The sequence below is a fragment of the Mya arenaria genome, chromosome 12 (genome assembly GCF_026914265.1).
Source record: "Mya arenaria isolate MELC-2E11 chromosome 12, ASM2691426v1".
NCBI lineage: Eukaryota > Metazoa > Mollusca > Bivalvia > Myida > Myidae > Mya > Mya arenaria.
Genome location: NC_069133.1, coordinates 11,131,703 through 11,198,101, shown reverse-complemented (window position 1 = coordinate 11,198,101; position 66,399 = coordinate 11,131,703). Strand labels below are relative to the sequence as shown.

At 35.3% G+C, this 66,399-nt stretch overlaps 2 protein-coding genes and 3 long non-coding RNA genes across 5 annotated transcripts; 3 read left to right on the top strand and 2 right to left on the bottom strand.

Annotated features, from left to right (window-relative positions):
- Window positions 1–8,210: 8,210 nt before the first annotated feature.
- On the top strand, window positions 8,211–10,426 carry LOC128211165 (uncharacterized). The gene is made up of 3 exons (XR_008257229.1): window positions 8,211–8,527; window positions 8,812–8,878; window positions 9,942–10,426. It is a non-coding gene; the product is annotated as an uncharacterized LOC128211165 (long non-coding RNA).
- A 1,378-nt stretch (window positions 10,427–11,804) lies between these two features.
- Window positions 11,805–15,653, top strand: LOC128211010 (uncharacterized). Its single transcript, XR_008257187.1, has 4 exons — window positions 11,805–11,893; window positions 12,284–12,405; window positions 12,792–12,904; window positions 15,515–15,653. It is a non-coding gene; the product is annotated as an uncharacterized LOC128211010 (long non-coding RNA).
- A 1,500-nt stretch (window positions 15,654–17,153) lies between these two features.
- LOC128212306 (D(1A) dopamine receptor-like) lies at window positions 17,154–18,824 on the bottom strand. Its single transcript, XM_052917695.1, has one exon. It carries the CDS (start codon window positions 18,664–18,666, stop codon window positions 17,392–17,394), a length of 1,275 nt encoding a protein of 424 aa, XP_052773655.1. The 5' UTR covers window positions 18,667–18,824; the 3' UTR covers window positions 17,154–17,391.
- A 9,846-nt stretch (window positions 18,825–28,670) lies between these two features.
- On the bottom strand, window positions 28,671–31,782 carry LOC128212487 (5-hydroxytryptamine receptor 1-like). The gene has a single exon (XM_052917970.1). It carries the CDS (start codon window positions 31,634–31,636, stop codon window positions 30,335–30,337), a length of 1,302 nt encoding a protein of 433 aa, XP_052773930.1. The 5' UTR covers window positions 31,637–31,782; the 3' UTR covers window positions 28,671–30,334.
- A 164-nt stretch (window positions 31,783–31,946) lies between these two features.
- LOC128212488 (uncharacterized) lies at window positions 31,947–37,337 on the top strand. Its single transcript, XR_008257464.1, has 3 exons — window positions 31,947–32,150; window positions 36,222–36,361; window positions 36,632–37,337. It is a non-coding gene; the product is annotated as an uncharacterized LOC128212488 (long non-coding RNA).
- The last annotated feature ends 29,062 nt before the right edge of the window (window positions 37,338–66,399 follow it).

Genomic DNA, 66,399 nt, shown 5'->3' with positions numbered 1-66,399 from the left:
GCTTTTTCATTAACGTATATAAGAAAGAGTAGAGGGCCCAAACAGAGCCCGGTGATACACATGCTTAAATGAGTTTAAATTGTGAAAATGATGTTCCAACGAACGGGCATATCCAGTTGATTACATTATCGGTATGTCCAGAACTTGTAATATTTCTGAACCATAGTTTTATGTTTATTTTCCATCATGTTGCGGTGCACTTGTAGTGTAGATGGTTGAAAATACAATATAAATTGATTGCTTTTTTCAATACTTTAATGCTTAAATACATATATGTAACCAAAAGACTATGTGGCTCTCTTTAGCCATTTATTTGGGAGTTTTCATCAACGCTGCATATAAAACTCTGCCTCGTATAGGCGGGCACTGGAAAGTTTACCATTGTCACGAAGCCTAAGTGCAGAATGACACAAAAGTGGTTTCATTACTATTGAATGACCTTTCGTGGCATTTTAGGGAAGCTCTTCTGTCTGTCAAACAATACCTGGTTCGCTCTTGCACTTAAAAATAAAACATCACTATTCATATTTGAAGTTTATTCAATTTAAACAAAAAAGGGAAACACAACAAAAACAGTTATGTAACCGAGCTCTTACGGTGAGTATATTTATAAAAAAAAAATATATTCGCTAAAAAATTATTGTTTATTTTTTTTCTTTCCTTTACAAAACAATATTTCCATAACACATTATTTCAAGGTTGAACTGGCATCGGAGATTTATTGTGAGCGTTTATATACGTGGATATATAATCTCATTGATTTATGTTAGGTCGAGCTCTGACTGCCAGGGTCGATGTCAACCCTGAATTCCCCCTAACTATCGTGATAAAATGCCAATATTAATCGTATATTTGTGTTTTAATGCTGACACTTGATTGCGAACACTGATCCCATGCTGGGAAAACGACCAACAGAGATATGTGTTTAATTTACTCAAGTTTCCTTACAACATCTCAAAAACAATATCGCATCAAATACATTAATCCATATAAAGTTAAGTAACTAATGTCCATTCCTATTGCGTCCTTGTAAAATAAAAGTCGATATAAACACGAAGACCCACGATTACCCGAATAATGTATGTCCGATGTCAGTAAGACTATGCCTTATGATTGAACTACGACAATGACCGAAAGAATATACCCGTAAGACTATGCAAACTTGAGTTACAAAGCCCGTAAGACTTCGCCAAATTAATTAACGTTTTTGCCAATACGACTAGTCCGAATGAGTTACGCCTAAGCCCATATGACTTTTCCCGATTACGTTACGTAGAAACCCTATAAGAACCGATTGAGTCACTCCGATGCCCGAAAAACTACGCCCAATTGAGCTACACATGTTCATAGAGGTTGACCGCTCTCACTAAGTCTGACGGTGTAAAGGTAAACATATTCAAAATTCTAAAAGCGTATTTACAGACGCCTTTAATATATTTCAAAATTAAAGGATAAGCATAATTATCACCTTTCTCAAAAGCTTAAATTTACTAAAATAATAATTTGCTTCTTTAATTTTTATTTTTTCGCCAAAGCTTTCTGACTGTTCGGCTTCTATTTTGCTCTTTTAAGTTGATATTGTGGTGACTTTTATTACAGTAAACAGCTGTTGCATGGACATTTGTGTCGAAACTGTAGTCCCGAGGTTGAGGGGATGACTTCAGAATTGTTGTCCCGAGGCCGGTCAACAGTTCAATACATTGTAATTTTTGTAAAACAGTCAAAAATAGTGAATAACATTCATAAAGTGAAAAGGTAAATAATTAAATCTGACTCATTAAGGATTTCTATGGTATTTTATAGACTGCATATCAAATGGAGCAGTAATTGTGTTGTTATTTGGAGTCTTATCAACTTTATTTTTTGCTTTCTTTTAAAATGTATTACAGCGTAGTCAAGTTGAAATATCATTATTAGTAGTATAATAATTGGTATTTCGCGGCCATTTTGTTTGGTGGTGCGGTGGTTCTGTCGGTGGTTCCATTGTTTACGCATGCGCAAGTTTGAAATTGACTTTCGCGGCCATTTTGTTTGGTGGTGCGGTGGTTCTGTCGGTGGTTCCATTGTTTACGCATGCGCACGTATATGTTTTGGCGGACAATTTTCAAAGTTTAACTCAACCAACATTGAGAGGGAAGACAATGGTATCGATTTCGCGCGTTAGCGGTCATATTTGGCGATTTCCCGCTTTTAGCGGTTATGTTTAACCATTGTTTAAAATCCAAGACAAAGGGTCATTGTTTAACTGGGTCTCCATTGATTATCAGTATTAATCTTTTTGCGATTGAAGTTGGCAGCCATTGTTTTACCGGCTAATATGAGTTATAATTTGACACCATATGACTCAAACAGGAGAATGTTTGATTCCTTTTGGGATGAGAATGGTAATATGTTACCCTGGAACGATAGTGAAGCTCGTTGTATATATTTGTGGGTTAAGGAGAGTCATCAGAAAATGGTAACTCTTTTAAGACAAACTAACAATTTTCAAACCATAGTTGATCAGTACAATAGCCATCAAGAGATTGAAGAATATCCGGATAGATGTAAATTCATTCCCTTTTTAACCGCATATACAGGACTTAAAGACGAGCCCATAGTACGGGAATAATCAACGTCCAAGACATTTTTTTTTTTTGGATTGTCAATAGTGGTATATAACAAACCGAACAAATTGGATATTGTAAGTCTGTGCTTTAACAGTTGTCTAAAGTGTTTAAAAAATACAAAAAATGGCTCAAGCTCAGATACGTTTTTCTAACGAGTTGCAGACATATTTGAGAGGTTTTGGTTTTGAAAATGTCTCTTGGTCACCAATAAGAAGGGAAATTACATGCACACTTGGTGACAAATTTGTCATAGTTGTGAAAGAGAGACAGCGACGCATTAAAATAATATTTAAAAAGGGTCACCAAAGTTTTCAATTACCATTTGATATTTTTGAAACTCTCTGTGATATGAAGGAAAGTGTTCCGTTATTGGCTTCATTCTTACACGGACAGTCGAAATGACAACTTCAAAACTATTAGAGTTTGAATATAGTTCTCCAAGCATGCTATTCTTTCAAGACAGACTTAAAACGTTCGACATGTGGCCACCTCAAATAGAACCAAACAAGTTCCAATTATCTTCAGCAGGATTTTATTATACTGGCAGAAATGACACAGTAGAGTGTTTTTCTTGCGGTTTGCGATTACATCAGTGGCAGAAAGGAGACGAGTCGTTGTTAGAACATAAAACACATTCTCCAAGCTGTTTATTTTTGAACATAATTGGACATCATGAAAACGACATTTCATGGCAGCATAAGGACACCCGATCTTCGTCCTCCAATGACTCATCCCGAGCACCATGGACGTGGACCGAACCTCTGGCGGGTTTTCAATATGGCGATATCCCCGGATGATCTGAAAATACAAATTTGAATTTTTCCGTTACCATATGTAACTATAAAAGACATACAACACAGCACAAACATTCAGTGTTTCATCGACATTTGGTGTGATCATATCGCAGCAGAAAAACTTAACATGGATTGCAGTGAACTATCTCAAGATATTTATGAAAATGAACATTGTGACTCCAAAACGAATGTTATGGACACTACAGAGATTTATACTCCAGTTTCTACAAGTGTCGCGCTAATGAATTCATACTTTGACTTTGTATATGCGAAGGCACTGTGTGAGGTTATGGGTATGGTGACTAGACAACTTTGCTATGGTTGCCAGATGGATCTCCCATCTCAAAAAGATCACGATTGTATCATGGATACAGACCCTGATGATGATGAGTATAAAATAGAACGTTACTTTAGTGACATGCTAAACGCAGTTAATGAAAAAAATATACTACAAAGTTGGGAAGAAATTATGCGCATTTCAAACATTTCCTCTGAAATGATTGATTTACACAAACATTTGCTAGAGAGCAATGACTATCTGCAGATAATGAAAACCGAGCGGTGGTGTGAAAAAAATGAAAAGAATGGTGTTGACAATCAATCGCATTGAAGATCGACTGTTTCGTCCATCACGTTGAGCAAAAGAATATTTACAACACAACAAAATGGACATATTATGCAATGTTGTATGTGTTTTACTGCATTTTTCTTCAAAAAAAGAATTCATGAGAAATTAAGAACTCTGGCATTGTGTGGCGTAAAATGATTTGTTATATTTATTACTTCACGAATTTCCTTTTTGCATGTTTCAAATAAATATTTAATTCACTTTATGTACATGTATGTCATTGTATGTATATGCTTGTATGATCATATGCTGACTTATTTTATAGATGTTTAGTTTCAAATAAATGTATTTATATCTATACATGTTTTCATTTCCTTGCTTTAGTTTAATTAACAACCCATGTGTCCCATAATATAAACTACTAACAACGATGATCATGTTTAATCATGGATAAAACGCAGAAGGAACATATCCTATCACAATATTATTTCGATTCTAAAAACGCAGGCAGCGTTTTGGGTGCAAAAAAGTTACACAGGATATTAAACCAAAACTATCCAAGAGTATTTACTACTTATTTCATACAGAAATGGCTCAACAATCAAGACTCGTATGCCATTCAACGTCAGGCGAGACATACATATAAAAGACCACGTGTTGAAGTGGCGGGTATGAACGATCAGGGTGATATGGATTTAATGGCAGTTGATAACATTGCTAAATACAATGATGGAGTTAAATACCTACTCATTGTTATAGATATATTTTCACGTTTTCTATCCGTTCGACCCTTAGTTAATAAAAAATCTAACACGGTATTGTTAGCAATCAAGGATATTCTTAGTGTTCATAAGTTTAAAAAGTTAAGAACGGACCGAGGTTCTGAATTTATCAATCGTGAATTAAAAGCGTTTATGCAAAAGAAGAGAGTTTACTTGTTTAATACACAAAGCACCGCTAAAGCAAACTATGCAGAGCGAGTCATTCGTACCCTTCGTGGTATGATATTTAGAATGTTAAGATATCAGCGAAATTATAGATATATAGATCACCTTCAAGATATTGTAAATAATAATTCCCCTCATCAGAGTTTGGATGGATTAGCACCAAGTGATGTTACAAAGAAAAACGAGTCACAACTTTGGAGTAAAATGTATCTAAAACCTAAAAAATTCCCCAAAACGCCTCCTCGCTTTAAATATAAAATTGGTGATTTGGTTAGATTAAGTTACACGAAACATCCCTTTAGAAGAGCTTATCAACAACAATATACTACAGAAGTTTTTAAAATAAAGAGCAAGATTTTCAAACAAGGTTTTCCATTGTATAAGATCATAGACTTGAATAAAGAACCAATATCAGGTTATGTGAATCAAAATGAAATAATTCCTGTTGATAAAGATGCAGACAGTCTTTGGTATGTTGATAAAGTTTAAAAAAAGAGAAAAGTCAAAGGGAAATTAGAGTATTTTGTTCGATGGGAAGGATTTCCAAAATCATTTGATAGCTGGATTGATGCAGATCAAGTTCAAGAACAATAATAATGGAACGTTATGTGTTTGTGAGAGACAATGAGAGCAATGAATTAAAAGGTTTTACTATTTATATTGCTATTCTTGATAATTATATATTGTGCATCCTAACAATATTTCATTTTTTCAAATATTGGTTGTATAATTTGTGTACAATTTGTAGCTACTTTTTGGATTCAATAACGTTTTTAAAGACAATTACAGTGTGTTGCGCAAATGTTTAATTGATAAAGGGTTGAATATGCATAATTTCAAACTCTGTACTCGCGGCCTTGAGTGCTGAGCTAATGTTTATTTGCATTTTGTGACTAGTGAGTATGATTATATTATAATTCATGTACATCAATGTGAATTCTTCAGCTTGTAAATACACTGAATGCAAATCAAACCATTCATCCTCATTGACATACTACCCTTCATTGGTTGAGGCTTTTGGAACCAAACACCTTAATACCGTCGACATTCACTTCAAAGCCTGACCTAAATTTCTAGAAACTTCTAAGTCCCTTATAACAGGATTAAGCTAATTTCATTAGTAGGGTAAAAAGGGGACTCTCGCGGCCATTTTGTTTGGTGGTGCGGTGGTTCTGTCGGTGGTTCCATTGTTTGCGCATGCACAAGTTTGAAATTGACTCTCGCGGCCATCTTTGGCGGTTTCCCGCGTTAGCGGCCATATTTAACCATTGTTTGAAATCCAAGACAAAGGGTCATTGTTTAAATGGGTCTCCATTGATTAACAGTATTCATTTCAATAAAAGGGATATAAACAATAGCATTGTCACACTAACCACATCAGTGTATTGTATGTCAAAGGACAACTCATCCAATGTTTCTAACATAGGGTCATCGACCTAGGATCTATTTAATGGTATTGTTTTCCCTCATCAGACGATGGACTTATCATAACCTCCACCATCTTTATATGTGATCAAACGGATTCTTTTATATGTAAGATCACAGGTCATTGACAAACAAAAGTTCATCAGAGCCCAGCCATCGCGTGATCGAAAGTGATTTCAAGAAATTGAATGACTAAAACCTGACCGTTTAGTGTCAATTTGTACAACAACACCATATCTAATAGCCACCCAATTACTCTCCGACGTACCCATTGTAATAACTTAAAAGTGAAGACAGTTAAATGAGCTGCTGATGACTCAAAAGACGAGATTGTCGTTATCATATATCTAGTTTATCATTCAGGGTGACTAAAGCTCTTCCACTGTGGTGAGCTATCACAATAAATCACTTATTAAACCATTGTCAAATGCCAGCGCTCTATTCACTGGACTCTGTTTATCATTATGGACACCTCCGTTGAACCTTACAATGACATGAAAGTTTTTCAAACAACTTACTAAATAATCTTTTATTTTGACCACCAAAAGTAGGTTTTGAAGATATAACAGTTTTGTCCTCTCTTAGCTTCTTTTGAGTTTCACTATTTTTATTAAATCGGTAAAGGATTCACACAATTTCTTTATCAAATAACCTCATACCTTAAAGGTATGATGTATCGTTTACATTTCATTAAATCAACCCTACAGAAATGTTAAGATGTGTTCGATCTTATTTTAATGAAAACGTGAATGTTTTTTATTATTTATTTTTGTGTATAACTATTTCATTCCATTAATACAATATTTTAAAATTTAACAAGACCAAATTGAGATTTATAAGTTGAGGACATGTCTGACGAGCTATTTTATACCATTCCGGTATGTTGTATCAATAAATAAAATATCAGACAAGATTTTAATATTTATTTTCTTATAAATACAATACAATGCAAATACAAATAAAGTTGATTATAATTGAATTCAAACAATTTGTTTAACAAAGATCATACATTTTTATTTATTTTTTTTATCTATTTTAGGTTACATTTCAACAGTAGAGCAGTAGATAACATCACATGAAATTACATGAAATTAGATGTAATTTGGTATAAAACATAGAAATTATATCTCTTGTATCTTATAATGTCCATAAGCATATGATTTAATTCCATCTTCTAATAAAAATCTTTTGTCATCAAAACTAGATAATCCTACTTTGCTGATTGTTTCCAGATAAATTTTATGGTTATGACTTCTTAATGAATGCATTGTTGAGTGCATTTGAGAATTATTAAATAATACATGTTTATAATCATTAAGAGTCAATGATTTTTTAACAACCGCTTTTGATATCCCTTTTGCTCTTTTCTCGTCTATATCATCACACTTAAATGCATACATTTTCGATCGCAAACCGCAATATTCACTAATACATTTCTCATTTGTTTCACTTTTCATTTTTCCCATTACTTTTTTGTTGAAGTCACTATATAAAAAATGATCTTTAGGGAAATCTGAAGTGTCAAACAAATGTGAATAGGCCAACATATCTTGGAAAATGTCCGGTGTTGTACATGATACTAAAAATGAATCTGTGTCCGTTAATTCTAGCTCAACGTTGCTACCATACACATTTTTCAAATGATTATAATAAAAATCGTACATGGTATATTTTGACAAATCAAGGATACTCATTCCAACAAAAATTTGGTTTATTTAATTTAATTTTTTTGCGACTTAATTCAACACCAACAAGGTCTTCAGAAAAAATCCGGTGCATCTTATAAGTGGGTTTGGATGACACCTTCTGTAGTCGTTTTTCTGTATGAACAAGTTCTACGGACCGATGCTTCCGAAGATTTTCCATGGTTTTTCCTGAAAGTAAACAAAATTTTTGGTAAGTAACTTTTCATCATGTTAATCTTTACTCTGAACTGCTCAATATATGTTTTTATGATGGTATCCGTCGTTATCTTAGATACCTGTGTTTTGGATGAGGGATATGAAAATGGGACCGAAAAATACACTTTTTACTTGCCGGTAGTTAGTTTTGGTCAGTTTTACTTTAGGTTCCTAATTGTACATGAGCACTTGTAAGCGTCTGATTGAAGATGAATGAAATACCAAAAAGTGAAACTACGCCTGACAATTATTGAACAGTTGTTTTTGTAGATAAGTATTAGTGGTATGGAAGTGACAATAAATTTATTGTATAAATTACATACGGGCAGATCATACAAAAATGATAACAATGCAATAATTAACACGAACCCCAAAAAACAATTAAAAAAACAAAAACAAAACAAAACAACAACCTTACCGAAGACCGAGTTGTTCATGAGTTTGAAGAAGTTCTTCTCGAAAGCAGTCTTGGCTTGTTGTCGCATTTTGGTGTTGAACTCAACGTAGGGTTTCATGAAAGCCTCTTGTTGGAACTCTAATACTTTATGTATTTTTTTTCAATTTAAGACCGAGTTGGAGATACAGTTGCAGGTTGCGATAGTGAAGTACATAATTCTGTTTGTTTTCTAAAGTGGTGAGTAATTTTTCCACCTTTGCTCTGGGTGGAAGTTCCTCACTGTTGTGTAAATGTTTCAACACATGTTGAGCATAAGGAGATAATTTTTCATTGGGTGTGAATTTACGTTCCGGAGCTAATGGGTAGTCGTTATGACTGTCATGTAAATGTTTTGGATATTCTAGATCTACTTCTAGAATATACCCCTTAGATCCATCCTCTGGTATTTTTTCAGGTTCAAAAGTATCAATTTCTTCCTTCTGTAAAAACTTAAAGAATGTTACTAACTCGGAAACTTAATAGTAAATGAACTAGTTTGTCAAATGTTTTGGTGGGAAAATATTCCACCAAAATGTGAATTTGGCGGGAAAAAAGTTCGCCAAACATTTGAATTTTAAACATTTGAATTTCAAATACTATAGGGAATCCATTTCAATTTGTTAATTATCTTTGTGTTTCCCCTTTTGTTTTGTTTTGACTTTATTTCTTTGAGATTCTCATTTTTTTTTCTTATTTTTTTTAGGTTTTTCAAAAAACTTGTTTAAACGTTTCACGACTAGTCTTTTCTGTAAATTTCCGTCATTTTGAATTGATTTTTTCTGTAACTTCCCGCCATTTTGAGTCAACCTTTTCTGTGAATTCTTACCATTTTGTTGTAAAACCATGTTATTGTTTTTAGAAAGTTGACTGTTTTGTAAACTTCCATCACATTTAGAGAGTAAGTATTCATACTTTGATTTAGGAATTAACACTAATTCTTGAGCCATGATTCACTGGGTTTAATTAACGCTAAAAACTGTTTGAAATATTTTAACAGAATGGCTTTCCTCCTTTTTTGAGAGAGTCTTTTGGATATTACTTTACGTATGACATGTCTATATCGTTTCAAGTTCTTTTTATCCTTTTCTGGAATGACAAGATTTCCCCTGATAGCATTGTAAATCACCTCTATAAGTGCAGCCAATTGAGATTTTGTTAAATTTTTTATCAACATTTTTTGTTGTTTTTCATTGGTGTTGATCATAAATTTTAAAAAATGTATCTCCTTCTGTAGTTTATCTTCCATTTTTCTCCTTTTCAGGTAGAAATACAATGGGGGTTTGATGTGGAAAGATGTCTGTACGAAGTTTATATAACGGGTTAGAATGTGGACTTACATCCACCAGAAGGTAACTATATTTCTTGTTTGTGGCTTTTCTATAGGCATCCATAAAATAATGCGTTTCACCGGGAAACATTTGTTTGGCTAATGCTTGAATTTGTAATTTATCTCTCTGATTGTTAAACAACACAAAATAATGACTGTTTAGACTAATAGTTCGAAAATATTTTCCTCCTGTAAATAAATTTTGCACTACGAAAAAGACTGAAAAATTATGGTGATGACTATAAATGGTGAATAAGTTGACAATATCTACACTTTGTGAAGCTTTTTGTGCTAAATCATCAATCACTAATATTTTGAAGTCAGTTTCCATAGTCCACATGTCCATATCGTCTTTAGTTGGTAAACCTTCAAAAAATTCAATATTTTCCACATGTTCTTTCATATCATCAAATAAGGATTGATAGGTAGAATAACAATATATATAATCTTTTTCGGAATCATGGTAAACATAGAGTTTGCATTTTTAAACAACTCAAATAGAAAGGTTGACTTTCCACTTCCACTTGTTCCTGCCACAATACAAGTGGCAGGGCATTCAAATTTAATTAATGCATCCAACATGATCTACACTTGTTGATAACAGAGAACACAATAAATAGAATACAAACAAAAACCATTTAAATACACTACTTTATTAGTGATCTACATGTTTGGTTTTTGAAACAACCATTTTGCGAACAATATGGAAACATATTTCTAACGAAGTTATATACAAGTAAATCATTACAGTCATAATCATTGAAAAAACTATGTACAATGTCATAAAAAGATACACCATTTGTTCGTTGTAGTAAGAATAACAAACAATACATCCCACAAACATCACTGTAATTACTTTGTAGCTGTCTCGAATTTGTGATAACAGTTGAAAAATAAGAAGCATATTTCAGAAAATAAGTGTTAAAATAGTCAATTGGTTTCCCATAACTGTCAAAATATTCGATAGTGGTTGAATTTGGGAAGTAATATACACCAATGTCTTCCTTCCATGAAATGATTGTCTGTATTGGCAATAAAACCACATGGAAATACCAAGTCGTTTGGTAGTTGATCAGCCGCAAACACCCCCAAAATTGTTTTTTGCAACATTGGATCACAGTCTATACAACACTGAAGCTGTGATGTATTCATTCTGTTATTATGTCTCTCTGAGCGTTAATTTGAAAAAATCCAGGAGAACTATTATACACAATACAGCTTGTTGCGGTAGATAAAGCCGTTCCAAATTGAACCTCTAATCGCACATTTCCTGTTTTTATTAGAGATAGAAATGCTTCATCAGAAAACTTTGGCTCTAATTGAAATGTAAAAATACAGGATGTGCGTGCAAAGTCTTCTCTGTTTATATCAAGTCCAGCATCTTTATTCCACATTCCATTTGTTAGAAACATATTTGCGTATACTCTCATAAAACTTTCTCCTTTTAAATTATTAAAATTTGTTTTTAGTGGATTACCCCACACTGGAACCCCATCAGCATAAAGGCAAATACTCCTAATGTCACAGTTTAGGAAATGAAATGGATTTGATTTATAATCTCCCGAAATTGCTCTTGATCTAACAAAGGCAACGACAATTGTATTTGGTTTTTGTCCTTGAAATAAGTTATCCCACGTAAACACCGTACTTCCTGCAGCAATGGTTTGTAACCGACATTCAAGTCTATCAAATGGATACTTTGCTGTGTTGATCTTTAACATCTCAGAGTGAGCAACAATGAGAGCTGGATTGACTCTAACTTTTTTTACTAAAAGATAACTATCTGTAATGTTTACTTTATAGCATGGGGATGTCTCGCCAGAACTTAGACAGAATGCTGGAGAACTACGATACAACTTCACATTAACATCCACTTGGTTTAACAGGTACCGTTTAATAGTAAATAAACTGTGATATATAGGCCCTTGCAACTCTAAAGTTTTTGATTTTGTTATATATTTTGCCCGTAAAAACAATCCATTGTTTGCTCCACTAGGATCACAGTCTTCTGGGTGATCATTGTCATCTTTTATGAATAGTTGAGAAGACAATTGAGAAAATGAAGCATCTTTTCCATTACATAGTAAAGTATTAAACATGGCTATATATGGATTGTAATTAGATGATATAACCGCCTTGTTTTGTAGAGTCACTTCTATAATTGAAAATAATGCCTGCAAGAACAAATTCACAGGTCCCACCTTCTCACCCGATTTTAAGTTAGATCCATCTGGATTAGTTACTTTTAGTTTCACACATAACTGTGTATCTTTCAGATCGAGATAGTCCATCGAATTCTGACCACTGATTTGAAACTCAATGGGAGTATCATCCGACACTTGGGATATTGGACGAATCTCTTGATAATGGACATCATTCACCGCAACTTGTGTAGGAGGTAAGTCAAATAGTAGTAATTCATTCGGAACACCTTCAGAAAATCCGTCTTTTGTGAAATAAGACATTTTATGAACCAAATATATCCCACGTTGTTATAGATTTCTTCGAATTATTTCTCGCTTTCTTATCAATTTTCCATTTATTGTCCACTTTTTTGCTTGCTTTTAAACCTTTTCTTGATTTTTGATTGTTTTTTACAGGTTTATTTTCAGTTTGTTTATTTTTTCTTGTAGACTTCTGTCCTTTTTTCGGCTTAGTTTGTTTACTCCTGTTTCTGAACTGTTTTTTTCTCGCGCTGTATACACGATGTGTTACTTCTGAAGGTTTGGATAATTTATGAACAAGGGTTGACATTTCTGAAGTATTTAAACCATCTCGTTTCAGCTCACTTTTCGCCTGGTTTACTGTCTGTTCCGATGGGGAAACTGTGCTGATTGTCATACCATTACTTCCCATCTTCGACTTGTGTGGAATGGCAAATCCCCTCCCAACTTGAGGTTTGTTATTTTTGAAATAGTCTATCCACATTTGTGGGTTCGGTACATACAACTTAGATTGATTCATATTTGGGGTAAAATGGATATCGCTTAAAATGAAGTGTGAGATGCACTGGTGAACTTACGAATGAAGCATACTCGTTTTCCACAGTTTTTATACTGAAATCAATCTCTTGGAATTCTGATCGGTTTAAGGGTAAATAAAAAGGAGATTCTAACACATAATTCCAATCTTCTTTTTTCTCTATTCTTCTCAATAAGGGACGTTCACCTCCGTCAACAACGCTTTCTTTGCAAACGTTTGAGTAAATAAATAAGGTATTATCTACAGTTTTTCTTCTTGCTTTAGGATCAGTTTTTATACTTATTTCACACAAAGCAACCTTCCAGTAACCATTAAAAGATAGAGGTAATTTTAACTGCACTTTGAAGTTAGGGTTTGTTCTCGGTGAAGATGTGATTACTTTCACTGTCTCTCACAAACACATATCGTTCCATTATTATTGTTCTTGAACTTGATCTGCATCAATCCAGCTATCAAATGATTTTGGAAATCCTTCCCATCGAACAAAATACTCTAATTTCCCTTTGACTTTTCTCTTTTTTAAAACTTTATCAACATACCAAAGACTGTCTGCATCTTTATCAACAGGAATTATTTCATTTTGATTCACATAACCTGATATTGGTTCTTTATTCAAGTCTATGATCTTATACAATGGAAAACCTTGTTTGAAAATCTTGCTCTTTATTTTAAAAACTTCTGTAGTATATTGTTGTTGATAAGCTCTTCTAAAGGGATGTTTCGTGTAACTTAATCTAACCAAATCACCAATTTTATATTTAAAGCGAGGAGGCGTTTTGGGGAATTTTTTAGGTTTTAGATACATTTTACTCCAAAGTTGTGTCTCGTTTTTCTTTGTAACATCACTTGGTGCTAATCCATCCAAACTCCGATGAGGGGAATTATTGTAACTATTTACAATATCTTGAAGGTGATCTATATATCTATAATTTCGCTGATATCTTAACATTCTAAATATCATACCACGATGGGTACGAATGACTCGCTCTGCATAGTTTGCTTTAGCGGTGCTTTGTGTATTAAACAAGTAAACTCTCTTCTTTTGCATAAACGCTTTTAATTCACGATTGATAAATTCAGAACCTCGGTCCGTTCTTAACTTTTTAAACTTATGAACACTAAGAATATCCTTGATTGCTAACAATACCGTGTTAGATTTTTTATTAACTAAGGGTCGAACGGATAGAAAACGTGAAAATATATCTATAACAATGAGTAGGTATTTAACTCCATCATTGTATTTAGCAATGTTATCAACTGCCATTAAATCCATATCACCCTGATCGTTCATACCCGCCACTTCAACACGTGGTCTTTTATATGTATGTCTCGCCTGACGTTGAATGGCATACGAGTCTTGATTGTTGAGCCATTTCTGTATGAAATAAGTAGTAAATACTCTTGGATAGTTTTGGTTTAATATCCTGTGTAACTTTTTTGCACCCAAAAAGCTGCCTGCGTTTTTAGAATCGAAATAATATTGTGATAGGATATGTTCCTTCTGCGTTTTATCCATGATTAAACATGATCATCGTTGTTAGTAGTTTATATTATGGGACACATGGGTTGTTAATTAAACTAAAGCAAGGAAATGAAAACATGTATAGATATAAATACATTTATTTGAAACTAAACATGTATAAAATAAGTCAGCATATGATCATACAAACATATACATACAATGACATACATGTACATAAAGTGAATTAAATATTTATTTGAAACATGCAAAAAGGAAATTCGTGAAGTAATAAATATAACAAATCATTTTACGCCACACAATGCCAGAGTTCTTAATTTCTCATGAATTCTTTTTTTGAAGAAAAATGCAGTAAAACACATACAACATTGCATAATATGTCCATTTTGTTGTGTTGTAAATATTCTTTTGCTCAACGTGATGGACGAAACAGTCGATCTTCAATGCGATTGATTGTCAACACCATTCTTTTCATTTTTTCACACCACCGCTCGGTTTTCATTATCTGCAGATAGTCATTGCTCTCTAGCAAATGTTTGTGTAAATCAATCATTTCAGAGGAAATGTTTGAAATGCGCACAATTTCTTCCCAACTTTGTAGTATATTTTTTTCATTAACTGCGTTTAGCATGTCACTAAAGTAACGTTCTATTTTATACTCATCATCATCAGGGTCTGTATCCATGATACAATCGTGATCTTTTTGAGATGGGAGATCCATCTGGCAACCATAGCAAAGTTGTCTAGTCACCATACCCATAACCTCACACAGTGCCTTCGCATATACAAAGTCAAAGTATGAATTCATTAGCGCGACACTTGTAGAAACTGGAGTATAAATCTCTGTAGTGTCCATAACATTCGTTTTGGAGTCACAATGTTCATTTTTATAAATATCTTGAGATAGTTCACTGCAATCCATGTTAAGTTTTTCTGCTGCGATATGATCACACCAAATGTCGATGAAACACTGAATGTTTGTGCTGTGTTGTATGTCTTTTATAGTTACATATGGTAAAGGAAAAATTCAAATTTGAATTTTCAGATCATCCGGGGATATCGCCATATTGAAAACCCGCCAGAGGTTCGGTCCACGTCCATGGTGCTCGGGATGAGTCATTGGAGGACGAAGATCGGGTGTCCTTATGCTGCCATGAAATGTCGGTTTCATGATGTCCAATTATGTTCAAAAATAAACAACTTGGAGAATGTGTTTTATGTTCTAACAACGACTCGTCTCCTTTCTGCCACTGATGTAATCGCAAACCGCAAGAAAAACACTCTACTGTGTCATTTCTGCCAGTATAATAAAATCCTGCTGAAGATAATTGGAACTTGTTTGGTTCTATTTGAGGTGGCCACATGTCGAACGTTTTAAGTCTGTCTTGAAAGAATAGCATGCTTGGAGAACTATATTCAAACTCTAATAGTTTTGAAGTTGTCATTTCGACTGTCCGTGTAAGAATGAAGCCAATAACTGAACACTTTCCTTCATATCACAGAGAGTTTCAAAAATATCAAATGGTAATTGAAAACTTTGGTGACCCTTTTTAAATATTATTTTAATGCGTCGCTGTCTCTCTTTCACAACTATGACAAATTTGTCACCAAGTGTGCATGTAATTTCCCTTCTTATTGGTGACCAAGAGACATTTTCAAAACCAAAACCTCTCAAATATGTCTGCAACTCGTTAGAAAAACGTATCTGAGCTTGAGCCATTTTTTGTATTTTTTAAACACTTTAGACAACTGTTAAAGCACAGACTTACAATATCCAATTTGTTCGGTTTGTTATATACCACTATTGACAATCCAAAAAAAAAAATGTCTTGGACGTTGATTATTCTCGTACTATGGGCTCGTCTTTAAGTCCTGTATATGCGGTTAAAAAGGGAATGAATTTACATCTATCCGGATATTCTTCAATCTCTTGATGGCTATTGTACTGATCAACTATGGTTTGAAAATTGTTAGTTTGTCTTAAAAGAGTTACCATTTTCTGATGACTCTCCTTAACCCACAAATATATACAACGAACTTCACTATCGTTCCAGGGTAACATATTACCATTCTCATCCCAAAAGGAATCAAACATTCTCCTGTTTGAGTCATATGGTGTCAAATTATAACTCATATTAGCCGGTAAAACAATGGCTGCCAACTTCAATCGCAAAAAGATTAATACTGATAATCAATGGAGACCCAGTTAAACAATGACCCTTTGTCTTGGATTTTAAACAATGGTTAAACATAACCGCTAAAAGCGGGAAATCGCCAAATATGACCGCTAACGCGCGAAATCGATACCATTGTCTTCCCGCTCAATGTTGGTTGAGTTAAACTTTGAAAATTGTCCGCCAAAACATATACGTGCGCATGCGTAAACAATGGAACCACCGACAGAACCACCGCACCACCAAACAAAATGGCCGCGAAAGTCAATTTCAAACTTGCGCATGCGTAAACAATGGAACCACCGACAGAACCACCGCACCACCAAACAAAATGGCCGCGAAATACCAATTATTATACTACTATTATTTTGGGAATCTGAAGTTAACGAGAGTATTATAAAAGACACACATTAAAATCCATAAATTATAAACTTAGGTTTTTGAAAACTCTTTTAAAGAAGTTAAGTGTGTTAAATAAACACAGGCTGTTGTGCAGTGTATATAATTTTATTGATAAAAGTTAATTGATAAACAGGCAATTAGATATGGTTCCAATAAATTCAACGAGACAATGGCAAATACACGCCCAACTTCGATTGCAATATAAGATTTGTTCAAAATGACGAAATACACAATTTACAAAATTGTAAGCTGTAACATGCAAACCATTTCAATGCGCATGTGTGGTGAATATAGTGTGCATGTCACGAATGGAAGGAATTACACGCAAACAGTTTAACTACCTCCCTTACTTCCTTAAGCAGATTTTCATATCTCCTAATATTTGCTTAAAGTGAGGGTCAAGACAGCCGTACACGAACGGGTTAATAGCATGGTTTATGAATACTAGTCTGAAAAAGAAGAAATACACAGACTTCTCATACGCATTTAAACGTTTTAAGATTCCTTCTGATATTAACGCTAATAATGTCATATACGTAATTGTTGTGACAATGAATATGATTGTCAAAACGAACATGATGTACGTTTTCCAATTAACCAGGTTCGCGTTTTCTTGACGTCGATGCTGTACCTTAATGTGACAGACTTCCGGCCTTACGGCTTCAATGACACAAACATCATTGACGTCAACTGGATCACTTTCGTCATCCATATTCCTCATTTCTGTTTCTTTGTAAGCTATTCCATTCCCGATCTGTACTTCTAAAATAGAAACATTTCTTGCATCACTGATCCCGCTTTTTTCATTTTTCTGGGAAGTTGTCTGCTTGCTGACCATAGGCAAGCACGAGTCTCTGTTCATTTGTGCAAATGAGCGACCTAAGATGAGTCTTTTTGCTACCAGTACATAAAGACTAAGCATGATCACCAGGCATATCCCAATTAAAACCTCGACTGATGTAGCGTATAAAAACGGTTGTCTACTGCCTGCATAATAAGAATCCGTTTCACAGATAGTGACAGTAACGTTTCTTCCATTGTATATCCTTACGTCCTGCTTGATTCCCCAGAGAAACGAGACTGGCAGTGAAAGGGTGAACGCCGAGCCGTAGATAAGGCCGCACATGAGGAGCGCCTGGCGAGGCTTGATCTGCCATCTGAATGGCGCACAAACCTTCCGGTAGCGGTCGACAGCAATGATGCATAGACAAAATGCCTCCCCTGACACCGTGAACACGTTAAAGAAGGACTTGACTTTGCAGACGACGGGGAACGGGTACTTGTACCAGTGCTGCTGCGTGAGAATTTCTCCAGGCATCGTGGTGAGCGTGCTGATCAAGTCCAAAAGAGCGAGGCACAGCACGAAGTAGCGGAAATTACAGGCATGGTAACGCTTTATAAATACGAACAAGACAAATAAATTTCCAAAAAATCCCACAACAGCTTCAATTCCAACAAAAACTGAAACAGGTGTTAATACCCGTTTTATTTCGTCATTCAGTTGGTCCAATAATTCTCTTTCCGTCACATTAGATAGTCCATTAGTGTTGTCAGTTTCCTTATGGCTAATAACTGTATTGCCATACCTACTAGTCCTCGTTGTCAGAAAAATATCACCCATCTCTTATGAACTTGTGTTTAAACTTAAAAAATGTCAATCAAAACGTAGTATTTGATTAACTCAATCCATTACACCATAGTGCACAACTTTATAAGACACCGTTTGAGTGATGTGCTGTTTAGTACCTACTAAATCGAAAATCGTAGTTAGAATATCATATCGAGTAAGGTTTTTATTTTCTTCCGTATTTTGACTTAATCGTTGGGTCTAGATGTACTAAATCGATTCAATAGGTAACACTTGCTGTATTTGAAAGTGCGTTAATAATTTCAGTGTTATATATTTACAAATGGTTGATTTAATTTGTCGAATCGATACATACCGTTCAATTAAATATGACACAATTTTAAATGTTTTAAATGTAAATAACCTAACAGAGCCTTATTTCCCTAAATCTTTGTTCAGAGAATTAAAACTGTTAAGCGCAGACAAGAACTTGGTACTTAGCAATGTTTAAACTTAATTTAAACAGTATTTTATTTCAATTAACAAAATTATGTTCAATATTACAAAAGATAAGAATCGGAAAACAAGTTACTTAAACCTTATGTAAATTCCTTTGTTAAAGATATTAAGTCAATTTAGCTCATTGCGAGCATTTGCGGTCAAAATGCCTGTAATCAGAAAGATGTTTAAGGTACAATAAATGATCCATACTGTTATTACGTTTAATAAATGTAGCTATTACTTGGGTTTTGATTTCATGCATGACATACAACCCCGATATACAACGTTTTAGCAGTCACCACAAACAACGAATCTATTCAAATTTCTGCACATGTACACATAGAAATACTTCCTTGTTCTGTTCAAAACTTAAGCTTTCTTCACCTTAAGGTAGATTGTGATCGGTATGTGCACAAGGGAGGTCACTCAAACAACGCTGTCTCTGTGGTGAGGGGTATATTAGAAGAAATAGAAACGCTTTTAATGAAAGCAATGATATTTTTCGGTGAATATCATGCTTAAAGGAACTGAAGCCAAGCCTTAGATGGCAAGGCATTATTTACCTTCGTCGTGAACCGACATTGTAATGTGGGGTTAGTTTGCCGAGTGTGGGTGAAGATTATATTTGAATGATTTGATTGATTCCGATTGTATCGTCGCTTTTGGAAGGAAATTCCGATGCCGGATTGAAGCAGAAAGAAATTATGATGCATATGATTGGCTTCGACACATGGGAAGGTTAAACAAAGTTCAATAATCAGGTGCCTTGCCGTTTTTCATCTTATAACAGAGAACAAGTCTATGTTTCTTTGTTCTAGAAAAAACAGCGACCGAGATGTTTGTGGGAACGATCACTTTGTATATGATATTGTGCATAAACAGGGGTGGATGAATCAATTGATACCGTTTCCTAGAGAAAAAAACAACATTGACTCTGTTTTCAATGGATTAAATGTGACTAGCCATTTACGTGACTTGATTGTTTTTTTTGAAGTTTAGAATTGATGAGAGTAGCTGAAGCGTAAGGTGTCTCGACCACATTATATAGGTTAGTAACTTTAATATCAGAAACAATGTAGTGTGTGAAGATGGGAACAAAAAGAGGGCGAACAATATAGCCCTGAAGTACTCCTGCCAGTAAATCAGACACTACATGACGAAACAACGACATGTTTACTACCGCGAGATATGATATAAAGTTGATCAGGTGGTTACCTCTGATGCCATTTATTATGTATATATAAGACCTATATGCCAGACGCGATCAAAGGCTTTAGATATATCACATAATACAGCCCTCAGCTCCCTGCCCTCATCGAGAGCTTGTCAGATTCAACTTTATGAAAAGCAAGTTGAATTACTGTAGAGTCCCTTTGGTAAATCCAGATTGATACGATGAAATGAGGTCATGAATAAAAACGTAATTGTGCAGTATTTTATTAATACAGCGTTCTTTTAACTTCCCAAACAGCTTAGAATAGAAACAAGTCGATAGTTTGACAACTTCGAAGGAATCAGACTTCTTAAAAAAGGGGTAACATAAGCAAGCGTTCATGGTGATGTAAATGTGGAGGAGGAAGCGATTAATTTGGTAAGAAAAGAAGACAATGAAGCCACTAGAGCACCTGCTCCTTCACGTTTAAGGCCGATAAAATCTGGCAAATGACCCACTGCAGGATCCAAACAACTTTGTTTCCTGCTCAGAAATGAGGCATCAGGAGAACTATAAGGAACAGTGGATATATTAGGAAGTGGGTTTTTTAATCAGAACGGATTTAATTAGACCAAAAAAGGTTATTAAACATTTAAGCTTTTTCAGCATTTGTTGAAGCTTAGACGTTATTAACAGCCAGGGTGGGAATGAAATTCTAATTAAAGTTGTTTGTGTTTTTATTCATTTTTAAACTATTCCTTTCACAAATTTAATACATCTGCTAGTTTTGTTTTGTTATCTGACTTTGATTTTTATAGTGAAGCAGATGTGTTTTCTGATGCATCAGATTCAAGTGGCCTAAGGTTTGTAAAAGTGCTAACAGAATTACAGACAAATACTTGCGGCGTGGCGGAAAGTCTATATGTACATGGCGTGTGAACCAAAACACGAAGGCCTTTCAACTAATTACTCTGTGGTTAAGAGGGGAATATGTATCTACAAGGTAATACAAGGCCATGTTTGAAACGGTGTAACTGATGAAGAATGAAGACATACTAGAAAACATCCGTGCACGGGTAGGATGTCAAGAAATAGATCTAGAGCTCGTACATAGATAATATTTAAGTAACGGACAAACCTCGAACATTGCATACATAATTGACGAGCCTGAAACTTCGATATTTTTGCAAAGTAATAAGACAATTTAAACTTTGATCATAATTAATGTGTCGTACATTCGTTTTCATGTTCATTTAGGTATAACTATTAGTCAATCAATTGACAGGTGAATACATATAAATTCGTTTTATAAACCCCATTTGACGAATTTTACTTCATAAATTATAAATGTAAAGTACAAACGTATTTGATATTCCCCAAATGAAAATGCCATTTTTTAGATAAACAAATATGATTTAAGAATAATAATTATAAAAACATGAGACTAGATGTACAGCAATTAGTTAAAGTATTGTGATATGTAGCAAACCCGTAGTATAAACCTCTTTATCGATTGAATAGTCTAAAGAGATCCATGCAATTGAACTTGACTTAAGTACCTCCTTTCTTGATCTGCCATGACTTTAACTGAAACTTTCAAAGAACGGTTAAAGAAATCATTTTGAGTGTACTGTGAAGCTGGTAGCCTAGCGGCCTAGTTGCCTGAAAATGCCGGCCTAGCTGCTTGAAGTTAGAGGCCCAGCGGCCTAGTTGCCTGAAACTGCCGACCTAGCGGCGTGAAGCTAGAGGCCCAGCGGCATAGTTGCCTGAAACTGCCGGCCTAGCGGTGTGAAGTTAGAGGCCTTTCGGCCTAGTTGCCTGAAACTGCCGGCCTAGCGGCGTGAAGTTAGAGGCCTAGCGGCCTTGTTGCGTGAAACTGCCGGCCTAGCGGCGTGAAGTTAGATGCCTAGCGGTCTAGTTGCCTGAAACTGCCGGCCAAGCGGCGTGAAGTTAGAGGCCTAGTGGCCTTGTTGCCAAAAACTGCCGGCCTAGCGGCGTGAAGATAGAGGCCTAGCGGCCTAGTTGCCTGAAACTGCCGGCCTAGCTGCTGCGTGAAGTTAGAGGCCTATCGGCCTTGTTGCCTGAAACTGCAGGCCTAGCGGCGTGAAGTTAGAGGCCTAGCGGCCTTGTTGCGTGAAACTGCCGGCCTAGCGGCGTGAAGTTAGAGGCCTAGCGGCCTAGTTGCCTGAAACTGCCGGCCTAGCTGCGTGAAGTTAGAGGCCTAGCGGCCTTGTTGTGTCTAACTGCCGGCCTAGCGGCGTGAAGATAGAGGCCTAGCAGCCGTATTGCCTGAAACGGCCGGCCTAGCGGCTTGAAGTTAGAGTCCTAGCAGCCTTGTTACCTGAAACTGCCGGCCTAGCGGCGTGAAGTTAGAGGCCTAGCAGCCTTGTTGCCTGAAACTGCCGGCCTAGCGGCGTGAAGTTAGAGGCCTAGCGGCCTTGTTGCGTGATGTACGGGTCCTGGAGGTCTGGCGGTCTTATGCTGTAAAATTAACATTAAATATTCCATCGAACACATCTTGCAAAATGATGATTTTTTGTCGTCTATGTAACGAACGTTTCATGATAATTAACCTTTTTACGCCAATTTGAACGTTTATATTACACAAATTGCCTGTGTCTTTTCAATTTATACAAAGCTTATTTCAGGTTTTACTATCTTAACAAGGCACCAGCCATGCTATTTTAACATTTTGTATCAATTTAAATTTTGCTTGGTTTTTAAGTGTTATTTGTGCGTTTATATTTTTTTTGACTGAAGGATTTATAATAAATATATAAGTTGATTGATTGATTACGAAATTATTTATATTTTGAGTAGTTTTCTAAAACATATTTATTAAACGATTGATTGTGATTAACACGTTTATTGGCCTAAATGATGTAGATCTATATATGTGTTGCTTAATTGTCTAACCCTAACGTAAATATTGATATATTGATTGTAAAAATTGAATGAATAATTGAAATACCATATAATAACTAGTATAATATTCAAACTATCACCAATATATTCCAAACTCAGGAAGTTGTTCAAGTACGTACATTTTAACGAAATGTTCACTTTAAGTGTTTTCGAAACTAATAAAATGTAGTCAAATTGTCACGCCGGGTTAATATCATTCAGTTTATACGTACATTGCCATGCATGGTATCGTTGTAATAATCGTTTAGTTGTTGGTTCCTCAGATTTAGTCAAACAGAATGCAATGAATTGTTCTTATCTTTTAGGATACCTGGAATATATGTCATCTAGCTTGGTCCATTTTCAGAGAAAATATTATCTAGCTCTTATAATTCAATAGGGCAGTTTTTATAACACTCTAATAAAATGTTTAAGTGTCATTTGATAATATAAAAGAGACCAACATCTTTTTACTATATATTTGGATGCATTTTCGTCTGTTTGGGATGTGTGTATGTGGTGTTTAAACGTTTCTGTCTCCAATTTAGTGTCATTTGGGTCATTGCATTAGGCCTTTTTAAGGATTTATACTTCAATTCTGACAATTTCCGGCCAGTCCGCGTTATTTTCCTCGATTTGTTTAGGACGCAATTTTGGCCAAGAATCAATGAAAAATGAAACCGAAAAGCTGTCTTTATAAATTCGAGGTCATGTACCATGTTTTGGTATTGATTTTGCTGTTGTTTACATAGGAATAACAAATTGGTTACATCAGATACTTGGATATGCTGTGTCAATAGATAGGTAACTTGGTGAAAGAAATATTACGTTAATACTGTGCACAAAATAAACTCAATTTGGTCACTTTTTGCCTTCTTAACAAGCCGTATATGGTCAAACAGTATGTCATAAGGTCAAATGTAAGATCCGATATATTTACTAAAATTCAAGGAAACTTGTGAGCAGAATCCTTGTCATTATGAACGGAATGTTAAGTTCGATTATAAAAATGGTAATGAAGTCAACATAAAAGGTTCAATTGTTTTTGTCGATACAACGTAAATTGTCAAATTCACTTCATCAGTTGATAAGATAAGAAAATCGTATCATCAGTATATACGATTTACGCTTCCATACTAGGTCGCCTCGAAAACATGTTCAAGGTTTAAGAAGTATGCGTCATTCATTTTGATATATCCTGCACAATATTTTGTAATCATAACCTCACCAAAAGAGCTTGAAGCTAGTAGCACAGGAACTAAAATTGAGCCTCAAACAATTTCTTGCCCAATAACTCATTCTGTTTTCAAAACAAGTTGGCCTTGTCATTGATATATTGTTTTGGATGCAAGACTATTTCTTTCAACTTCCATAACATTAGAATTTGAACAGATTTTAAAGATGAGCTTTTAGGATAAACAAGAGTTAGGGAAGGATAGTTGAGAAGCAGTTTAAATACAATTATTTTTCGTATGCGTTTTCTGAAATATTCTTCCTTAACATTTGAATATCTTACTTTCATCTCCAAAAATCGTGTTAAGTATGGATACCACTTTAAATTGAATACTTAAGACGATGATATTCCCATGCTCTGAAATGTATTTGTTTTCCTTATAACCATATATTCTTTTCATCCTATTAACATCGATCTTTCGGATGTAAAATAAACTGATATGATATGGAGTTGCCACATATCAAAAATATTTTAAGCACGTTGAGCATTTCTTACCAAGAACGGTCGGACCTTCTACTTCTACTACTGCTACTGTTACTGTAACTGCTACTACTACTACAACTACCACTACCACTACTACTACTTCTACTACAACTACCGAACTTTTGTACGGTATATCTACATATGCATTTAAATTTAAAGGTACGAATATATTATTAACTAGTGATAAAGACCGGAAGGTGATATCGGCTCGGAAGAGCATGTGCTTGGATATTATCATAACGCGTCGTGACGTGTCATAGATACTGCTGCATGTATGTATACGTGCAGACACTATATATGTGTGGCAACATATAACTTAATAAGTTTAATATTGCCATTTGGCTGTTGTTGAAATCAGTCAAGATAGTATGCCAATAAACATTGTAACTAAGTTCAATAAAGACTGGATGACGGATGTTCAAGTAAGAGAACGGACAGGAATGTATGACGATGTAAACGACGACGATGTCGGACAACATGATCCCCATATGTCCGTCATGCTTTGCCCGACGACAAAGTATGACAACTATAACAATGGTTACTATGAAATTGTGCTTCGATTCGATTCGTATCACAAAATATCACAAATTATAAATCGAGAAAATGAAATCACACTTTGTTCAAAAGTGATTTGTGCATATTGTGATTTTTCACAAAATGTGATTATGGTTCTATGTTGACTTGTCTTTCACTAAGCTGGACTCACATTTGGCCGATTACAGTTTTCAAATGAGACACGCATTTTGTTTGTGCATCTGTCACTTCTACATATCAGCGAATTTTCATTGTCAATTTAAAATATATAATACAATTGTAATAAGGTTTTGTTTCCATTAGAAATATTAATTGTGATTTAAGTGTATGAAAAGGAATGTTCAACATTGACATTGTTTAATAAGATGGTAATTATGAAGCTTAAGAAAGGACTTCAATATAGGAAATGACATAAGATATTCTATGAGTACCGCTCCTTAGCTGTACTTAAACAATCGCGGATATTGACTACGTGCAAGCGACCACAAAACCTATTTCAACGATTTCTTACGATGTAGTCACGTCTCGAACAGTAAGTTTTTCGATAAAAAGAGGACAGGGATTTCAATCGGTCTTGTACAGTCTGTTCCCCTAAATGCAATACTAGATATGACAGGGATTTTTATCGACTTTGCACAGTCTGTTCCCTTTAATGCAATATCATATATGACAGGGATTTCTATCGACCTTTTACAGTCTGTTCCCCTTAATGCAATATCAGATATGACAGGGATTTCTATCGAACTTGAACAGTCTGTTCCCCTAAATGCAATATCAGATATGATAGGGATTTGTATCGACCTTGCACAGTCTGTTCCCCTTAATGAAATACCAGATATGACAGGGATTTTTATCGACCTTGCACAGTCTGTTCCACTTAATGCAGTACCAGGTATGACAAGGATTTCTATCGACCTTGCACAGTCTGTTCCACTTAATGCAGTATCAGATATACACGTTTGGTTGTTGATTTGAAGGTAACATGCGGGTATATATAATAAGATTCTCCCTATATGTAGAAAAAGTGAAATGCAACTGCGAATTAAGCTAAGAAAATGTGTAACCCAGATGCCCGTTAGGAAAGGACAGATTGAGTAACGGCGATGTCCATATGATTAGACCTGATGTGTAACCCCGATGCCCGTAAGGCAAGGCCAGATTGAGTAACGGCGATGTCCGTAGGACTTGACCCGATGTGCAACCCCGGTGACTGTTAGACAAGGCCAGACTGAGTAACGGCGATGTCCGTGGGAATAAACCTGATATGTAACCCCGGTGTCCGTAAGACAAGGACAGATTGAGTAACGGCGATGTCCGTAGGACTAGACCCGATGTGTAACCCCTATGTCTGTTAAACAAGGACAGATTGAGTAACGGCGATGTCCGTATGATTAGACCCGATGTGTTCCCCCGGTGTCCGTTAGACAAGGCCAGATTGAGTAACGGCGAAGGACGTAGGACTTGACTGGATGTGTAACCCCGGTGTCCGTCAGACAAGGACAGATTGAGTAACGATTATGTCCGTAGGACTAGACCCGATGTGTTACCCCGATGCCCATAAGACAAGGCTTGATTGAGTAACGGAGATGTCCGTAGGACTAGACCCGATGTGTAACTCCGGTGTCCGTTAGACAAGGCCAGTTTGAGAAAAGGCGATGTACGTAGGACTTGACTGGATGTGTAACCCCGGTGTCAGTCAGACAAGGACAAATTGAGTAACGGCGAAGCACGTAGGACTATACCCGATATATAACCCCGGTGTCCGTTAGACAAGGACAGATTGAGTAACGGCGATGTCCGTAGGACTAGGCCCGATATGTAACCCCGGTGTCAGTCAGACAAGGAAAGATCGAGTAACGGCGATGTCCGTAGGACTAGAACCGATGTGTAACCCCTATGTCTGATAAACAAGGACAGATTGAGTAACGGCGATGTCCGTAGGATTAGACCTGATGTGTTACCCCGGTGTCCGTTAGACAAGGACAGATTGAGTAACGGCGATGCCCGTAGGACTAGACCCGATATGTTACCCAAGTGTTTGTTAGACAAGGCCAGATTGAGTAACGGCGAAGTACGTAGGACTTGACTAGATGTGTAACCCCGGTGTCCGTCAGACAAGGACAGATTGAGTAACGGCGATATCCGTGGGAATAGACCTGTTATGTTACCCCGGTGTCCGTTAGACAAGAACAGATTGAGTAACGCCGAAGTACGTAGGACTTGACTGGATGTGTAACCCCGGTGTCCGTCAGACAAGGACAGATTGAGTAACGGCGATGTCCGTGGGAATAGACCTGATATGTTACCCCGATGTCCGTTAGACAAGGACAGATTGAGTAACGGCGATGCCCGTAAGACAAGAACAGATTGAGTAACGGCGATGCCCGTAGGACTTAATCCGATGTCTAACCCCGGTGTCCATTAGACAAGGACAGCTTGAGTAATGGCGATGCCCGTAGGACTAGACCGAATATTTAACCCCGATGTCCGTTAGAAAAGGACAGATTGAGTAACGGCGATGCACCTAGGACTCGACCCGAAATGTAACCCCGGTGTCCGTTAGACAAGGCCAGATTGAGTAACGGCGATGCCCGTAGGACTAGACCGGATGTGTAACCCCAATGTCTTTTAGACAAGGGCAAATTAAGTAACGGCGTTGCCCGTAGGACTAGACCAGATGTGTAACCCCGATGCCCGTTAGACAAGGACAGATTGAGTAACGTCGATGTCCGTAGGACTAGACCGGATGTGTAGCCCCGGTGTCCGTTAGACAAGGCCAGATTGAGTAACGGCGATGCCCGTATGAAAAGACCCGATATGTAACCCCGGTATCCGTTAAACAAGAACAGATTGATTGGGTAACGATGATGCGCGTATGACTAACCGGATGTGTAACCCCGGTGTCCGTAAGACCAGGCCAGATTGAGTAACGACGTTGCCCGTGGAACTAGACCCGATGTGTAACCCCGGTGTTCGTTAGACATGTAGAATTAGTAACGGCGATGCCCGTAGGACAAGACCGGATGTGTAATCCAGGTGTCCGCTAGACAAGGACAGATTGTGTAACGGGGAAACCAGTTGGACTAGACCCGATGTGTAACCCCGGTGCCCCTTAGACAAGAACAGATAAATAACGTCATAAATTTTACGCCCAAACAAATTATTTTGCTTCAAATAGAGTCTTGAAATAAAGATTAAGCTTGATTCATTATCAATGTCTATACAAAAATGAAAGAAAATAACACATCACATAGTGCAATAGTTTATTTACTTTTATCGTTTACATGTGCACCGTTTGCCTATTGTACAGATGTAGACACACATATAGTGAACTGTTTATTTCAGACAAGTATTACCCCCTTTTTCCTTCAAGCTGAAAGAATAATACAAGAACATAATTTAACTTGAAATAAAGCGCATGTCTATTTATAACAAGAATACAATTGCAAAAAAGTATTAGTGCTGTAACTCAGAAGTGATTATTCGCAGGAAATCCTTACCAATGTCAATCGCTACTCATATCTATGAAATTAAAAAAAACAACAACTAGAAATGTTATGTTTTTAGTTTTAACAACAACACTATACTCATAGACTTTAACCACTCCTAGCTGAACCAGCTAAGATCTGATCACATTTTTCATAGAGGTCGATCACTCTTTACTGAACCAACTAAATCTCATGTGTTGAATACTTGAAATTCTTAAGAGCGTGTTATGAGAGGCTAGCTCTGTATTTTAACAAATAAGGGAAGATCAAAATAGGGCTATATATATATACAATACTTAAACGCTGAAAATAGTGTGATTTTTTTTTAAATTTCCTTGTTTGCCTGTTTTCAACAACTTGTAGTTGCGATTGCTCTACTATTATACAAAGTGCTGACTTTGATTTTTTAAGTACAAATCTGACTCATTATGGACTTCCTATTACAGTTAGCAATATTAGCTGTGTTGATAATTTTGGTCTTGTAAAAACATTTTCTTATTTTCATACCTTTAAAAAAATTTTTAGCAATTAAGTTGAATTGTTATAGATTAATCCACAGCATTATTACAGATATTAATATTTTTTATTATATTATTATTTTATTGTTTATATTATTAAAGATACCCATATGTACTAAATAAACACTGAAAAAAGAGGTTTTGAAACTCATTTTTTACTTTTATATTATATAATTGAATAATTATAATTTTGTTGTACAATTTATACAATTTCATTATTAAAAAGGCCATTGTAATTGGTTCCAAAACAAAAGAGTCTCGCGTTTAACAATGAAACATATACAAAATGGCATGATCACTATAGACATCGAGCGCAATACAAGGTTCGTTTTTCTATAGATTTTATAATTAAGGATTATGTTTTCATCCAAACCGTAAAAAAAGAAAACAGACACAAACTTTCAAACAGATTTAAAAAGGTACAATACCTTTACGGAGGAAACACAACAATATATTTACGCATTAACTCGCACTCTGACAAACACAAGAATGCATTTAGAAAATACTGGAAGTGAACTTATATAAATTGACATGTATTTACACAAAGTCTTTGTCTTTGGAATGACGTGTTTTTCTTTTTTAAATGTAATCATAATATGCAACAATTTAAAATCAGCACTTAATCATACGTTTTGTTGATAAAAACACACTGCATTGGGCTATACCTCTGTGACGTTGTCGGTTGACGTTTCATTATTTCGGGTGGCTACCATTTTTTCTTGTTTGCACACTTTCTTGAAATATTGGAACATACTTGTTTTACAGTCGCGCTGAGTACGAATATGGCGAAAAAAATGCCACTAGATCGGAGGTCGTAGCATGCAAATCATTTGTATCTAGAGTTCCGTTGAACATAATTTGAGGAACGCGACTATCGTTGGCAAAAAATGACACGCACACAGTTTAATCAACCGTTCCTTAGTGTTTTAAGTACGTATGTTTTCATATCTCCTAATATTTGTTTAAACTGAGGATCAAGACAGCCGTACAAGAAAGGGTTGATAACATGGTTTATGAACACAAGTCTGAAGAAGAAGAAATATACGGCCTTCTCATAGTCATTTAAACTCTTTAAGATCCCTCCTGATATAAACGCTAATAATGTCATATACATAATTGTTGTGACAATGAATAAGATTGTCAGAACAAACATGATGTACGTTTTCCGGCGAACACGGGTAGCTATTTCTCGACGTCGACGCTGCGACCGGTGCCTGTGAAGGTCATCAGACGTTCCACCCTCACGCGTTGTTTCGGTGTCCGTGCTATAAACATCATTGACGTCAACTGGGACACTTTCGTCATCGATGGACCTCATTTCCGTTGTACTCAACTCTTTGGTTGCTATTCCATTCCTGATCAGTACGTCAGAAAAGGAAACACCTCCTCCACTGCTGATCTCAGTTTTGTGTTTGAATTTTGTCTGTAACGCTGGTGACTTGCTGACCATATGGGCGCCTGATTGTTGGCGCCTTTTAGCCAATGGACGACTTATAATGAGTTTCTTTGCTACCAGTATATAAAGAACGAGCATGACCACCAAACATATCCCAATAATGACCTCCACTGATGTAGCGTATACAAACGGCTGTCTACTGTCTACATAATGAGCATCCTTTTCACAGATAGTGACAGTGACATTTCTGTTCCTGTATATCCTAACGTCCTTGTGGATTCCCCAGAAGAACGAGACCGGGAGAGAAATGGCAAACGCCGCGACGTAGATGATTCCGCACAAGATACGCGCCTGGCGAGGCCTGATCTGCCATCCAAATGGAGCACACACCTTCCGGTAGCGATCGACGGCAATTGTGCACAGACAAAACGCCTCCCCTGATACAGTGAACATATTAAAGAAGGACTTGACTTTACAGATGATGGGGAACGGGTACTTGTACCAGTATTGCTGCGTGAGAATCTCTCCAGGCATCGTGGTGAGCGTGCTGATAAAGTCTAAAAAAGCCAAGCACAGCACAAAGTAGCGGAAATTACAGTTATGGTAACGCTTTTTAAACACGTACAGAACAAATAAATTGCCAAAAAATCCAAGAAATACTTCAAGTCCAACAAAAACCGACACAGGTGTGACAGCCCGTCTTATTTCGTCATTTATTTTGTCCAATAATTCACTTTCCGTCGCATTAGAAAGAATAGTGCCATTGTCAGCGCCTCTGTCATTCACAGTATGCCGAAAACTAATAGTACTCATTGTCTGAAGAAATATTGTTAAAACATTGATATACAACTTACGAAATGTCAATTAGAATATAGTTTATAATTAATTCAATCAATAACATCATAATTCAGAACTTTATTACGCGTCCTTTGATTGATGGTTTGTTTAGTGCCTACTCGTCGTAAATCGTGACTTAAATATCATTTATTTTCTTCCCTATTGTCTTGATCCGGCGAATGAGATGCACTTATTCGATCTAATAGAAAATAGAAAACAATTTCTGCGCCTGTAAGTGCTTATGACAAGGATTTCACTGAAATATGCTAGAAAAAAACACGCTTCTTCGAAATATTGATAAATATGTTTACCTCTCTTTCAACAATACACTCATATAAATTTCTGGTTATACGGCAGTTCAATTTCCATTTAAGAAGCATGGTTGGTTGTTTCTAGTCTGACATTGCTAGCTGTGTGGTGTCTTCCTTTGGCGCTTGACACTTGATGGAACTGTTACTGATGGGACGATTCCAATGCTGAAAACCTTGTGGTATGAAATATATGCATTACTTAATGACAATATATACACACGGATATATAAATATAATATTGGTATGATAATTGAGCTTTATACGTTAAAACTTGCAGAAAATATTGCTCTTAGCTATATAAAAGCTAGCATACACATCTAAAAAGGTAAAAAGCGGAAAAGCTAAGATGAAAGAGCTCACGTATAAATGGTCAATTGGCAATGTACCGCTCATTGTTATGACGAAATTGAAAATAAGTATATTCCCTATTTCGTACATCAGAGTACCAAAACTGTAAACATGAGAACTTGACTGACATTCTGATTTTGTCTTTCTGGTATTATAGTTAGAGTTTTAATGTTTACAATATGTTACTAATATCTGATCTAGTGATCTGTTTTTGTATCCCACACGGCTAACATTTGAAATGGACAGAGTACTTTCATTCGTTTTGAATATATGTGTATTTAGCGACCTAGTTGAGTGAGGTAATCAGCTTCGCGGCCTAGCGGCTGGGCGGCTAGGCGGCGTCAAGTGTGCAGGCTAGCGGCATAGCGACGTGAGGTAAGAGGCCAAGCGCTGTAAAGTAAGCGGACTGGCGGCCTGATATAACCACACAGCTGCCTTTCCGTCTATCTTATGTTATTTATGTAACAATTTCATAACGTTTACATTGACTACAACTTTCACAATAATGACTGCGGTGTTATTAACGACAGTGTCATGATAATGAACCTTTGTATTGCAGGAAATGGATTTGTGTTCGCGGCCTAGTGGCATAAGTTAAGACGGCTAGAGCCTGGTGGAAGAATATGTGTTATCTACTGTATAAACATATTAACGTTTGCATTGGTAGTTAACCTCTTTTCCAATATCAACTGTTGTACTGGAGAAATGCATTTGCGTTTTCTTTTCATACAGATCTAAATTTATGTTTTTACCATTTAATCAAGGCACCTGGCATGTTATTTTACGTTTCCCTTAAACCATATTATATTCTTAAACTTAAATTCTTGTTAATACCGTTCGCGCGTTTTTATTATGTGATTGATTGATCGATCATAAATTGATTGATAGATTAATTTATTTTATATGACTTCATTATTTCTATTCTAATACACGTTATTGAAATATTATTTATGATTAATAATTTTTTAAACGAGGATTTATGGATAATATAAATAATATGTATTTACTAACCTTAACCTACATAGTGATTTTTAATTGCCTATGATTCACTTGAAATACTATAATATTTTAGCATGCTATTATCAACCAAATAGCTCATACGTAGACACTATTTTAAGTACTTCCTTTATAAGCATTTCAACGAAATGGTCTTTTTAAGTGTTTTCACAAACCATTACAAGCAATTGAACTAATCTTGATTGTGTCAATCTGAAACGCCGTGTACACAACACGCATTTTACAATTTCTTCGAAAAGCATTCATTCCAGATATTTTTTTATCTGTGAGAGCTGATTTTATTGGTGGTTAGGCAGCTTCCGGCAAACGAAATACAATGATGTCTTGTGAAGTTTAAGGATATAGATAACTGAACCGGATCTTCGCGAGCTACCAATTAGTCTGTTTTTACAATGTTTTTTTCTGACCCTCGTGTTTATAAACTGCATGATAAACCGTTTTGTTTAGGGATTTCTGAAACCGAAGTTTAAACAGATCTTAATAATTAATCTTCATAATGGACGGGTTTTTGACGAAGTAGAATAAACTTATTATAAGCTTACTCTGTTTACTAGAAGTAAACCAAATAAGGCACTTTATGAGTAGTGTCACATTAATGTCACGACTCCTATTGGGCTCTCTTAGTGAAATTCGGCTACAAACACTTTAAACACACTTTATGTGATAATAAGGATATCTAATGCCTTGGTACAAGGGATAGTCGCGCCTGTCCTATTTAAATATATGAACTGCGCATGCGTGCCTGAGAACGCCGAAAAGGGTGTTAAAACAACGGTCACCATGCAGTCAATTAAGTATAGGAAATGCATGCAAATGAGTAAATAAGGGTGATGAGAAGAAATAAGAAGTTACAGAATCAAACATAGAAAACAAACATGACATACAATATGACATAACAGCTAACTCTGTTCCAGTTTAATCTGTGACATTGACAACAGAACACTCAACGAAACTTTGACGATTGAAACATTATTGCTTAATGCTTCAACAAGTAAATCTGAACCAAGTGTTTTGTGCACAGTATATCGTTAAGTAGGCTTCGACGCGAATAATTCGACTAATAGATATGGCCGCGTCGACACATTGGATCAAAGGTGTTATAAGTGTAACACATGAACTATATTATAAATATACTTAAAACTACAATGTCGAATGCTGACCTATACTTATCACGTTTAAATCCGGTCCCGTGTTCTTAATATTTGTTTCCGATTGATCAACTTGAACACAAATGGTTGAGAGTTTGTAATTACATGCAAATTGCAGTCCAGTGAATATAATGACATCAGTAATTGTTTTATGCAGATATAACCATTCGATGCCATTTATTCCGTTGAAATGGAAAGTCATGCGTTAAAAAATATTGATATGTACCTGAGTAAGTACATGAATGTAAACCTGCGACATAACCCATTAGTGTGCTATAATTATTTCAAACTTGGCCTTCGTTTTTGTTGACGCAAAACCTGATAACATATATGTCTAATTACATAAGGGGGGTATACCGTCGGTATCAATTTTGATGCAGGGCAATTATGTTCATGTGAACACAAATACCCTTTAGGGTACATTTACAATCTTGGGCATATTTGCCCCAAGTCTGGAGGTTTGATTTATTTTGCCCGAATGGGTATCACATTATGTAAAACACAGATCCCCCGGCTATTTGGAATTTGGCAGCCTTTGAAGATTGTCTTACAAGTAAACTAAAAAGAGGAAGGTATTTGCTATTTTCAAATATGTTTGTTTTATGCAACCTTTTTTAAATGAATCGGCATTTCATTTCTTAAAGATCTGCATAATGTTTAAAATACTTTCAACTATGCTTAGCTTGTTTTGTTTTGTTTACAAAATAGGCCATTTAGTCTTTCTTTTAGAATCATATTGGCGTATCAAAATTGAGTGTTTAACTTTCATAGTACATTGAATATAACGCAATATAATTTCTGTTACTGCTGGAACTTTTAAGCTATGAACAAAATACAGGATTTATTATTTATTTATTTTTCGAATCAAACATACATGAACAGTTACGACTTTAATGTTTTCTGACAGTCTAATAATACATGTATAATTTGGTGGACACTCTTTTTTACGTTAGCTTCCCAAAATAATTACAACCTAAATTGACTTAGCGATTAATAGTTGCATGAAATTTCAAATTTTCTTTCATATGTTAGTTATTATAGCTACATTACTCAAACGAGTTTTTGTATTTTGAATTATTAATGTAAAGTAAAGCATTTTGTTGTTTCCATATTTATTAAATATGTTAAACCAGCAGTGTATTTTAATTTCCTTTATTAGGTTAATTTTTGAAACAACGGTCGAGTTTGGCTCAAATTTATGAGTAACTACTGAAATTCATATCTTGCTCTTGTTCATTTTTTTCTCAAATGTTAACCCAGAACTATATATATAATAATAATCTATGAAGAAATATCATTTAGCACCATGTTTGAATGTAAACACTAGTTTATTTCAAGAAAACGGTGCAAGGCGAAGGAGCTACTTTCTTCGTTGTAATAATATCGTCAGATCAGTATTTAAACCCACATCTTTTAGCAATTGAAGCGGACCAATGAGCTATCAGGGCAGTTTTTATACTAAGGAAGTTTTGCAGTAAACAATGGATTACAAGTGAAACACTTGTTAAGCAGATAAGATTTTTCAGAGAACTGAACCAAACAAACTTATTCCAGGACAACATATGTATGTTGAATTGGCGCCGAGGGAAAAGGAGTGCCTGTACCAAACTAAAATGGGATTTTCCCTTGTAGGAGCGGTTATCATGTAATGTCAAGATTGTTTTTTGTAGGCATATCCTTTTTTGAAACATTTTTGTGTAGTGCCTGAGCATTAAGCTATCAACCCTTATCTTCCAGATAACCATCAGCGCCGGTCCTTGCGAATATCATGCTTTCGATAACGGTGCTACATTGTTTGGTTAATAAAGGCCTTGAGGCAGATCCTTAAGGAGCAAGCTCGTCGTAGTTGCCAATTATGATTGAGTCTCACAGAGCAGGTGTGGTTGTTGCCAAAGAAGAATATTTGATAACTTGGGACAAAATTACTTTATTAATGAGTGTATCTGTACTTCTTATTTTGAATGTTAGTTTGATAATATAAGTAACAGTTAATTCTCAAACGTTACATATTTGAACATTGTATCGTTATCATTACTCTTAAGTACTGTTACATATTATTTACTGTTTGATCATCGATGTATGATGCATGTATATATTTGCTTGATCAAGTTAATTTTTTAAGGAATGCATATTTTAATAAATTCCAGTTTGGGGACGAATGCGGAGAGATATGGACACGAATAAGACACGTGTCGGGAACGAATGCAGAGAGAAAACGGAGACGAATTTGGAATATATACGGAGACAAATTTGGAGAGTATAATGAGATGAATTAGAAGGTATACGGAGATTTGAAAAATATAGTATGTCGAATTTGGAGAGTATAAGGAAATAAATTTTGAAAGTGTAAGGAGGCTAATTTGGAGATTATAAGGATATAAATTGGGAAAGCATAAGGATACAAATTTGGGTAGTATTAGTAAACGAGTGGGAACGTGCCCGCGATGAATAGATAGTGCAGTGTTCGTGATAAGTTTGAAGAAGTAGGAGACGAATAGGGAGAGAAGTAGCAATCGAGTTGGAACATAGTGAAGAACAGTTTGGAGACGCGAAATACAATCGGGACATTGAAATTATATTTTATAATTTTGCCAGTATATTATAAACCATTTTGGTATTTGTATTCTTAACTAATATTAGTAAAATGTAAGTCAAACCGAATTTTACTACTTGAAATGTTATTACGAGAACCGTATCAAACAATCTGTTAATTTTACAAACTTTATAAAACCTATCAGAGAAAGATAAAATACATTAAATTGGTACTTTGTTTATATATAAAATATAAAAAGATGCAATATGCAATATACATATTTTATAGCGCTCTCTCTCTCTCTCTATATATATATATATATAAGGAGGAACACCTCTAATAAAATACAAAACAAACTTTTATACGGAGTTACTTTTCGTTACGTGCTTGGTTAAAAGTATAATACGACAACAGGAATTAAGCAATTATTGGTTTTGGCCTTGATTTACGGTATGAAGCTCTTTATAAATGATGATTATGTAAAGAGTTCAGGCTTGATTAAATTTTATATATATGTAAATATGTGTAGAGTCAAATTGCTGTAAATCACGTAAACATATACATAGGCGGCAAAATAAGCGCACTGGCTATTGTAGTGTTATTGTAGAAAGGTTGCGGGATCGAAGACCTGTAATATTTTATTGAGAGTACAACATACATGATCAGCAAGATAGGCAATCCTTATGTACTAGACTAAATCCTTAAGAATTTCAACTTTCGCGGGTGCTTAAAGGTCCGTCTACTGCCACTCATCCGATACAAACTCACAGCGTGAGATGTATCGGCAAATAAGGTTGTTTTCTTAGTCAGTTAGATGACCTGAAGTAATATCTTGATTATTATGAAAAGCTTGTACGCTACGCTCAATCCATCCATTCACAATCATTGAGAATTAACTTAAAGTCAATAATTTCCTTCATGCCATATAACTTTATCATAAAAGCAACAGTATAAAATTCATGTTACTGCACACGATTGTCCGACTTCCTAACAGTGCCTTTTTAAATGACAGTTTCTCGTTCGCTCATCAGACGTACCTTCCACAAACCTAAATGTGCATAGTCGTCACAAATGGCAACACGTTGATGGTTTTAATTTCCTCGACTTTTCTTACATTGGCTTAAGTTCTGTTCTCCCCATTATGTAGCAGATAATAGGATGATAAGATCATTTCAATTTACGACTTAACTACTTCTAAGATCTATATCGAAACGCGCTCCAGCGGTATTTTCATTACATACTATTTTCTTGATTGAAACCGAACTAGCTTTGTATAGCATTAAATAAAAAAAACAATCCTTCTATCTTCGTTGTTGCACCCTTTTTAATAAGATATAAATGTTTTATTGCTGTCGACAACCAAACGCTGCTGAACAGGAAACATTGTGCTAATTATAATTTAATATTATAGAAAATCACGGGGTTATCGCTCACACCATTTTTATATGGGTAAGAGTTTGTTCATAGAATCAACAGCCTGGCTCTGTTTTAGCGGCCTTCTTGCAGATAATGAAGGTTGTTCCCTTCACCGTTCCAGAAACATTCGATAGACTTCCATCTGCCAAACCCTTGCTTCCTTTGGACTGAGGATATTTTGAAGCAGTAGGACTGTTATGTTCTGATAAGTCTTATTTGTGCTAATATATAAATATTTAATTGTTTTGTTTTTTAAAAAACCCTCAGTGTTTGTTATAAGAGGGACACAGACCATTTTTAGTGTAAGCGTCTCTCCATTTTAAATTCCATGCGACGTCAATCATGCCTTTACTAAAATACATGGTGAAAACAATGCACGTTCTTACTAAGCTTACCGACTCACTCAATGAACTTCATTCTTCAAAACTACGATTTAGGTTGGTTTCTTTTTTACGAAAAAATTACTTAAAAAATTCTAACCGACTTAGTGTTAGCCCCTCTGAAATTGCATCAGCTTTAAGATTAATCCGTGCACCTGTCAAAAAGACCCGTCAATCACTGCAAGGTAGTGTGACGTCATTTAAATAAGCGTTGACAATGAAATCGCGCCTTTGCATATGCAAACAGTAGGCGTGACTAAATACACATGCGCAGTTATAGCAATTTATTTATTCATGAAGAGTTGTCTTTAGCAACAAGTAACGATTCTTCACAAATAAAAAACTGAACATTTTAAAAATCTAGCGCCCCTGATTGTCTGACTAAATAAGGCAAACACTAAATACGGAATAGAAAAGGTGTTTTATAAATTTCGTATATAATGACCACGAATGTGAGATTGTAGACACATCATTAATACTTCTATGTCGGTTCACAGAGCTAAACACGTCGCTATACAGCACGGCAATTTTAACACAATTTATTACGTAACGCCACTCCTTTTGGATATTACACTGTTTATGTTTCATAAATATATCATGACTCTTTTTAAAGAATGGATAGCGGGATTAATGTCACTATCGGGGTATGAACGCAGTTGGGCTGGTTAAATTGTGGGGAGTCCGAAGGTTTTGCGTTTAAATGGCATGCAATAGCCACATTTGCAATCTATCTGCACCTCGAGATATTGGGCAAATTAATTCCAATAATTTACCCACTTGTTGCCTTTTACTGTCTATGAGAGATTTTTCTTAATGACTTGTAAATGGTTTGATTTAATCACTAACTTCACGAAACACTTTCATGTTTGAGTTAGAACTTATTCACATTTCATAGCGTTAGAAAAATGCAGGTTTGTTTCGCTTAAATGCATCAAGTTTATAATTCTGCAACACTTTTAGAATATATTTACAAAAACACAATTAAATGCATTAAATACTGCGGTTTACTCTAATTAACTCAATCGCAGCATCATAGTGACGTCATCAACCGTTTGAATGGTTCGAAGGAATTGTAAGAAAACCCAGCCCTATCGTAGGGTGCATTTAGGTTACTGTACGAGCAGTGTTTGTACCACCAGCCTCCTTCATTCATTCGGACACAGTTGCCTTGCGACTTATCCACGTCCCTATCGAATGTTGAAAACGGCTGATGGTTCATATCCCCGCATTTACCCGTGTCGGTAAGGAGAAAGGATTCGGACACTGTAAATATACCGGGTTACCCCAATTTATATCAGTATCATATAAATATTTAGAAGAGGTTCGAGAATATTAATTCACAATATGGTAGTTATATAAACAACTAAATGCAGTACAAGTATTCCGCTAGAAGTCTATAAGTTTGCGCTATAAACATTCAACTGTATTGAAACATTATAGTATTATTTAGGTAAAAGACAAGGGTATCTTATTACTATGATCATAACCAGACGTGTTTGATCTAGCTGCCTGCCACATCATCCTTGCAATTTTTATGATAAACATACTTGATCTTGAGTTGATCCTCATATCAACGGTAAAGTTGTATTCATCTGGTGGAGAAATATGAAACCCCGAGTACTCGTCGAATCCTTTAATCCCTTCTGGAAAACTCGTATCAATACGTAAGGTCATTTTAGCCCGGCTTGTCATTAAGTGAAGAAGACCCAGACCTGTGGAAAAGGAACATTTAAGATACACTAATGATATTGACGTTTGTACACACTTATGATATGAGGGTTTGTACACAATAATGGTATTGAGGTATGTACACACTAACGATATAAAGGTATGTACACACTAATGATATTGAGGTATGGTCATACTAACGAGATTGAGTTATGTACACACTAAGGGTATCGCGGTTTGTACACACTAACGATATTGTGATATTGTGATATGTACACACTAACGATATTGAGGTATGTACACACTAAGGGTATCGAGGGATGTACACACTAAAAATATTGAGGGATGTACACACTAAGGCTATTGAGGTATGTATACACTAATGATATTGAGGTATGTACACACTAATGGTATTGAGGTATGTACACACTAATGGTATCGAGGTATGTACACACTAAGGCTATTGAGGTATGTACACACTAAGGCTATTGAGGTATGTACACACTAACGATATTGAGGTTTGTACACACTAACGTATGTATGTTTAAACTAACGACATTGAGGTATGTTTACACTAACGATATTGAGGTATAAACACACAAATGATATTGCTGTATGTACGCACTGATTATATTCAGGCATTTACACGCACGTGATAATTATGATATTGAAGTAGTTGGTAATTAATATAATTGAATCTATTACAACTTAACGATATTGGAGGACTTACGCACTAATGATAAAGAGGTATGTACATACTTGTGATATTGAGGTATGTACAAACTAATGAAATTAAAACATGTACATACTAATAGTATTAAGGAATGTACACACTAATTTTATTGAGGGTTGTTAACACTTATGATATCGAGGTTTGTACACACTAATGATATTAAAGGTTGTACATGCTTATGACATGTGCGTATATACACAAAAGTGATATTGCGATATGATATTGAAGTATGAACACACTTATGATATTAAAGTATGAGCACACTAATGAAATTGAGGTATGAGCGTACTTATGCTATTGAGGTATGATCACACTTATGATATTGAGGTATGATAACACTTATAATATTGAGGTAGTAGCACACTTATAATATTGATGTAGCACCACACTTATGATATTGAGGTTTGAACATAGTTATGATATTGAAGTTTTAGCACACTTATGATATTGGGGTATGAGCACCCATATAATATTAAAGTATTAGCACACTTATAATATTGAGGTATGAGCACACTTATGATATTGAGATATGAGCACAATTTTGATATTGATGTATGTACACACTCATAATATTGAGGTATGAGAACACTAATGAAATTGAGGTATGTGCATACCTATGCTATTGAGGTATGATCACACTGTTGATATTTATGAATGAGAACACTAATGATATTGAGGTATGAGCTCACTGATTATATTGAGGAATGAGCACATTTAAAATATTGAGGTATGATAACACTTATGATATTGAGGTATTACCACACTTATAATATTGAGGTAGAACCACACTAATGATATTGAGAGTTGAGCACACTTATGATATTGAAGTATTAGCACACTTATGATATTGAGGTATGAGCAGCCTTATGATATTAAAGTATAAGCACACTTATAATATTGAGGTATGAGCACACTTATGATATTTAGGTATGAGCACACTTATGATATTGAGATATGAGCACGCCTATGATATTGCGATATGAGCACACTTTTGATATTGAGGTATGAGCACACTTTTGATATTGATGTATGTATACACTAATAATATTGAGGTATGAGAACACTAATGAAATTGAGGTATGAGCATACTTATGCTTTTTAGGTATGATCACACTTATGCTATTGATGAATGAGAACACTAATGATATTGAGGTATGAGCTCATTTATTATATTGAGGAATTAGCACACTTATGATATTGAGGTATGATAGCACTTATGATATTGAGGTATTAGCACACTTATAATATTGAATTAGCACCACATTTATGATATTGAGGTATGAGCACACTTATGATATTGAGGTATGATCACACTTATGCTATTGATGAATGAGAACACTAATGATATTGAGGTATGGGGTGACTTATTATATTGAGGAAGGAGCACACTTATGATATTGAGGTATGATAACACTTATGACATTGAGGTATTAGCACACTTATAATATTGAAGTAGCACCACACTTATGATATTGAGGTATGAGCGTACTTATGCTATTGAGGTATGATCACACTTATGATATTGAGGTATGATAACACTTATAATATTGAGGTAGTAGCACACTTATAATATTGATGTAGCACCACACTTATGATATTGAGGTTTGAACATAGTTATGATATTGAAGTTTTAGCACACTTATGATATTGGGGTATGAGCACCCATATAATATTAAAGTATTAGCACACTTATAATATTGAGGTATGAGCACACTTATGATATTGAGATATGAGCACAATTTTGATATTGATGTATGTACACACTCATAATATTGAGGTATGAGAACACTAATGAAATTGAGGTATGTGCATACCTATGCTATTGAGGTATGATCACACTGTTGATATTTATGAATGAGAACACTAATGATATTGAGGTATGAGCTCACTGATTATATTGAGGAATGAGCACATTTAAAATATTGAGGTATGATAACACTTATGATATTGAGGTATTACCACACTTATAATATTGAGGTAGAACCACACTAATGATATTGAGAGTTGAGCACACTTATGATATTGAAGTATTAGCACACTTATGATATTGAGGTATGAGCAGCCTTATGATATTAAAGTATAAGCACACTTATAATATTGAGGTATGAGCACACTTATGATATTTAGGTATGAGCACACTTATGATATTGAGATATGAGCACGCCTATGATATTGCGATATGAGCACACTTTTGATATTGAGGTATGAGCACACTTTTGATATTGATGTATGTATACACTAATAATATTGAGGTATGAGAACACTAATGAAATTGAGGTATGAGCATACTTATGCTTTTTAGGTATGATCACACTTATGCTATTGATGAATGAGAACACTAATGATATTGAGGTATGAGCTCATTTATTATATTGAGGAATTAGCACACTTATGATATTGAGGTATGATAGCACTTATGATATTGAGGTATTAGCACACTTATAATATTGAATTAGCACCACATTTATGATATTGAGGTATGAGCACACTTATGATATTGAGGTATGATCACACTTATGCTATTGATGAATGAGAACACTAATGATATTGAGGTATGGGGTGACTTATTATATTGAGGAAGGAGCACACTTATGATATTGAGGTATGATAACACTTATGACATTGAGGTATTAGCACACTTATAATATTGAAGTAGCACCACACTTATGATATTGAGGTATGAGCACACTTATGATATTGAGGTTTGAGCACACTTATGATATTAAGATATGAGCGCGCTTATGATATTGAGGTTTGAGCACACTTATGATATTGCGATATGAGCACACTTTTAATATTGAGGTATGAGCACACATTTAATATTGAGGTATGAGCACACTTATGATATTGAGGTATGAGCACACTAATGATATTGAAGTATGAGCACAGTTATGATATTAAGGTATGAGCACACTTATACTATTGAGGTATGAGCACATTTATGATATTGAGGTATGAGCACATTTATGATATTGAGGTATGAGCACATTTATGATATTGAGGTATGAGTAGACGTATGATATTGGGATATGAGCACACTTTTGCTATTGAGGTATTAACACACTTATTATATTGAGGTATGAGTTGACTTATGATATTAAGGTATGAGCACACGTATGGCATGTGCATGCTCGACATGTCAGACACAACGGTCAAATACATAAACGCATATTCCTTGCATAGCGTAGTTAAAAGTAAATTGTCACCCTTGGTTTTGATTGATTCGTTGACAATAGAGCAGTATCACGTATAAGCAGATTTTCACACTCAAAGGTGATATAAGAAGATGTTTATTATTCATTTCATAGCAAAATAAAACGTAATTACGATTATTACCATACAGTACATAGTGATGGCCAAGGCTATCCGACTATTGCAATGTATGGTGATAGTCAGTGGGTTTACATATCTAAGTAGCTATTATAAAAGCCGCTTGTACACGTGCTTTCGTAATTAGATTGTTAAAAACTGATCTTGACATTGATAAAAATCAGTTAAAGTTAAAGGTGTTTCAAACAAAATTCAATTCGAAATAAGCGAGGACGAAAAGAGGCTTAGCTTCGACTATACATTCCATAAGACCCAAAACATCGAATGTGCTTCTTTTCTTACGGATTTACTGATTTATTATCTGTGAACGACGCGTTATATCACATAACATTTTAACATCAGACGTTGATTGAATGAACACAGAAATATACAAGAACTAGAAATAAACACAATGTGGGGAAATAATTTTATCACGTGACACACAGGAAGCGAGACAAAATAGCACATAAGTTATTTGCGTATTTCTTTGTTATAAACTCGCTTTTAAAGTCTAGGTCTAACCTACCGAATACACTGACATACAAACAAGGAAATAACATACATTCGTGTTAAAGATATAAACAAATGGCTGCTAATCACAGTTCTGTGATGATGGCCCTCGAGCTCTTTCAGCCCTTAGGCAACTATGGACATTTTTCGGTTGTGCATTGTATACTGGCCAATTGCTAAACATTATTATTACGTGACTCAAGGTAACATGTCATAAGTTTCTTCAACTCTCATCTCTTATTAATTGTATGGAAGTAAACATTTGTACATCATTTTGTGTTGCTTAGTTCGACATGCAGATGTGTAGTTTATTTGAAACGAATAACAGCACTATATTCGCCTTTGGGTATGGACAAGGTTCCGTTGCTTTAAGAACATACCCATCCAAAATTCACCATCCAGTGAGCCAAAACCCTTCTCGTACTCCACAAATTTTCTGTTGAAGTCAACAGACCCGTCCAAGCGTCTTGAAACACCTACAGATAGAAGTCAATGCTAAGAACATTTGTCACACGCACATGCTGAAATGATTCCACGCGTTTTTTTGTTTTTTTTGAAAACATAAAGATTATATATTGTATATTTCATCTTTTTACACTATTTCCCGACAAAGTTCAATAAAAGAAATAGCACAATGAAGAACCCTATATCCTTTCTATCCATGGTGATGGTTCATTTATGGAAGAAACTCTTCGTATAAGCCTAAAAATGGAATAAGTCTGTTTTTTCTAGATCGGGATCCCTACGGACGAAATTATATTTCTTTAGTTAAAGTCAACTAAAACGATATTTATTTTTGTATTCCAGGCGACACGATTTCGCTTTAATGACCATTTAATCTTGTGAAATGGTTGTTGAACTGTTAAAGCTCAAGATATGTGTAGAAAAGTTTGATTGCCTAAAATGAGTCCTTGCCGAAGAAGGGTCCCCGGCGGACGTCATTATCCGGAAGCAGTGTCAAAAATGAAAAAAAAAACCTGATTTGTTTACGTTTTCATAAAGTAAGTGATATAATTTCAGCATGTGCGCGTGTCATATATTATAATAGTTATTTTAAATAACTATTACACTTTATAATGGGTTAAATACATCATACAGCTTTTTAATATCTCTCCGTTCATAAAAGTCAAATACCTAATACTCTTTTTTGGAATTAAAGGCGAGTACATTAAACAGAATTAGTAGTTATTAATATTTTTGTATCGAATATCTGAAACAGTATTATTCTTATTATACAATATTTACTATGATTGGGTCGGATACCTTTAAAAGGCATAATTATGTGCATGTGTTGGGCAAATGTCATAGACAAGAGTATGTTTTTATGCATGTGTTGAAAACAATAAACAACAATGATCATTACTATGTACAGGTCATATAACTTATCAGAGTAGTGTAACCCTTATATAAACACTATCATACTTACCGTCCACCCACCACCATCGGTATCCATATCGCAGTAAACGTCCACTTCCCCGTGCGTGTTCCAGGGCGTGATTTTGTACACTCCAGAACCACGTGACAACCCCTGCTTTAACACATCGCTGCAGTCACCTGGTGAGTTTATGATGCCAAAAGTGTCTTTATCAAGTTGTGTACTGCGATAATGCCGCAAATAAGAATACAAGTTTGATTATTTTCATATTATTTTTTATCTGGCTATAGTAAATAGACTTAATGACCCATACCACGCTATTTCTAACAGCTTGCCCATTATCTGACGTGTCGTTGTCAGTATGACTTTTGGCAGCAACGCTTTTCGTGTAAGCAGTCGAGAACATCAACAGCAAAACAATTAAATGTAATTTTATTAGCGCATGTTTTTGTTCATTGACCAATCCTAAACCCTTACCCTTTCGCGTAAAAACACGGTGTCCATGATCATTTTGTTACACCTCATTCAATTTATAATGATCGTATATAAATCGTCAAATGGCTAGTAATGGCTCTTTGACAGGAGCAACTTGAGAAATGTAGAACTTCCAAAATATCTTAATTGTAAATGTACCTGCTTATAAAGGTGACAAATAGCGTGCCCTAAGTAATTTCATCTGTTGGCATATAAACTACAGTTATGGCATGCAAACTTAAATTTTCAAAAGGATTATACGGAACAAAACATTGATCGATACACTGCTCATCAAACGCATTGGTAACCTTTTAAATGAGCCTGTAATATTCACTTATCAGCATATTTTGAAATAATTATAACAGGTAGTCATCTTCAGAAAATGTAATTACTTTAAACACGGATATGATTATAATCCTCGTGTTGGCTTCGAGTTACTTACGCGCCCCGATAGTGGCCCAATCTTTTGTCGTTGATCTCGGCTCATCAGTGACGACAACATCTTCGTTTACTCTACCTTCCAGTTCTTCAACCTTGTTTTCCAGCGTGGTTACATGAGATTCAAGACTGGAAACCCGCTCAGTTAATGTACTAATATTTCCTTCAATTGCGTCCGATCTCTGTAGCGAGAACAATACCCATGTCAATAAAAGTACGGAATTGTACGATTGCACTTCTTGAACCCCACATATGACTATTTAAGCCACAAGATGGCGCTGTGGCCGGGTTTCATGGTATTTTTTAACCAGCTTCACATCTAACAGTCCCTTTTTAAGAACATTTTAGATCACAGTTGTATCAATTAAACTTAAAAAAATGTAATGATGTTTGTTATTCATGTGTATGTATTGTTTTTGAATCAGAGTGTCACTTTAACAGGGTAGCAAAAGTAAAATTTTGAATAAATGAAGTTTATTATTGAACATTCTCTACGGTTAATATCGCAGACTACGTCAAGAAAACTACATATTGACCTCAACAGAAGGCTATTATTGTAAAATAGATACCTACCACCTTCAAGTAGAACTGAAAGGCTTGCATGAGAGTCATTTGGCCCTTCAATTTCGCCAACCTGTCCGCCCTGACACAAGTTGTCAGCACCACTGTCACCATAACGATATTTGGACATAACCATTTCATTCTGTAAATATTACATTAATAAAACCATATTGTTCAAACAAAAACAGTTTAGTTTTTTTTATTATAGTCTGAACATATAACGACAGCATTATTATGTATAAAATCAGTGTTTTTCGTTGTTTTACTAAACTGTACGATTATTGAATGTGGTGTTATTTTTATCATGTTTTATTTCAAAAGACGAGCATCTCTCTTATCACATTAAATTTATTATAATATCGAACACATTGAAGTTATATGAAGGTTAAATAACATTTTTAATCCATACGTGCATAAATCCTTTTGTATAATAAATAACACAATTGATGGAAATATTACATTCAAATGTTTTTGCACCATGAACAAAATATGTTGGCATATTTGCAGGCATTGTTTCATGTCCCCGACTTACTTTAATGTTCTGCACTCTTAATTACCGTGGGAAATGTTCGCTATGAAAGGCTCGTTATCATTACTTATAAATAGGACAGTTTTGTTAGTGCCGAATGGCAACCTCGTCTAAATCTAATCCAATGCGATGAAGCCGTGTGCTCTTTTCCATATCTATGTAAATTTATTTTAAAATCCCAGTATGGCGTCTATCTACCAATTGAAGAGTATTAATTTGCATTCATGAAATTAAATAAGACGTTTTCTCCCATATCTCATTAATCAAACAAGATTTTGGCAGTTAATTTTCTCGCGGTACCTGGTGTAATCGGAATAAAGAACCGGGGCTGCACCGGATGTGACGCAATATCTTGATGCAAAAATTAATGCAAAACAGAATCAGCACAGCATGCTCGTCAAATATGGAAACGGTAAAATCACTTTGAAATCATCTCAACTCTATCACTGTTCTACAAAGTAAAACCAAATGTCCCAGCACGAACGTTTCGACCCTTTGAACAAAGCTCAGCGAAAATCCACAATCCTAAATGAATTAATATATGAATACTCTAAGCATTTTGTGTTGTGTAGTTCATATGTAAAACAATATTATATACATTGCAGGGACAAACTCAGTGGCTTAAAGTTAAGGCCAAAAAATACACTTAAACGAGATGCACACAGTATACTAAAAACACTAATAAAATACACATGCATCATAATATAGTTCTTAATTAGTATTGGGGTCAGCGAAACAGGGGGTAAACTGGTTAAGGCACTTAATACGCCACATTTATACAATTATGAATATTAGCTGCAACATTGCACTTTACAAATATTAGTTATAGGCTATGGCATTTATAAGCGGACTGTGGGTGTTTTGGGTGGACTGTAAAATACAGTGTTTACTAGACTGGATGTTATCACTTAGGCGTACTATAGAATAAGGATAAAAGCACGTATAATGAATACAGCCCATTTTTCCACAAACAGAACAAAATAAGCAAATTTCTTTGTTACCTGGGTTTATTGTTTGATATGACTACTTGTTTACAAACATTACGAACTAAGCAGTATTCACTGTAACATTGGTTGACTGTTGAATATGGTCCCTAATTTCACAAACATTACAAAATAAGCAGACTTCTCGGTTGCCTGGGTTGGCTGCAAAACACCCCCAGGTTTCGCAAACATCACAAAGTAAGCAGACTTCCCTTTAACTTGAGTTCACTGTTTTTACATCTATCAGATTTATGCATTGTATTTCATACTGGAATTTGTTTCATCGTCTTAGTATTTTCGTAAAGCTAGCCCCGTGAAGATAAGAGGTACGCAAACGTTACTGGTGATAACGTTATCAATAAGATTATTTTTAAGTAAACACAAATGTTTCAAACAATTATTAGTACCAACAAAATAACAAACAAACAAACAAACAAAATGGCGTGTGACATTTATTTATCTCGTGGCCAAGGTTTACTATCTCGTTCCCAAGGCTAATCATGTCGAAGCCACGACTATGAGATAACTTAATCAAGGGAACTTTTTTGTAAGAACATAATACGTCGTTCGAAGAGTAAGTAGGTCGTTGCCACGACATAAGACAGTCGTAGCCACGAGATTACTTAGTCGTGGGAACAAGATTATAAGTATCTTCCATGGCCGAGAATGTAAGATAGGTTCATTCCGACCCGAGCGTAGGGTGTTTTGCGGAAACGAGGTTTACCGAGTTTCCGCAAAACACCCTGCGCGAGGGTAGGAATGAACCTATCTTACACGAGCGGCTATGGTAGATGCTTTTTCTCCCACCTCAGTTAAACAAGTTAAGTAAAAATTTATTTTTTTGCTGGAACTCTTTTGTGCTTAGTGAAAATAATTGCGTATGGATATGCGATTATTCGTAGTTGTCATGGATATGCGCACAGTGATACACATTATGTTAATAGCCAAATAGTTCTAAGGAGAGTGAAGCATTATTTCTTGAAAGGTGCGTGAAAACTGTTTTATGGTAACATTTGAAGCGAGAAATAATTAATAAGCGTTCTAAATATTGCCATAAGACAAGGTTTCCATGATGCTACAGACGACAGTTTTTTTAACAAGGGAGGTAATTACTATGCGGCGACCATAAAAAAGGAGTTCCATACGGGAATTTTATCTTCGCCCGTGGGCAAGATAATAATTTCTAGCATTGTTAAATTATGGGATCGGATCTACTTATCTGAAGTGGGAGAAAACATAGGTGAAAAATGAGATAAAATGACTTGACTGAGAAATAAAAATAAATCTGTCTTGTCAGCTCTTTGCCACCGTAACTAAATATATGTATGAGAATAGCATCGGTATTAACAAAATATAAAAATTATGCCAAATTGAAATGTGAAACAAATGGTAAACCGATATATCTTTAATATATTAACAAACCTTATCACAATCGTTTACTTCGTATTTTTTTTATCCAGTTCTGCACTTTTCAAAATGGTTAAACAAGCAGCAATCCGCGTTTCTGATAGCTGGGATGTAGCAGCATTCTTATATAACAGCTTTTTGGACATTTTCCCATGAACAAATTTTTTCAATTTTCACACTGCAGCAATTTGCAGAATGTTTATGTACAAAATACATGTTGAATAACCCAGCTATGCAGTCCAGCGCATTTTTAACAGAGATGAAGTTGAAATTCAGCATGACAAATAATTATTTTTATAACTTAAAGTTCTGACAGGCTTTGAGCTCAGAAACTTGATAATCACAATAAGGGTCAACGTTGAAATACTCTTGTTTTAGCATTGGTATTTTCTATTATGCTTTTATTAAATAATCGGACACAGTTTTGTGTTACACAATTTAAGTACGTATTACTAAAAGGGCACTAAGCTGTGAAATTTGTATTGTTTGTCTTAGAATCAAACTTCAGTCATTTAGACATTTAAGATTCACAATAGAACAGATCTCAATTTTATGTTTTCTTAATAAGCGATAAAGTACGTTACAGTAACGTTTTATAAAACCTTTTTAATCAAGTCAGCATTTCTTAAACATTTTATATATTTTAAGGTAAAACGGACTTGACCGTTGATTTGATAGCGAATAATAACTTCTGTAATGCAGCATTTAAACTTTGTCTTGGAAATTACTATTTCTTTAAAGTTAAACAAGGACAATTACAGAAACCTGACAAACGCCCCTTTTTGATTGATAATAAGATATTATTGAATAAAATGATATATACTATCAGAGCAAAAAAATCATTGGTTGCTTCGGCCTTATATCGAACAGCAGTAGTTATGGCTGAGACGATTTATTGCTACAAAATCCATTTATTACCGTTGAAATTAAAATGATCCTGACCTTATAGTTAAGAACACATATTGGTTTCGTTACACGAAATCCTGTGGTGCTCATCAATGTTTGTGAAGAGATTCAATACTATACCGACTCAGCAGCTGACGGATGAAGTAAGGGAACGAATTGTGTTGTACTTGTAATGCTAATTTAAACAATATTGTAGCTAAGAATATTTAATCGGATCATGGCTTCAAAGCTCCAAGAACGAGTATGTATTTTTTCGTATGTTGGTCGTTTTTGAATATTTCCCTCATTCACTCACAATTTATAATAAGTGATAAACATTTGTATCCATTATCTTAAGAAACAGTTCCATTTGCACCACACATGTGGCTGTATTTAAGCCTATATATCTTATTGTTTGTCATCACCAAGATGATACTGCTTAATTTGATGTATGTGGTTTTTGACAAGGCACAACTAAAAATATATGACCTTTAAATACTCACCATGTTTGTAATAAATCTTAAACCATATAAGTGTTTCTTCGTGTTATGCTGTTTTTTTATACAAAAATGGCTATTCTGATTTAATTGTCTTTGCTGTGATGTTGTTGTGCAAAATGGTTAACTGAAAGAGTTAGGACATGGCTATTATGCTTAACTATTCAGCTAACATCCTGGCCTTTCCTAGGTCTAGAGGGGAAAGTGCCAACATAAGTTGTATAAAATATGACAAAAATAATTAAATTTTTACTGTCAGAAACATTATAAGATTTCACAATCAATTAGCAGGTCTTTTTTTACTTTGTTTGAAATTTAAATTAAACAAAAATGACAATGAGAGGTAAGTGAGCTTTGCATTCAAAACACCATTCAAATATGGTTAATATTTAGAACATGCCAAACCAGGGCCTGAATGTAACCAGAACCCGGCTACTTCCCCAAGCGACGGACCCTGTTTTTCCCCCAAAATAGCCTATGGAATCGCCATTTTCAGATTATTTTATAAAGTAAAACAAATGATATGATTGTTGTCATCACATGCTCTGGTCTTGAATATTACACAATAATATATAAATGATGTTTCTAAATTATTCATTAACTGATTTATTGATATTTTACAACATTTGTTCCCAAAATGTTGGAAAAGGACTCGTCAATGTATTCCCAAAAACTAAGAAAATTACTCTTTTCCCCACTAAAAGGGCTAGGGCGTCTTTCAAAAAACTGGTAAAAAGGCCCTGCAAACAATTAGTCCACTTTACAGCTCTTATTGTTTTCATTGACTAAAAGCAATCCATGTTATCATAGAAAATTAACAAATATAAAATATGAAGACCACTGGCCTGTTAATCAAATAACAGTTAAAAGAAAAGAAAAACTGGATAACCCATAGTGCATGCAATATCGAAATATCATACAATCAGTCAACTCGATACTGTTCACATGAATATGTACTGCTGTGATATCTTATAATATGTATACCGAAAATGCAAGACTTCAAACCTCCAGCGTAATAATCAATTTATCATTAGAGTACTTGTTTTCGGCGTTATTTCAAATGTCCCTTTGTTTGCAAAACTTGTGTGAACTATCTGTTGCGTTCATGATAACCGATCAAATGGATTCCAAGAGAGAAAATACATCCATGTACATTTGTACTTCGAATGGTGTGTCAACAGGCTGTTCAAGTATTGCGTTTATCTCATCCTAAGAATAGTTATCTTCCTACACTTGTAACAGTTGTGATACAACTATACTTTCTTCAGCATTATTGCAGACGGATGCAGGACTACCAATACCAAAGTCCGTGCCATAAACCTCTGATTCCTGAAAAATACACAACCACATTCGGTGAATTACATGCCAAAACGAGAATACATGCAAACTTTTAAAAATGAAAACGCTAGCTCAAACACTAATGGTTTATCAAGAAAAAGAATTGTCACAGGATCAAGACACCAATAATGCTTTCCACTTTAAAAATACATTGATGTCATGACATTGTAGAAACAAAAACGTTTCAAGCTCTGTCTGTATTTTAAAAAAGTAACGAGATATATAATTGGACAGTGGTCTTGACTATACGTCGCTTTGTCTTAGAAATGAACGACGTAATGTGTGCCTGAATTTTATTTATAAAAAATAAAGGCCCATAATTTGCACAATTAAATTCATAAACATTTCAATGTAATAAATCAAGTGGTATTTGTGATATAGACTTTAATATTGTTGCACTCAAGACTTTAATCATAATTTTAAGTAGAAAAAAGGGCCATAATTTGTATTAAATGCAAGATAGAATTATCTTACTTGATTATTTTAGTTGGTGTAATGGTTGGGACACCTTGTATAAAGTTTAAATATAATAAATCAAGAGGCTACTGAGATATGAACTTTAAAGTAGTGTCACTCAAAACTTTAACCAGAATTTCTAAGTTGATAATAAAGGGCCATAATTTGCATTACTCATTTTGAGCTTGACAAGCTTTAACAGCATGAAAGAGTTATCTAACTTGCTTTTTCAGTTGGTGTGATGGTTTGGAAGCCTTGAATAATGTTGCAATGCAATACATCAAGTCCTTGGTACACAATAGTGTAATAGGTACTTGCATGCAAAACCTTAACCAAGGTATGATGCAGACGCCGACGCCAGGGTGAATAGTATAGCTCTCCTCATTCTTCAAATAGTTGAGCTATTAGTAATTTCGTAAATTAGTAACTAGCTATAGTTACCTCAGCAGTTAGCTAAATCATTGTGTCCAAGATTTGACCCATAATCCATATTTGCATGGGTGTTGTATTTTGTTCTGTTCGTAGTGGTCGATTGGAAACAGCAGGTAAAGTCGTCACAAATGGCAAAACTTTGATGGTTTTCATTTCCTCGACTTTTCTAATATTTGCTTAAGTTCCGTTCTCCCCAATATGTAGCAGATATTAACATAATAAGACCATTCAATCTACGAATAATATCGACTAAGATCTGTACTGGAAAGGGCTCCAGTGGTCTTTCCACTATACATTATTTTCCCAGTTACAATCGAACTACCTTTGTATAGCACTAAATAAAAGTAATTTTCTTCTATCCTCGTTGTTGCAACCTTTGTTATAAGATTATTCAATGTTAACAACGAAAGCATCGACTCAAATACATATATTGTATTGCTATTGGCAACCATACGCTGCTGAATCGGACACATTGTGCTGATTTAATATTATAGAACGTCAAGGGATAATCGCACACAACATCTTTAAACAGTGTGTGTAATATACCACGTGATAAATTGCGTCATAAATGCTCCGTTGGAAGGCAATAGTTTGCTTCGAATAAAGACTTAAAACAAAGATATCTTTATTAATTCTTCACCATTTTAAATGAAACCCAGCGCAGTCTACGCCGCTAACAGAGCCCCGTCTTCGGTCTTTTACCAGAGTTTGATTGAGAGTTATGTTTCTTTAAACACTTAGAGAAACCGTTTCACAAAACCGTCGCCTGATAGAGCACTGTCGAAACATTATTTTGGAAACAGGTTTGTCGAAGTGTTTGAGAAAACTAATCACCTTATCAACCTCCGGTAATAAAACGAAGACGGGGCATAGACTACCCTTTGTTTCATTTAAAATATTGAAGAAAAATACAATTTATCTTTGTTTTAAGTTTTAATTCAAAGCAAAATATTGCCTTGAATTGTAGCATTTGTGACGTAATTGATCACGTGGTATACATACACTGTTTATATGGGTGATATTATTTGCAAGGACTCAACAGTCCGGCTTTCCAGATAATGAACGTTGTTCTGACAATTTTAAATATGACACTGCAAAGATTTACTTTTATGATAATTTCAGGTGTTCATAAAAACTAAATTACCTTCACCGTTCCAGAAACATTAGGTACTATGCCATCTGCCGTACGCGTGCTTTTAACTGACGTTATCTTAAAGCATTATGATTCTTTTATTCTAATAGGCGTTATTTGTGTCAATAAATAACTTTTTAAATGTTTATTTTTTTTTCAAAACATGCGTGTTTGTTGAAAGAGAGATACAGTCAATTAATTCCTGAAAGCGTATTTTTATTTTAACTCCCTGTGTTTTCTTATATCGATAAGAAACAGATAATCATATTTTTATTTCGCTATTTTTTATGTTAAATGAATGTTATCTAGATAGTTAAAAATAAGCGAATGTAAAATGAAAACAAACCTAAATGTCGGGAGTTCGCGACGTGAAAACTTGGCGGCTTGGGTAAATTTCGTTTCAGTTCAGGTGTGAAAATGCGTTATTATCGTCAATAAGAAATGTTTGAAATCAATATGATTTCCTAAAAATCAAAACGATTATTGTATATACCCGTACATATATATGTTCTTTGGTGTTCACACCTTAAGAATGTGAGAGCGCTAAAGAATACGACTTTGCCATTAAGACAGTGGTTGATTTTTGCATACAACATACAGAAGCCAGAAGTGCTATACTAAATAGAGCATTAATAATTATATGTTAATAAGAACGTTGAACCATCCTTAAAGTGATTTTCATCAGTTTTACAAATAAAGATTCACTAATAACAGTTGTATCAATACCACTTTAAAAACGCTCTCATCATTTCCGCATCGCAATATAAATGAAGTCACACGACGTATTTGGGAAGTTTATTTCATTTGTACATAGGGAGGAGAAGGAATAAGATCATCTATGTAATAGAGATCTTACTTTTGTATAATCATTTGATTACTCGCTATGAAAAAATTGTTTATTCATTTCTGTTTCTTACTAAGCTGTATATTTATAATAATTATACATTATTCCATGCTGGACCTCAAAAATTTCATGGCGTCTTTGGATGAATTGCATAAGTGTTTTTATTGTGTGTGCTTTTATGTCAATCGTGATGAATGACCTCGATTCATAATATATTTTTTCTCGAGTGCTTCAAATTTATTTCAACAACGATGGGATTGCGAATACTCTATGGCGATTATCTCAAGACAGGGATACGAATTACAGCGATATGTGTATGTAAAATAAACATTCCTAACGATTGTTCAAAGTTTCATTGCAAAGCAAATGCTATTAGGCCATGTATCTACATGTGACTTAAGTCCATTCCTTCTGAATCGTTATAAAATTAAAGTCGCAATTACCCACGATTGCCCACAATTGAAAAATGTAAATCCGATGCCCGTGATATAAGTTTTAAATTGTTGTAAAGAAATATCAATAATTCGAAACCGTTTACTGGTAAAAAAACACCATGATTTTTAACTGACCTATTCGAATGATTCATACTAAAAACATATTTGCTATCCCTTTTTTTTTGAAAAAAAAATCATAACAAACGAGTACCAACATAAGCTCATTATTTCTGTTTTTCTTTCGCATCGATAGCCTATTGAATCGAGGTAAAAACAAATAGAATTAAATATTTTCTTTAAACTAGTAGTACCTGGTCATTTGCTTACAGAAAAAAAGCAAGAACATCAATAAAATTAAAGCACATATCCAATTATGACAAGAATAAATCAACAAAATAGCATTAGCACTGTAATTTTGAAATGAATATTCGCAGAAACATCAAACACGACTTATGTATGTATACCCAGAACACAATATTTACAGAGGTTTAACACTTCACTGAATCAACGGAGTCCGAATATCAATTTCATAGAGATTAACCACCCTTAACTGAGCCAACTAAGTCCAGAAAACTTTTTTCATAGAGCTTTACCGCTCTTAACTGAACCCACTAAGTCTCATTTGCTATATATTTGTCTTAATATTAAGAAAAATCGATTGATATTGTGTTTCTAGAAACTTTAGCGTGTACGTTGTAAATTTTCTTACTTTTAAAATATCTTTCAGCAATCAAGTACAATTGCAATAATCTTAGAAAACTGTTATTTACATTATTATGAAAGATCCTCATTTATAAATGAAAAGATGAATATAAAAATCCCTTGTTAATACTTTATAAAAATTTGTCTTAAATGTACTCTAATTTATTATCTAGACATGTATAATTTTGTTTTTGCAATGTATATAATTGAATTAATAAACGGGCCATTTGAAATGGTTTCCAAACAAAAGTCACGTGAATGTGTCACAATGATGCATATACGTTGGGAAAATGGCAAGCTCACTTTAGAGATCGCTCGCAATACAACATTCGTCCATAATGGACGTGGAAAATAAAAAACCTGAACAATTAAATCCATTTGATCACACAATCAATGTATATAAATCAATTTGATTAACGTGTTCATCTAAATAGGCAGGGTAGAGGGGCTTGTTAGCGTGTGCCCCCCTCCCCCTACACACACTCGCCTCTTGATTTGTCATTGTAATGGCTAGCAACAAACTTGTCTTCTTGCTCACTCTGTTTTAATATGGTTACACTCTTGTCTTGTACGCCATCTCTGTTTGAATATACACAACTGTAAATTGTAATTTGCAAACCATTTGTATGCGCAAAGTGGTGGAAATAATTGGAATAACACGAGTTTCGTCGGGAAATACAATACGCATAGAGTATAATTACCCTTTCCGTACTTGTTTAAACAGATTTTTCATATCTACTAATATTTGTTTAAACTGAGGGTCAAGACAGCCGTACACAAAAGGATTGATAGCATGGTTTATGAAAACAAGTCTGAAGAAGAAGAAATACACAGCCATTTCATAGTCATTTAAACCGTTTAAGATACCTCCTGATATAAACGCTAATAATGTCATATAGAGAATTGTTGTGAAAATAAATATGATTGTCAGAACGAACATGATGTACGTTTTCCGACGAATGCGGCTCGCTATTTCTTGACGTCGACGTGTCATCCGTTTCTTTAGACGTTCTTCCGACGTCCCACCCTCGCAGGTGGTATCGGCGTCCGTGACAAAGGCATCATTGACGTCGACTGGTTCACTTTCGTCATCCATATACCTTAATTCTATCTCTCTGTTAGGCTTTTCATTTCCAGTCGGTATGTCAGAAGTAGACATACCACCGCCATCGCTGATCTCGGAAGGTTGTTTTAATTTTGTTTGTAACGCTGTCGTCTTGCTGACCATAGGTACTCTCGACTTTTGGCGCATTTGAGCCAATGAGCGACCCAAGATGAGTTTCTTTGCTACCAGTATATAAAGAATGAGCATGACGATAAGGCAAATCCCAATTAAAACCTCCACAGATGTAGCGTATTCAAATGGGTGTCTACTGTCTGCATATTTAGCATCTTTTTCACAGATGGTGACAGTAACGTTTCTTCCATTGTATATCCTAATGTCATGGTGGATTCCCCAGAGAAACGAGACCGGAAGTGAAAACGCCGCTCCGTAGATGACGCCGCACATGATGAGCGCCTGGCGAGGCTTGATCTGCCATCTGAATGGCGCACAGATTTTCCGGTAGCGGTCGACGGCAATTATGCATAGACATAAGGCCTCACCTGACACCGTGAACACGTTAAAGAAAGATTTGATCTTGCAAACGATGGGAAACGGGTACTTGTACCAGAACTGCTGCGTGAGAATCTCCCCAGGAATTGTGGTCAGTGTGCTGATAAAGTCTAGAAAAGCCAAGCACAGCACGAAGTACCGGAAGTTACAGTCATGGTAACGTTTTATAAAAACGTACAAGACAAATAAATTTCCAAAACATCCCACAACAGCTTCAATTCCAACAAAAACTGAAACAGGTGTTAATGCCCTTTTTATTTCGTCATTCAGTTGGTCCAGTAATTCTTTTTCTGTCGCATTGGACAGTCCCATGTCGTTGTCAGCGCCTGTGGGGTCATTAGCTGTATGTTCAAAACTACTAGTAGTCGTTGTCAGAAGACTATCACTCATCTTTAATTAACTTTTGTTAAAACATTTCCCAACGAAAAATGTCAATCAAGACGTAGTATTTAATAAATTAAACCAATAACGTTATAACTCACAGCTTTATTATTCATCATTTGAATGATGCGCTGATGTCTGTTGTCTACTCGTCGTAAATCTTGCTATAAAATATCATCTCGAGTATGGTTTCTCTTCCGTGTTTTCTTCTTCTTTAGGGTGTCAAATGGCACGAAATCGATTCACTAAGTACCAATTGCTGCGTTTGGAAGTTGACCTCCACCCCAAACATTTTGTTGCTGAATAAATCACTTTCAAACCAAAGCAGTTTGCTGATATAGTAGTGTCGCCTTGTCCTTATTGGTGTGTTGGATGCTTGATAGTTTCCCTACAGTTTCCATTACAATATAATTTATCTAAAGTTTAGAACATGTACTTAAAACAGTCAAAATGTCAGGAAGGAAATTTGACAAGCAGTTTAATATAAAATAAATGTGCAGAAAATTTCAACCCATGCGTTTTCTCAAATTGTCTTCCTTAACGTTTGTTTACATAACGTTTATCTCTAAAACATGCGTCTGCTATGTATACCACTTTATGTAAATTTAAATATTCAAGTCATTACTTTTTCATTGCAGTAATTTGTAGTTAATTTCCTTAATGACCTCAAATGCTTTTAATTGTACAAACAACATTACTTCATAATATTATGTAAGATAAAAATGGATTTGAAATTTTATCGCTAGATGATGATGATGATGATGATGATAATGATGATGATGATGATGATGATGATGAAAATGATGATGATGATTTTATTTTGTAGGTCAATGCCAATAACAAGGTTTAAGTATTGTATTATTTATTTCACTAAATGTTATATCCAGGCCGGTCAGCTTAGTTGCTAGACTTGCAAGGACCGCGTCCCGCTTTCGATCTCCAGACTTGACGCATACTTTTTTGAAACTGTTACACGTTGTACTGGTCAAATACGACACAATTGCGTAACCCGTCATATCTAAAGTCTAGATGAAGCGAAGTGCTAAAACGTGTCATCTTAATATAACATGTGAAAACAGTAAAACTTTAAACCTTTTACTTTGTATTTAAATATTTCAGAAAAAATCCTCGCAAACCCTTAACTATATCAATATGATGTATGATTTGGTTTCGAAGTATAATGCTATTAGTCGTTACGTTACAATGGAGTTACTACAATTTCATTTACCGGTGACAAATGGCGGTGATGTTATATAGTCTTGGAAGACCCTGTGCCGAGCTATAACCACAACGCCCTTTTCTTTTCCTTTGCGATCTGGTTGATCATCGAAATTAGTCAATAAAGTATGCTATTAAACAATGTTAAGCTCATAACAAATGCTTAAGTAAGAGAGCGGACATGACAGATTGACGACGTGCCATGCAGGCGAACAAACATGAAACCTGTATAATGTGCTTCGATTCGTTTATAAAAATAAGTATTTGAGCATTTTCTTTCTAAAATAATTTGATTACAAAGTTAATTTTTAGAAAAATGTTATCACAATTTGTTAAATAGTGGTTTGTTAATACTGTGCTTATGGTGTTTTGTGGAATGTTCTTACACTAAGCTTGACTTACATATGGCCGATCACATTTTTTTATTAGACCCGCATAATAATCTGTGCATGCTGCTGTTTACCATCGCATGTATTCATAAATCTCAAATTATTTTCCAACTTCAGTAGATTGGAGTAGATTTTCTCAAATTAAAAAAAAAATAAGGTTGATAAGGTTTTGTTGTTGAATTTTTATAAAAGTATTAATATTGATATGAAAACAATGATTATTGACATTATCATATGACAATCGAGAGACTTTAAGGGACAAAACACCAGGCCCAAATTTCTCGAAACTTCTTAAGTCTCTAATAAAAAGACTAAGCTAAACTCACTATTTTTGTTTTTCAATAATTTGCATAATATTTACCGCTTTAAGAGTTTTTATACTTTAGATAGGAATTTGTTTATGTTAATTACATTCAACCATTTTTAATTAATCAAAACTTAATTTAAGTATGTATTTTGGCTAATTAAAATAAGCTACTTAAGCCTGTTAAGCTTAAGAAGTTTCGAGAAATTTGGGCCAGATGATACAATGGCGAGAAAAAAATCAAAATTGTCATAAACGTACATAAAATTGATATCTTTATGTACTATGCATTGAATCTTACTTATTGGTGTACCACATCGCTCACTTTTCATTGATCTTTTTCAGTTGTTATGAATTGTATCCAATTTATTTAAAAAAATAACCACGGTATATTTATCGACGCTTATCAAGTGTCTTCCACATGCTTAAAATACACACAACATGCATGGATTCCCAAAAGAACGTTCAATGCAGTACAGACGAAAATGCTGCGGAACAACGTAGACACAGAGCCCAACAATTTAGCATCGGTAATGGACACTTTTGAGAAAGAATACTACTGCTGGAAGTGACAGGGCTTTGGATGTAACGCTCAGTGACATACTAGTGTGTGAAACGATCGCGTGACTTGAGAGGTGCTCGGCAAAAACAATTAGCGCCATTTTTAAACGGGGAAACTATTTAATTGTAAAATTACAATCGAGGCTTGCTTTTGAGGTAATACTTTAAACATGCTAAGTTTGGGACTATCTGATGTCTAGTCCCTTATAGAAATGACTTATGTTGTTTTATGAATACCGGCAATGAGCTGTACCTAAACCATCGCGCACATGGACTGCGTGCTGGCGGCAACAAAACCCCTCACAAGAATTTCTTACTTTATGGTCACGTAATGGACAGCAGGTTGCATGGATAACAATACAACAGGGAAGGGATACAAACCTTGAAATCTGAAAGCAGCATCAGAGTAAGTCAAAATCCTTGTGAAGCTGTTCCAGCTATCTCGTAATCGTAGACAGGTCCCCAAAGCAAGTGTTGCTGGTGCGGGCCAAAGTGGACAAACCTGATGTCGTTTCGACCGGAAAAGAGCCGGAATGTCCAAATATTCTAGGCCCGGTCAATGCATTCTCATACCGCCTCTCGTCCCACGCGATACCAAGGGCATGAACAAGGGGTACTTTTACACAGCCAAGGCATACACAAACACCGTTTACTGGCAATATAATGTCGTCAACATGATTGAAAACAATGCTTGTGTGATGAAAGAGGGATACAGTCTATAATGTAGCAATCAAATGTCATGTACGAGTAACTCCATTTTATGTTTTCTTGTTATGAAGAAGATATCAATATGTTTTAACTCTGATAGTACATTAGTACTTTCAATGTTATCAAGACAGTTTAAAAAGTGCGAAAATAAAATGCATTAAAAGAAAAATATAGCTAAATGTACAGATTTCGCGAAGTTAACAGGTCGTGAATGTTGTTATTTTGGCTTTGGTTCGAAGTGCGATATATTTATTTATTAAGGTTCAGAATAAAACTAACTACGATTACTACCATATATGGTGATGGTCAAGGCTTTTCAGATTATCTCCATATATGGTAATGGTCAGTGCGTTTATATAACTAAGCGGCTAGTATATAACCGCTTGCACACGTCCGTTCGTCATTCGAGGTTGTATACGCTTTTACGCAGCAAAAATTGGGTTTCCCTCCCTTCCACCCTTTTATTTTGTTTATACATGTATGCATATTTTACGATTATACTTTGAATTATCAACATATTCATAACATTTGTATCTTTTCAGATGAACGTATTTGTGTTGTTCCACATGATAGTTTGGGTGGATGACATTGTTGTACAGATTGAAAGAGGCGGTTTCATGAACTTTTACAACAGTTGCTTGTGCAATGTGTACTTTTATTTTTTATGATACTATGAATAAGTGATCGGACACAATATTCCACATTTAGTGGTCTGTTTTTCATAGTCATAAAACCATTGAGTGTATGTTGTTTGAACAAACATGCTTGCCCGGTATTGACCACTCGTATGCAGTCGTTGTTTTATATTTGATAAGATTAATAAATAAATAATTTATGTTTGGCTGAAATAAGTGAAAGAAAACATAAGGGATATTATCGTCAATTATTTTTTATTTTATTTTTTGGAAATTCAGATTATGTCCCCGTCATATGTATGCACTTTATTGTTCATAAAATAACAATATAACAGTTCTAAAGAATATCGCATACTAATTTAGCCTTAAGGTCAGAATTTGAGTTTCGCAAACGACATACAGAATCATGTAGTGCTATTCTTAATTGATAATATAGAATTGTATAGTAAAAAGAAATTGCGAACTTATCAAAAAATGTGTCTTACCATGACAATTTTATTAGTACCTGTCTTAAACGAGGATCGCTTGCTCAAGACGTCGACACCTGGCATTTTTTGCGAAGGTCTTCAGATGTCCCACCCTCGCATGTTCTTTCGGTGTTCTTGACAAAAACACCATTGCCGTTATCCAGGGACTTCATTTCCGTTTGCTTGACTCAGTGGTTGCTACTCCTTTTCAGGACATCACGTCACCTCAATCACTTATCTCGGGCTTTTGTTTTGATTTTAATTGTGACGAGGGCAAAATGCTGACCATAGGATTACCTGGGAATAGGAGTTTCTTTTCTACAAGTATATACACAAACCTCTCCGTAAGACTATGCCCGATTGAGTTACGAAGATGCCCGTAAGACTATGCCTGATTGAGTTACGCCGATGCCCGTAAGACTATGCCCGATTAAGTTACGCCGATGCCCGTAAGTCTATGCCCGATTGAGTTACGCCGATGCCCGTAAGTCTATGCCCGATTGAGTTACGCCGATGCCCGTAAGACTATGCCCAATTGAGTTACGCCGATGCCCGTAAGACTATGCCCGATTGAGTTACGCCGATGCCCGTAAGACTATGCCCGATTGAGTTACGCCGATGCCCGTAAGTCTTTGCCCGATTGAGTTACGAAGATGCCCGTAAGAGTATGCCCGATTGAGTTACGCCGATGCCCGTAAGTCTATGCCCGACTGAGTTACGAAGATGCCCGTAAGACTATGCCCGATTGAGTTACGCCGATGCCCGTAAGTCTATGCCCGATTGAGTTACGCCGATGTCCGTAAGACTATGTCCGATTGAATTACGCCGATGCCCGTAAGTCTATGCCCGATTGAGTTACGCCGATGCCCGTAAGTCTATGCCCGATTGAGTTACGAAGATGCCTGTAAGACTATGCCCGATTGAGTTATGAAGATGCCCGTAAGACTATGCCCGTTGAGTTACGGCGATGCCCGTAAGTCTATGCCCGATTGAGTTACGCCGATGCCCGTAAGACTATCCCCGATTGAGTAACGCCGATGTCCGTAAGACTATCCCCGATTGAGTTACGAAGATGCCCGTAAGACTATGCCGGATTGAGTTACGAAGATGCCCGTAAGACTATGCCCGATTGATTTACGGCGATGTCCGTAAGACTTTGCCCGATTGAGTTACGCCGATGTCCGTAAGACTATGCCCGATTGAGTTACGGCGATGTCCGTAAGTCTATGCCCGATTGAGTTACGCCGATGTCCGTAAGACTATGCCCGATTGATTTACGAAAATGCCGTCTCATGTATATCCATGATCTGTCAAAATTGGTGATTGGCAGTGAGAGCCAGGCTTTAAATACCAAAATATTTCAATATTAATGTATAATGTATAATGTATATGGTTTTAAGTGACTTTGAATATGTTATGTGCATGTTCAATGCAAATGACTTCGACGACACACAATTTTTTATTTATGGTAACGGAATGTTAAAAATCCCGTTTACTGGAAAAAGTGCGAAACCATGATGTATGTTGCACATAATTGTACAATAATTGACTCATACTAGATCAATATCCGCTATCCCTTCTTATTTCTACCAAAAAAAAAGAAATAACTCATAAAACGTGCTATTATTGATTTTATTACTATTATTATTATTATTATTATTATTATTATTATTATTATTATTATTATTATTATTATTATTATTATTATTTAAGTAGAAGTAGTAGTAGTAGTGGTAGTGGTAGTGGTAGAAGTTGTGGTGGTGGTGGTGTTGGTGGTGGTGGTAGTCATAGTAGTAGTGGTAGTTGTAGTTGTAGTGGTAGTGCTAGTGGTAGTCGTAGTAGTAATAGTAATAGTAGTAGTAGTAGCAGTAGCAGTAGTAGTGGTAGTAGTAGTGGTAGTAGTAGTAGTAGTAGTGGTGGTGGTGGTGGTGGTGGTGGTGGTGGTGACGGTGGTGGTGGCGGCGGTGGTGGTGGTGGTGTTGGTGGTGGTGGTGGTGGTGGTGGTGGTGGTGGTGGTGGTGGTGGTAGTAGTAGTAGTAGTAGTAGTAGTAGTAGTGACATTCAAATGTTTTTGTACCATGAATAAATACGTTGGTATATGTGCATGCATCGTTCTATGTCCCCAACTTACTTTAATGTTCAGCACTCTTAATTACCATTGGGAAATTTTCGCTACTTAAGAAGGCTCGTTATCAGTGCTAATAAATAGGGCAGTGTTGTTGGTGCCAAACAGCAACCTCGTCTGAATCTAAGTCAATGCGATAAAGCCGTGTGTTCTTTTCCATATCTATGTATATATTTAATTATAAAAACCCAGTATGACGTCTATCTACTTAATTAAGAGTAATAATTTACATCCATGCAATTAAAATAGAAGTTTTCTCCCATATCTCATTAATTATCATAAACAAGGTTTTGGCAGTTCATTCTCCCGCGGTGCCTATATAGTGTAATTGGAATAAAGAACCGGGGCTGCAACGGATGTGACGCAATATCCCTAAATGCATAATTCATGCAAAACAGAATCAGCAGAGCATGGTCGTCAATATGGAAATGGTAAAATTGCTTTGAAGTTATCTCAACTCTATCACTTTCCAACCA

Excerpts from the sequence above, each read along its gene's own strand:
- LOC128212306 (XM_052917695.1), bottom strand. The coding sequence starts at position 18,666 with ATGGGTGATATTTTTCTGACAACGAGGACTAGTAGGTATGGCAATACA.
- LOC128212487 (XM_052917970.1), bottom strand. The coding sequence starts at position 31,636 with ATGAGTACTATTAGTTTTCGGCATACTGTGAATGACAGAGGCGCTGAC.